This window comes from Carcharhinus amblyrhynchos, chromosome 1, assembly GCF_965287045.1.
Source record: "Carcharhinus amblyrhynchos chromosome 1, sCarAmb.v2.hapA, whole genome shotgun sequence".
Taxonomy (NCBI): Eukaryota; Metazoa; Chordata; class Chondrichthyes; order Carcharhiniformes; family Carcharhinidae; genus Carcharhinus; species Carcharhinus amblyrhynchos.
In genome coordinates, this window is record NC_137324.1 from 135,047,212 (window position 1) to 135,119,300 (window position 72,089).

At 42.8% G+C, this 72,089-nt stretch overlaps 1 protein-coding gene across 1 annotated transcript; it reads right to left on the reverse strand.

The window, feature by feature from the left end:
• Nucleotides 1–8,182: 8,182 nt before the first annotated feature.
• On the reverse strand, nt 8,183–54,340 carry ednraa (endothelin receptor type Aa). Its single transcript, XM_080193138.1, has 7 exons — nt 53,598–54,340; nt 52,724–52,836; nt 36,880–37,078; nt 25,552–25,704; nt 17,751–17,890; nt 11,974–12,082; nt 8,183–9,286 (listed from the first exon to the last, which is right to left on the reverse strand). The coding sequence occupies exons 1-7, from the start codon at nt 54,051–54,053 to the stop codon at nt 9,140–9,142; spliced, it is 1,317 nt and encodes a 438-aa protein (XP_080049264.1). The 5' UTR covers nt 54,054–54,340; the 3' UTR covers nt 8,183–9,139.
• Nucleotides 54,341–72,089: the final 17,749 nt, after the last annotated feature.

The following is a 72,089-nucleotide window of genomic DNA, read 5'->3' on the forward strand; positions in this document are numbered from 1 at the left end:
TGTAAATGAACCTTTCGTCGGCAATATTCGATCACTCATTCATTTATTCAAGAAACCTAACACCTATTTTGAGTTTCCATCAATAATGCCTAAAATATGGGCCTCATGCAATGTCCTCCTGCTGACTCTGCAGTCTTTGGCAGCATCATGTATTTGACAGGTAGATTCCAGTATTTATTAGAACTAGCCTATGGGTTTTCAGCACTTAAGTTAAAGTTTCTTCAAGCAAACAAATCAATTCATCCCAATTGATAGAATTGCCTGCATAATACAGACCCCAAAAGGCATAACTACAACATTGGCTTTCTCATGCAAGTAGAAGGTTTTGTTCCCGCCAGCCAAAGCACAAGTTTAAATTTCATTCTGAAATGTGGAATTATTTCAGGTTGTGCAATTTGACCGAAGTTCAGACATCTAAATTCCTCCAGATTTCTTCAGCAGTCCATGTGGACACAATGATGACCTGTATTTGTCAGTTGAAGGATCTCTAGTAGAGGTAGACTGATTCCATTGCGTCTCTATCTCTGAGACTAGAGCAAGCAGAAGGATGAGTGCACGATGTGGCAAGGCTGCACCTTTCAGTTCTCTGAGGCTTTCCTTGAGGTCGTAATGTATTTGAATTTCTGAAGAAAAGTCTGCTTTGCAGCAGATGGGAGGAGGAAGCCAGTCACACTGATCAAACAGACATTCCTGGAAGTCGCTGAAGAAGTGAGCAGCTGGGCTCAGTACTACAAGAGGTTCAATTCCCTCATGAGGACAGGAGAGATGAGTGGCATCCCACCTGCCTATGCCAGTCCCCATGCTGTGACTTCCCAAACATTCTCCTGCACAGTACTCTTCAGACTAACTCACCTTGCAGCTCCAAAGATGAAAAATTCTGAGGACATATACCAACTGACTCAAGAACAACTTCCTCCCTGCTGCCATCAGAGTTTTGAATGGCCCTACCTCACATGAAGTTGATCTTTCTTGGCATCCTAGCTGTGACTATAACACTACATTCTGCACTCCTTTCCTTCTCTATGAACGATATGCTTTGTCTGTATAGTGCACAAGATGAACTACTTTTCACTGTATATTAATACGTGTGCCAATAATAAATCAAATCAAATCAAATCCCTCAAGACACCTCCTCACACCCCTATCTGAGCAGCCAATGCACGTACTCTCATCTTTGTGTCATTTCACACCCATCATTCTGTCACCTTTCACAGATGTTGGTTATTCCATCATCTCCATAAAATCCATTTGCTTTCACCCCTGGCAGGAGAAAAGTGTACAGAACTTCAGAGAGAGACAGAGAAGTAGGACAGGATGGCCTCCAATAATAGCCACCCTCACTGCTGTGGAGAAGGGAGCCATGGAGATGGCCAGTTTGGGCGGGTTTACTGCAGCAGAAATCGTGTATAATCTTTCCATCTTGGGAGCTGGCATCCTTTTCCCTTGACTTGGCTGCAGGCCATTCATGCCCAATGACTTATCCCCATGTGCAGATTCCACTTCTTTACTACCTTCTAAATTGTCCTACTTGATAGTCCTACCAGAGAGAGAGCTATACCTGACCTAGTACTGGGAAATGAACCTGGTCAGGTCATCAAAGTTTCAGTGGGGGCACATGAAACAAATAGGGGCAAACAGTGACCACAATTCTGTAAACTTTCGGATAGTCATGGAAAAGGATGAGTATTGTCCTATGGGTAAGGTGTTGAACTGGGGGAAGGCTAACTACAGCCAGATTAGGCAGGGCTTGGTGGTTGTTGATTGGAAGAGGCTGTTTGAGGATAAACCCACATCTGGTATGTGGGAGTCTTTTAAGGAGCAGTCGATAGGAGTGCAAGACAGGCATGTGCCTGTAAAACGGAAGGACAGGAAAGATAGGATTTGAGAGCCGTGGATAACCAGAGAAAATGTGGGTCTAATCAAAAAGGAAAAAGAGGCATACATAAGGTCCAAGCAGCTAAAAACAGATGAAGCACTGAAGGAATACAGAGAAAGTAGAAAAGAACTCAAACAAGGAGTTAGAAGGGCAAAAAGGGTTACAAAATGTCCTTGGCAGACAGGATGAAGGAGAATCCCAAGGCATTTTATACATACGTTAGGAACAAGAGGGTTGTCAAAGAAAGAGTTGGACCTCTCAAAACAAAGGAGGGGAATTATGCTTAGAACCCAAGGAAGTAGGTGAGATCCTAAATGGATACTTTGCATCAGTATTCACAAAGGAGAGGGACACGTTGATTGGTAGTGTCTCAGAGGGATATGTAGACCCATTAGAACAAATCACAATTATAAGGGAGGAAGTGTTAGGTATTTTAGGAAGCATTAAGGTAGACAAATCCCCAGGACCAGATGGCATCTGCTCTAGGGAGTCAAGAGATGAAATTGCTGTGCCTCTAACAGAAATCTTTATTTCTTCATTGGACACAGATGATGTCCCAGAGGATTGGAGGATAGCAAATGTAGTCCCATTATCTAAGAAGGGTAGCAAGTATAACTAGGGTAATTATAGGCCAGTGAGCTTGACATCTGTGGTAGGGAAATTGTTGGAGAAGATTCTTAGAGATAGGATCTATATGCATTTAGAACAGAATAAGCTCATTAGTGATAGACAACATGGGTTTGTATGAGGGATGTCATGCCTCACAAATTGGTTGAGTTTTTTGAGGAGGTGACAAAAATGATTAACAAGGGAAGGGCTGTGGACGTAGTCTACATGGATTTTAGTAAAGCATTTGATAAGGTCCCTCATGGCAGGCTGATGCAAAAGATTAAATCACATGGGATCAAGGGTGAACTAGCTAGATGTATTCAGAATTGGCTTGGCCATAGAACAGAAAGAAGTCTCACAACACCGCTTAAAGTCCAACAGGTTTACTTGTAGCAAACGCTACAAGCTTTCGGAACAGGCTGTCCCTTTGTCAGGTGGGTGGGAGTTATGATCACAAACAGGGCACAAAGACACAAACTCAATTTACATGAATAATGATTGGAATGTGAGTCTTTACAGCTAATCAATTCTTAAAGGTACAGACAATGTGAGTGGAGAGAGCATTGAGCACAGATGAGAACTATTTCTTATGTTCTTATGTAAAACGATGTGTACTGTTTCCAGACAGGAAAGTTAGTGAGATTTTGCAAGTCCAGGCAACTTGTGGGGGTTACAGATAGTGTGAGATGAACCCAAGATCCCAGTTGAGACCGTCCTCATGTGTGCGGAACTTGGCTATCAGTCTCTCCTCAGCAACTCTGCGCTGCCGTGTGTCGTGAAGGTAGCCTTGGAGAATGCTTACCCGAAGATCAGAGGCCGAATGCCCATGACCGCTGAAATGTTCCCCAACAGGAAGAGAACAGTCTTGCCTGGTGATTGTCTTGCAGTGTTCATTCATCCGTTGTCGTAGTGTTTGCATGGTCTCCCCAATGTACCAAGCCTCGGGACATCCTTTCCTGCAGCATATCAGATTGATAACGTTGGCCGAGTTGCAAGAGTATGTACTCTGTACCTGGTGGATGGTGTTCTCACATGAGATGATGGCATCCGTGTCGATAATCTGGCACATCTTACAGAGATTGCTGTGGCAGGGTTGTGTGGTGTTATGGTCACTATTCTCCTGAAAGCTGGGTAGTTTGCTACGGACAATGGTCTGTTTGAGGTTGTGCGGTTGTTTGAAGGCAAGAAGTGGGGTGTGGGAATGGCCTTGGTGAGAAGTTTGTCTTCATCAATGACATGTTGAAGACTCTGGAGAAGATGTTGTAGCCCCAATAAACTTGTTGGACTTTGTGAGACTTCTTTCTGTTTTTACCCCAGTCCAACGCCGGCATCTCCACATCTTGGCCATAGAAGACAGAGGGTAGCAGTGGAGGGGTCTTTTTCTGATTGGAGGCCTGTGACTAGTGGTGTTCCGCAGGGCACTGTACTGGGACCTCTGCTGTTTGTGATATGTATAAATGATTTGGAGAAAGATGTGGCTGGTCTGATTAGTCAGTTTGCGGACGACACAAAGATTGCAGGAATTGCGGATAGTGATGAACATTGTCAGAGAATACAACAGAATATAGATAGGCTGGAAAATTGGGCGGAGAAATGGCATGGAATTTAATCCAAATAAATGCAAAGTGATGCATTTTGGTAGATCTAATGTAGGGGCGAGCTATACAATAAATGGCAGAACCATAAGGAGTATAGACACACAGAGGGACCTGGGTAGCAAGTCCATAGATCCTCAAAGGTGGCAACACTGGTGGAAAAGGTGGTGAAGAAGGCATTTGGCATGCTTGCCTTTATTGGACAGGGCATAGAGTATAAAAGTTGGCATATGATGTTGTAGTTATATAGAACGTTGGTTAGGCCACATTTGGAATATTGCGTCCAGTTCTGGTCACCAAACTACCAGAAGGACGTGGAGGCTTTGGAGAGAGTACAGAAAAGGTTTACCAGGATGTTACCTGGTATGGAGGGTCTTAGCTATGAGGTAAGATTAAGTAAACTAGGGTTGTTCTCCCTGAAAAGACGAAGGTTGAGGGGCAACCTAATAGAAGTTTGTAAAATTATGAAGGGCATAGATAGGGTGAACAGTTGGAAGCTTTTTCCCAGGTCAGAAATGACAAACACAGGGGGTCATAAGTTCAAGATAAGGGGGGGCAAGGTTCATGATATGCAGGGGACATATTTTACACAGGATGGTTGGGGCCTGGAATATCAAGCAAGGTGGTTGAGGTAGAAACACTAGGATCATTTAAGACTTATTTAGATAGCCACATTAACAGACTGGGAATAGAGGGATACAAACGGATGGTCTAGTTAGGAACATATGATCTTTGCAGGCTTGGAGGGCCGAAGGGTCTGTCCCTGTGCTGTATTGTTCTTTGTAAAGTATGCACAGTGCCAGTATCTGAGCTGGTGGCTGCAAATGTGAGGCCAAGTGATGGGTTTTTTTTTCATCATCAGCTACTGAATAGAGTCACAAGAGTCTGCTAATGAACTTTTAACAAAAGAATAAAACATTTATTAAAGAAAAGATCATTCATCAGAAAAGATCTTACAGATACATACAAATTTGTAGAGGTAACACAAATTACAAAATATATCATAGATGCTACTATTTGCACTAAGTATGCAGTACATATAAACTAACAGGTGAACCATGGTCAAATACTCTACGATTAAGTAACATGTGACACCCAAAGTAGTGCCAATGGAGTTCTCATCCAGCCCCACCAGATGCTTGTCAAAATATGAGCCAAAGGCTATCAAGGAAACTGTCTCCCAAGGACTTCCAGGCTTCACGTGAAGAAACTGCTTGGGATTTCTTTCCCAAACGATGCTTTCACTTGGACATCTCTAACCAGGATCGATCTCCAAGGGTTTGAACTTGCCATCCGCCATTCTCCCTTGGATCTCCATGTGCATTCAGGCTTCATGGGGCAGCACAGTGGTTAGCACTGCTCCCTTGCAGAGCCAGTAACCCTGTTTGACCCTGTCCTTGGGTGACTGTGTGGAGTTTTCATGTTCTCCTTGTGTCTGCATGGGTTTATTCTGGGTGCTTGTGTTTCCTCCCATAGCTCAAAGATATGCAGGTTAGGTGAATTAGCCATGGTAAATGCACGGAGTTATGGGAATAGGATGGAGCGGTGGGCCTGGGTAAGATACTCTTTCAGAGAATTGGTGCAGACTCAATGGACCAAATGGCCTCCTTCTGCACTGTGGGAATTCTATGGATTCTATGGCTCTAGCCTCACTATAAATACTCTCAGATATTCGGCGGTGCCAAGCAGGATACCACTGCTGTAAAAGCCTATGGTAAGGAGTCACTGACCTTCGGCTATCTCATCAGATCTTTTGGTTTCTCACAAGCCCACTTTATTCCAAGTCTGCTCCCTGCAGCTCTTTAAATTCAGAGTCTTTCACTCTGTCTTTTACTTTCAATTCCGCTGAACAGGATTTGTTTCCAATTCCTGTTTTTGTTCCTTGATTTAACTGTTATCCTGGGTCCTTCTTCTATCCCACTCCCTGGTTTTTGGGTTGTTCTTTTCTTCCTTGGGATCTAGTGAATGGTGTTTACTTCTCGGTCACCTCCAATCTCTGTGGGGCTGTCTCTGATTCCCTGTAATACCAATATAAATTGAGTAAAACTATTTCTAGTTCAGGACAGAATCTGAAAGAAGAATGGTACAAAGGTAGGATTGTGGTGAGGTAAGTGGGATTGGATAGGTGGCGGTAGTGGCAGGGAGTGTGGTGAGGGAGATGCAAGTGCAGAATGGGAGAACAAGAGGCGCATCTGCAGCTTGTAAATCTGAAAAGATTATGGGATATGGTAAAGATGGATTGTGAGAATGAGGATTGAGTTGGAAGCATCATCACTTTCAATATTTTCAGCCCCACCACAACCTCAGTCATGTTCACTCCAATAATGGCAAGCAGTGTATCTCCGCGGAGCTGAGGTATAAAGGAGAACATGAAAACTCCACACAGTCCTCTGCCAGACAGCAGCACATTTTCTTTTTGTAGCACCTACTGCAAGAGAGCAGGGCAATAAATTTGGGTGAGGTGCCTGTCATACTTAAATAGCTGGCAGTGTGTGCAAGCTATGAGAGTTTGGTATGAGGCTCACAGAAGTGCAAGTTGTTTTTATAAAATTTTTTTAGTGGGATTTGAGCATTGCTGACAAGCCAGCATACTCGTCATTGTTAATTGCCCTTGAAAAGTTGGTGGTGGGCAGCCACTAAGTGAAACTGAATGTGAGATATGAGTCATGACTGATAAAGGTTGTTGGTAGGTGAGTGAAGGGGGGAGATCGTGAATTGTTTAGTTGTAAAAATATATATTGACCATGCTATTAGATTGCTAAACTCCTGAGACATTGCAACCAGTTTGTTGGGACTGTGATTCTGGTATTGACTATGGTTGTTATCTGCTCCCAAAGCCTTCTCAATCAACTTGGAGGGCCTCTTTGGGCAGAATTTAATGTCCTCCATGTGGTGCGTTGGTGGTGGGGTTTTTAATCAAGCAGGAGGATGGGGGTGAGAGTCCTCTCATTTCCAGTCTGATTAAGTCTTTGGTAGGATGTTCCCCATGAGGGCCTCATTCTGCCACTGCTGAGATTAGCAGTGGGTGGCGGGGTGGTTCACGATGTGGGGAGCATGACAAGCTAATCTTTACTGGGATGCTCATGGGACCTGGCCTCAGTAAAGAGAGGGCCAACTCTTTCCTGCCAGCCCCCCTGCTCTTCCTCCACAATCGCCAACCTGTGAACTCCGTCCTCCATCACTCACCTGGCATCCAATTACAATCCTGGACCTCAGGTAGATTCAGCAGGCTTCTGATTGGTGACGCCTCTCAGCAGGTGGGACTTTAGTCCTTTGGGCCCTTGAGCCCTGGGATGGCCTGCTGCTGTCTGGTGAGGTGCCTTCCCTAAAAGAGGTGGTGAGGATCTCTTGCCAACTTTCCTGCTGGCTGGTGTGACTCCCATCACATGGTTTCATTGGGGTAGAGGATTTCTCTCCATCTCCTGCACCGAGACCTCCAGTCTGCAGGAAAACCTTGGAGCATGCTGACTGCCCTGTTGTGCATTTAGTCACTGCTCTTCTTGGAGTGTCTTCTCCTGTGAAAATGCATCTCCCCTTTAACAATGTCAGCCTCATACATACATGGATCTCTGATGTGGAGTTCAGACACTCAGCAATGCATTTAATACAATGCTGCATCTTACATTCAAATTAGTAGACAACACATTCAGGCCTGATGCAGCCTTCCCCCCAAATTGTCCATTGTGGGTTACATAGAAACCATTTTCTCATGAAACTGGATCCACCTTTGAAGCTTAAAGTGAAATTAAAAGAGAATGAACTGTTATTTTAATTTTACAGTGTATAATGGCTGTTCACATTTTAGAGCAATGCTTTTAGCTTATCTGAAGACAGTGGCTGAAAATCAAATGCACGTAGGTAAGTAAAGTAAATTTCTCTGTGAAGCCATTAATCACCATCAGACTACTTGTTGCTTGGCATTTAAAAATTTGTCAGGTGTGATTTATTTAACATCTGTGAAACAAATGCATGAATGAATGAATGACAGATGGTGTATAAATCATGTTGAAGCAGTTTTTATATATTTTGTTTGCCACATTGCATTAAATAACAGCAATTAAGCAAAATTACAGCAATAAAGAATCATTCTTGTTTTTATTGCATTTGGGAGAGGTAGGGGGTTCATTACAAATACAAATAAATCAGAGCTTGTCTTAGACATGCTTCATTGGTATAAACCCTGTAATTTACATAATTAAAAAACAACTTTCATGTGGAATTTATGTTCTTTTGATGACATTGCCATTGAGGCCTTTATATTTTTATGTACATCCATGGGACATTTCAAAAACTCACAATAATATGCTCACTTAAACAATATGGTATAATCACAATTGGTTATACATAAAAAGGGAAAGGATATATATCCCCCTAAAACTAATCACTTAAAGACATCTATAGTTTTTCAGAGGTGATGAGGATGGCTGTTTAATTCCCTTTACATTGGCTACAGTATTTAAACAACTCCTTACTAAAAAGTATTGACTTGCAATATCTTTTGTCAGTTAACAATTGAATTGATTTGAATCGTATCTGTCTCATTGCAGTACTTGTCACATTCATGTGAAACTATCATTGTAACCCCTGATGATAAAAAAAACACAGGTTTATATGCTGAAAAGGTATGTGAAACAAATTTTCCTTCCTGGATTCTAGCATCTAACAGCTTGGTGAAATATCACAATAGACTTATCCAGTGGTTTCAATTTACACAGCATGCCAAAGGTGAATAAAAACCTATAGTGGGTCCTAAAGACCTTTCAAGTAGATAATAAGCCATATGGATGCTCAAGCTGGTGGACACTGCCAATTATCAAATATTACCTGTTGATTCTCACAACAAATAAAAATCAACGCTGGTTCATGACTAACTGTTTACAACGGGTAATCACAGTTCTTTGGGAGCCCAAAATAAGTCAAAATCGATGAGTTCAAGTCACAATCCATCCTGTCTTCAGTTCTACCGCAGAGGGTGTTAGAGATACAGTTTAAGACATAGAGGAGCATGTGAATTCTACTCATGCTGCATTTCCCAATGCTGACTGCAACTATCTTCTTTTCAGTTCATGCTATCCTTCCGGCTGCTACGATCACCAGGGTTATTTGGTTCATGGTTTTTCCAATGCAAGCTTACATGTTTGGAGGTATCATTCATGGGCATCACGTTCATGAGAGCCTGGCTTTGGCAACAGCAGCACAAACAGGACTGAAAGACACACAAACAATTAGCATATTAGCTTTCTACTTCTCTACCAATATGTACAGCTGTGATACATGGCTGAAAGAAAGGGCACACAATGAAGCCTTGTTACTGTGTATAAGCATAAGCCGAAACATAGACATTAATTATAATTCAATGCAGAAATGTGGGTGGCAGATGAGATTGAGGCCAGGATGATATTAACTATCAGGCCTCATTTTAACATTGCATGCCTGAAGCTGGCTAGAATAATGTCAAAATCAGTGGAGGGGAGCAAGAATGGGATGTGAGTCAGATGCCATCAGGGACCATTGGGAAGTTTGGCAGGAAGTTGCAGAGCCAATGCTGGTTAGGAGAGGGAGAGTAAAATTCCTGGTGGCAAAGTTCAGAGACCTTGTGATGTTAGCGCCTCCTTCTTCCAACTAGCCCTTCTAAAATTTAATCCATTCAGAAGGCCGGGAAGGATATCCTCCCAAAGCTCTTAGAGTCCTTCCCTACATATTTTAGGTTCCCAATAAAGTCACAGGCATCAGAATCTCCCACTAACTTCATGTCCCATCCAGGAAGGAAGTTTTGCAGACTGATTTAAATGAGATCCAGATGTTAAAAATAGCTGAGGCCTCATAGCAGGAACATTGGATGTGTTTCCAATTCACTGAGCTTCCCAACTGTCAAAAATCTAACAGGAGGTAAAATCAGGACCGATGTCTTCAGTTGTCACATTGTGTTGATAGCAGAAATCAACACTTTTGACTTTTGAACAAAAGACCAAGCTAAGATTTGATGAAGGCATTTATTCCAATCGAGAAAAGGCCAACCTTTCCTGCAGTGTGAGGGTCTGAATATCCCATGTAGAGAAACTGAAAGTAATTTTCCTAATGCTATCTGCCAAATGCCAAAATCTTGTTTTCTCCCCCTCATTGGTAGGAATGCTAATGTAGATAATCAAAGACATTTTTATGTAAAATGTGTTACACTTCAATTTGTTTGGGCAAAGTATAGCTGTCAGTGGCTGTGATAGTCTATCAGTTAATTTGTAGATGAGAGAGAGGGCTATAATATTTATTTTTTAATTCAAGTTGAAGATACAAATGTAGTTCCCTGAGAATTTATTTGTGGTTGTTGGTGATACTGCTATGATATGTGATATTTTTTGGTGGCAATGATAGGGAAACTGTTGGAGAAAATTCTGAAGGGGAGAATTAATCTACACTTGGAGAGAGATGCAAAGTTTGATCAGAGATAGTCAGCGTAACTTTGTCAGATGGAGGTCATGTCTAACACATTTGATTGAATTTTTTGAGGAGGTGATTGGGTGTGTAGATGAGGGTAGTGTAGTTGATGTAGTTTATATGGATTTTAGCAAAGCCTTTGACAAGATGCCTCATGGGAGGCTGATAAAGAAGGCAATAGCGCATGAGATCCAGGATAACTTTGCAAGTTGAATCCAAAACTAGCTTAAGTGATAGAAGACAGAGGGTGGTGGTAGAAGGCTGTTTGTGTTAATGGAAGCTGGAGTTCACTGGCATACCACAGGGATCAGTGCTAGATCTCTTATTGTTCATGATAAATACAAATGACATCGATGAGAATATGGGTTGGGGGGAGGGGTGGATAATGATAGTTTCCAGATGACACAAAGTTTGACAAGGTAGTTAATAGTGAAGAAGAAGGTCTTAGTTTCCAGGTAGATATCAACAGGTTGGTCACCAGAGCAGATCAGTGACAGATGGAACTTAACCTTAAAAAATGTGAAATGATGCATTTTGGAAAGATTAACAAGTCAATGAATGATAGGACACTAGGAAACTCAGAGGAACAGAAGGATCTTGGGGTGCTTGTCCACAGATCCCTGAAGGCAGTCGGGCATGTTAAGGACATTATTCAGGACACTTGCCTTTATTTTTCGTGGCATAGATTATAAGAGCACATTGGTTATCATGGAGCTGTATAAAACTTTGGTTGGGCCTAAGCTAAAGTACTGTGTGCAGCTCTGGCTACCTCACTATAGGAAGGATGTAATAGCACTAGAGGGGGTACAGAGGAAATTCACCAGGATGTTGTCTAGGATGAGGCATTTTAACTATGAGGAGAGGCTGGTTATGCTCAGATTGTTTTCTTTAGAGTAGAGAAGGCTAAGGGGGTACTTGATTGTGGTGTATATGATTATGACGGGTATGGACAGGGTGGATAGGAAGCAGCTGCTCCCCTTAGTCGAATGGTCAATAATGAGGGCATAATTTTAAGATGAGGGGCAGAAGGTTAAGAGTGGATCTGAGGAAAAATGTTGTCAGAAGGGTGGTGGGAGTCTGGAATGCACTGCCTGTGAGGGTAATAGCATTAGGAAACCTCACAATCTTTGAAAAGTACTTCAATGAGCACTTGAAATGTCACAGTATTCAAGGGTAAATGTTAAGTGCTGGAAAATGGGATTAGTGTAGTTTTAATGTCAGTGCAGACTCAATGGGACAAAGGCCTCTTCTATACTATTCAAGTCTGACTATGACCCAATGCTCTGGCTTATATTCCCTTTGAACATGTTCAGTACAGCAAATGTACTTTGTGGAACTTGTTCTTTTATACACCATACCTAATTAATAGGTTAAATAAATGTGTGTGATCTCATGCATTTTCAATCAACAGTCTAAGAATTACATATTCTAATGACACATCTTTGTTAACAAGGTTCCTACCTGGAAGCAATTTTTAAATTTCTTGCTCACAAAGTACAGAGCGATGGGATTTATACAGGAGTTCAGAATTGCTAGATTGAGGCCAATAAAATCCAAGACTAGCACAAAGCTGAGGAAAGCAACAAACCAGTGTTAGAGTTAATATCAATACACTCTTATGTAGAAACATAGAAAATAGCAGCAAAAGCATATCATTTGACTCTTCAAAACTGCTCCACCGTTCAACATGAGTATGGATGATCCTCTATCTCAATACCATACTCTCATGCTCTCCCCACTGTTACTCCATCCTTTATTTGATTTGATTTGTTGTCACATGTATTAACATACAGTGATGAGTATTGTTTCTTGCTTGCTAAAGACAAAACATACTGTTCATAGAGAAGGAGATGAGAGACTGGGGAATGTAGTGTTACAGTCATAGCTAGGGAGTAGAGAAAGATCAACTTAATGCAAGGTAGATCCATTCAAAAGTCTGAGAGCAGCAGTAAAGAAGCTGTTCTTGAGTCGGTTGGTACGTGAACTCAGACTTCTGTATCTTTATCCTGGAGGAAGAAGGTGGAAGAGAGAATGTCTGGGGTGCATGGGGTCCTTAATTATGCTGGCTGCTTTGCTGAGGCAGCGGGAAGTGTAGACAGAGTCAATGGATGGGAGGCTGGTTTGCCGGATGGATTGAGCTACATTCATAACCTTTTGTAGTTCCTTGCGGTGTTGGGTAAAGCAGGAGCCATACCAACCTGTGATACAACCAGAAGGAATGCTTTCTATGATGTGTCAGTAAAAGTTGATGAGAGTCGCAGCTGACATGCCAAATTTCCTTAGTGTTCTGAAAAAGTAGAGGCACTGGTGGGCATTCTTGACTATAGTGTGGGCATGGGTAGACCAGGACAGGTTGTTGGTGATCTGGACATCTAAAAACTTGAAGTTCTTGACCCTTTCTATTTCATCCCCATTGATGTAGACAGGGGCTTCCTGAAGTCGATAACAATCTCCTTTGTTTTATTGACATTGAGGGAGAGAGTATTGGTGCTGCACCAGTTCACCAGATTCTCTCTCTCATTCCTGTACTCTGTCTCGTTAGTGTTAGAGATCTGACTCATAACAGTGGTGTCGTCAGCAAACTTGAAAATCAAATTGGAGGGGAATATGGCCGCACAGTCACAGGTGTATAAGGAATATAGTAGGGGGCTGAGAACACGGCCTTGTGGGATACCAATGTTGAGGATGATTGTGGAGGACATGTTGTTGCCTATCCTTACTGATTGTGGTCTGTGAGTTAGGAAATCCAGTTGCAGAGGAAGGTGCTGAGACCCACGCCACAGAGTTTGGAGATGAGTTTCGTGGGAATAAGTGTTGAAGGCTGAGCTGTAGCCAATAAATAGGAATCTGACATAGGTATCCTTGTTATCTAGGTGTTCCAGGGTTGAGTGCAGGGCCAGGGAAATGGTGTCTGCTGTGGACTTTTGCGGCAGTAGGCAAACTGTAGTGGATCCAGGTAGTCCGGGAGGCTGGAATTGATTTGTGCCATGACTAACCTTTCAAAGCACTTCATAATGATGAATGTCAGAGCCACCGCCAGGTAGTCATTAAGGCATGCTGCTTGGCTTTTCTTAGGTGCCAGGATGATGGTCGTCTTATTGAAGTAGGTAGGGACCTCAGATTGTTGTAAAGAGAGGTTGAAGATGTCTGTGAGTATTCCTGCCAGCTGATCCGTACAGGATCTGACTGCATGTCCGGGTACCCCATCCGGGACAGTTGCTTTCCGTGGGTTGCATCCTATCAAACTCCTGATGACCGTATGTTGCTGCTCAAAAGTTCACAAAATGTCAACAACAAGCGTAATAAACAGTGAGCACCAATCATTCTTACTTGCCAGTGAGAAGTAAATAAGTTACAAGAGGTTGGTTGAGGATAAGTATTGAGCCACGGCATCAGGGAGAACTGCAATTCTTCTTTGAAGTGTATTCACTAAAATGGGCAGGTGGGACCTCATTTTACATTTCTTCCAAAAGATGGCACTTCCAACATTGCAGCACTCTGTCAGTACCCTCCTAGAATGTCAACTTAGATTTTGTGCTCAAGTCTCCGGAGAGGATCTTCAAACCACTTTTTTCAGAGTTTATGATTGTGAGATACTTTTGCAACGAGTACACTTAGAAATGAAAATGCTTTGGGACATTTTGAGGACATGAAAGACAAATTTCCCATGCTGTGAATGCTACTGGGATTTTATGAACTGCTTGATTAGTACAGTACTTAGTACAAAGCATCCTAAAACAGGAGGGAAATCAGACAGATGTCATTGTCCACATTGGCATGAATGACATAGGTAGAAAGAGTAGCAAGGTCCTGCAATGGCAATTTAGGGAGTTAGTTAGAAGATTAAAAAGCAGGACCTTGAGGATAGTAATCTCAGGATTACTCCCCATGTCATACACTAGTGAGGCTAGGAACAGGGTGATAGTTCGGCTAAACACGTTGCTAAAGAGCTGGTGCAGGAAGGAGGGCTTCGGATTTGTGGATCATTGGGACGACTTCCATGGAAGGTGGGGCCTGTACAGGAAGGACTGTTTACACCTGACCTGGAGAGGCACCAGTATTCTGGCTGGGGGGTTTGCTAGTGTGGTTCAGGTGGGTTTAAACTTGGCAGAAGGGTGGAATCAGAAGAGTAGGTCAGCAAGTGTAGAGACTGGGGATGAGCATGGGACCAAGACCAGGCTAGCTACGAGGAAGAGCAGGCTGGGGAGATTGAACTTAGTGCGTCTGAAGACCTGGAGTGCATCTGCTTCAATGCAAGGAGTATATCAGGTAAGACAGATGAACTTAGAGCCTTGATTCATACGCGGAACTTGGATGTGGTTGAGACTTGGTTAAAAGAGGGACAGGACTGACAGCTAAATGTTCTGGGATATAGGTGTCTTAGGAAATACAGAGGGGAAGGCAAGAGAAGTGGGGCAGTTGCAATACTGGTTCGGGAACATATGACAGTTGTACAGGGAGAGGACACCTTGGAAGAATCATGTAATGAGACACTGGGTAGAGCTCAGAAACTGGAAGGGACAGTCACTATGATGGGGATGTACTACAGGCCACCCAACAGCTCACAGGAAGTTGAAGAACAGATATGTAAGCAGATTCTGGACAGAAGGAGAAATAATAGGGTTGTTGTGACTTTAATTTTCCTCATATTAACTGGAAATCCCTTAGGGCTAGAGGTTCGGACGGTGACAAATTTGTTAAGTGTATCCAGAAAGATTTTTTGGAACAATATGTAGATAGTCCAACGAGACAGGGGGCCATACTGGACCTGATACAAGGGAATGAGCCTGGCTAGGTCATCAAAGTTGCAGTTGGCAAACATGTGGTGAACAGTGACCACACACAATTCCATAAGTTTTCAGATACTCATGGAAGAGGACAAGTGTCGTCCTAGAGTTAAGGTGCTGAACTGGAGGGAGGCTAACTACACCCAGATTAGGCAGCATTCAGAAGCTGTTGTTTAGGAGAGGCTATTGTTTGAGCATAAATCCACATCTGGCATGTGGGAGTCTTTTAAGGAGCAGTTGGTCGGAGTGCAGGACAGGCATGTGACTGTGAAAATGAAGGACAGGAAAGGCAGGATTTGGGAGGCACGGATGACCATGGAAATTGCACATCTAGTTAAAAAGAAAAAGGATGCATGCATAAGGTCCAGGTAACTAAAAACAGATGAAACACTTGAAGACTACAGGGAAAGTAGAAAATAACTCAAATACAGAATTAGGAGGGCAAAAAGGGGTCATGAAATATCCTTGGCAGGCAGGATTAAGGAGAAATCCAAGGTATTTTGTTCATACATTAGGAACAAGATGGTAGCCAGAGAAAGTTGGTCCACTGAAGGATAAAGCAGGGAAATTATACATAGAACCAAAGGAAGTAGGTGACATCCTTAGTGAGTACTTTGCATCGGTATTTGCAAAGGAGGGATGCATTGATGGTGTCACAGAGGGGTATGTAAACCTCTAGAGCAATTCATTGTTACAAGGGAGGAAATGTTATGTGTATTAAAAGCATTAAGGTAGAAAGCCCCAGGGCCAAATGGCATCTATCCCATATTACTGAGGGAGACAAAAGGGGAAATTGCTGGGCCAGAAATCTTTGTTTCTTTGTTGGCCACAAGTGAGGTCTCAGTAGATTGGAGAATAGCCACTCTTGTCCTGTTATTTAAGAAAGGTAGTAAGGATAACTGGGTAATTATAGGGTAGTGAGTTTGATGTCAGTGATCGTGAAATTGTTGGAGAAGATTCTTAGGCATAGGATCTATACACATTTGGAACTGTATGGTCTTATTGGTGACTTTTGTACAAGGGAGGTCACGTCTCACTAATTTGATTGAGTTTTTTGAAGAGGTGACAAAAATGATTGACGAGGGAAGGGCTGTAGATGGTATCTACATGGACTTTAGTAAAGCATTTGACAAGGTCCCTCATGGCAGGTTGGTGCAAAAGGTTAAATCTCACAGGATCAAGAGTGAACTAGCTAAATGGATTCAGAACTGGCTTGGCTATAGAACACAGAGGGTAGCGGTGGAAGGGTATTTTTCTGAATGGAGGTTTGTAAATAATGATGTTCCTCAGGGATCAGTGCTGGGACCTCTGCTGTTTGTAGTATATATAAATGACTTGGAAGAAAACATAGCTGATCTGATTAGCAAGTTTGTGGATGATACTATGATTGCTGGAGTTGCAGATAGTGACGAAGATTGTCCGAGAATACACCAGGACGTGGATAGGATGGAAAATTGGGCAGAGAAATAGCAGGTGGTATTTAATCTGGCACTTAAAATGGTATTTAATCCAGACAAATGCAAAGTCATGCATTTTGGTAGGTCCAATTCAGTTTGGAGCTACAAAACAAACGGCAGAATCATCAGGAGCATAAACACACAAAGAGATCTGGGAGTACAGGTCCACAGATCCTTAAAAGTGGCAGCACAAGTGGAAAAAGTGGTGAAGAAAGCATGTGGCATGCTTGCCTTCATTGGCCGGGGCACCGAGTATAAAAGTTGGCAAATGATGTTAGTTACATAAAACATTGGTTAGGCCACATTTGGAATACTGTGTCCAATTCTGGTCGCCACTTTGTCAGAAGCAAGTGAAGGCTTTGGAGAGGGTGCAGAAAAGGTTTACCAGGATGTTGCCTGGTATGGAAGGGGAGATTGAATAAAGTGGGATTGTTCTCCTTAGAAAGACGAAGGCTGAGGGGTGATCTGACAGAAGTTTATAAAATTATGAGGGACGTAGATAAGGTGAACAATTGGAAGCTTTTTCCCAGGGCAGAAATGACAATTACAAAGGGCCATAAGTTCAAGGTAAGGGGGGAAAAGTTCAGTGGAGATATGCAGGAGAAGTTTTTTTTTTACACAGAGGGTGGCGAGGGCCTGGAATACACTGACAAGTGAGGTGGTTGAGGCAGATACATTAGCGACATTTAAGACATCTGAATAGACACATGAACAGGAAGGGAATAGAGGGATTCAGGCGGTTGGTCTAGATAGGACAACATGATTGGCTCTGGCTTGGTGGGCTGAAGGGGATGTTCCTGTACTGTACTGTTCTTTGTACTGCGGATATTAACAGCATATTTTAAATTGGTTTTTTTATACAGATTCATAATTATACATGTTAAGATAATGGGAGAAAAAATTTCATGTCAACTTGTTAATAATTCCTTTCAGCATCCCACATGGTGAATTTGACATTTATGTAAAGGGAACAGCATTTGTTCATCTCACTTACTTGAGGAATTCACATCTCTTATTGTCATCTTGTTTATACCGGTAATTGGTTTTCTTTAGAATCCTGCCAAGATGAAGAGGGAACCAGCACAGAGCAAAAATTACAACCAAAAACAAAACGGTTTTGGCCACTTCTCGGCGCTGAAAAATAAACATATGAAAACAAGCTTCAGTACAATGGGTATCAGCTATTTATACAGAGCAGCAAACAAAACAGATATTTTTCCACACAAGTGTTTGTAAACTGAAGGCTTGTGACAGGAATCCTTCGGATATATTTATCAAACAAATGGATCTAATCAAGCAACACATGGCACAAGCTGGTGAAAGGTTATGGGGCGCTGATTTTGACTTTATACTGTAGTGAAGAATGTGCAATAAAATAAAAATGGACTTATAATGGAGACTACACTGGAAATTATAAAAGCAGCCTGGGAAAGAGAATTATAGAGAGGAGCCTAATGGAGCACAGTGAGACCAGAGAGAGAGTTATAGAGAGGAACCTAGAGGAGAGAGAGAGTACAGCGAGGCCAGAGAGTTATAGAGAAGAAGCATAGAGAGAGACAGAGCGCAGAGAAATCAGAGAGAGTTATTGACAGGAACCTCAGAGAGATAACGAGCACAGCAAGACCAGAGAGTTACAGAGAGGATTTATATCGAGTTATGAGGAGTTATAAATCGGAGACTTGGAGTTTCATGAATCAGCGCACACTGACTGAATTTGAAAAAAAAATTAATCATTCTCTCACTCAAAAGCCGTAAGATGATTGTTTGGCATGTAACTACAGTTACAAAGAGTCTGTTGTGATAGTGAACAGGAAAACAGTCGACTTCAGAATGATATTAATGATTTGGTTAGGTGGGCAGAGAAGTGGCAAATGGAATTCAATCCGAAAAAATGAGGTAATGTACATGTGGAGGGCAAACAAAGTCAGGCAATACTCAATAAATGGGGAGATACTATAAGTGGTTGAACAAGGTGACAGTACAGGGAAACTGGATGGTCTAGAGAGCATATGACAGGCTTTCCTTTATTAGGTGAGGTATTGAATACAAGGCAACAATGTGATGGTGGAGACTGTATAACACGTTGGTTACTAGGGCTCATAATTTGAGGATAAGGGGGTAAAGCCTCTTAGAACTGAGGTGAGGAGAAATTTCTTCACCCAGAGGGTGGAATTCATAATCACAGAACGTAGTTGAGGCCAAAACATTGTCTGATTTCAAAAAGAAATTAGATATAGCTTTAGGGTCCAAAGGGATAAAAAGATGAGGGGGAGGAAAGGGGGATCAGGATATTGAATTCGATAATCAGCCACGATCAAAATGAATGGAAGAGCAGGTTCGAAAGGCCAAATGGCCTACTCCTGCTTCTAGTTTCTATGGTTAGGCCATAACTGGAATTTTGTGTACCACATTACAGGGAGAACATAATTGCTCTAGGGAGAAGGTGGAAGAGATTTATAAGAATTATCCCATGGCCTAAAAATTGCAGCTATGAGAAGAGATTGGAAAGGCTGTGGTTGTTTCGCTTGGAACAGAGGAGGCTAAGAGGTGTACAAAATTATGATAAGCAGTCTCACAACATCAGGTCAAAGTCCAATAGGTTTATTTGGTATCACAAGCTTTTGGAGCGTTGCTCCTTCATCAGGTGTTGAAGGTCAGAGCTCCACTCACCTGATGAAGAAGCAGTGCTCCAAAAGCTTGTGATACCAAATAAACCCGTTGGACTTTAACCAGGTGTTGTGAGACTTCTTACTGTGCCCACCCCAGTCCAATGACAGCATCTCCACAACATGGCTATAAAATTATAAGAAGTCTAGTCAGAGTAGACAGGAAAAATTTGATCCCACTAGCAGAGGGCTCACTTACCAGGGACATAGATTCAAGGTGATATGTGGAAGGATTAGAGGGAACAGGATGAAAATATTTTTCACTAAGAGGCTGGTGGGCATCTGGAATTCACTGCCTAAGTTGGTGATTGAGGCTGAAATGCTCTATTTATTTTATAAGTACCTGGATCTGCATGAAGTGATTAAACCTGCAAGGCTGCAGACCAGGTGTTGGAAAGTGGGATTAAAATGAACGGCCAGCTTTTCTGTTCTCTTTTTGGCTGATGCAGACATGACAGACTGAATGGCCTCTTTTTATTCTGTAACTTGTTTATGGTTTGATGGTAAACAATTAAGTTAATATACTGCTTTTAGGGTTGTGTGTAAATAGCTGTAATTAGATAAGCATAAATAAAACTCAACTAGCTTTGTTATAATTAATTAGGAAACACAATCAGAAGGGAAGAAAAAAGCTGGTCAGTCTACTGGTTTATTTTAAGCAGTAAGTTTTATTGCATTCCTAATGTTTAAATTAGTATGATAAGTGATTGGGAGTAAATAGAAATGTAATGGTAGTAAGGGACAGTGTAGTAACGAAGATTGAGAGTTCAGTAGGCTGTGTTGCCTGACTGGTGCTAGGGTTCAGAACATCTCAGAGCTGGAGGTGGATTTGCAGAGGGATGGGGAAGATTCATTATTGTGATTACATGACATAGATGGGACTAGGAAAGAGATTTTGTTTCAGGAGTAGAACAGCTAGGGGCTAAATTACAAAGCAAAGCCACAAACACAAACAATGTGGCACAGAGTTAAAAAGATTAGAGAGTTGAATGCATGGCTCAAAGCTTGGTACGGGTGAAATGAATTTCAATTTATAAGGCGCTAGCACAAGTACTGGGGAAAGTGGGAGCGGTACCTTTGGGATGGTCTTGAGGGCAGCACGGTGACACAGTGGTTAGCACTCCAGGGAACTGGCTTCAATTCCTGTCTTGCGTCACTGTCTGTGTGGAGTTTGCACATTCTCTCCATGTCTGCATGGATTTCCCCCAGGTGGTCTGGTTTCCTCCCACAGTCCAAAGATTTATGGGTTAGGTTGATTGGCCATGCTAAATTGTCCCTTAGTGTCTTGGGATGCATAGGTTAGAGGGATTAGTGGGATAAATACATGGGTTTATGGGGATAGGGCCTGGGTGAGATTGTTGGCAGTGCAGACTCAATGGGCTGATAGGCTTCCTTCTGCATTGTAGGGATAGTATGATTCTGTGAACTATGCTGGAACCAGTATTTTTGTGAGTCATACAACTAAAACAGGAGGGAAAGGCTTTAATATAAATAATGAGGGCAAGGGATTATGTGAAAGAAAGGAAAGCAAAGGAAGAAGATGGCAATAAAGGAAATGATAATCAGCATGTGGCGGCATGCACAAACCTAAGAGTGTGCCAATTGGTAAGGTCAGGGCTTGCAAAACAGTAGAAAGACAATAAAGGTTCAGTACCTGAATGCACATAGCATTCAAAACGAAGTAGAGGAATTTACAGCTCAACTAGAAATGAATGTGTATGATCTGTGGCTGTAAGGTGACCAAGGCTAGGTCCTGAATAGTCAAGGCTACTTTATATTTTGGAAGGACAGGAAGCTAAGAAATGCTAGTGGGGTAGCTCTATGAATGAAGGATGACCTTAGTACAAAAGTAAGAGATGACCTTCGTTCTAAAGATCAAGGTGCAGAATTACTTTAGGCAGAGGTATAGCAAACGGAAGAAGTAAATTGTGGGAACAGTTCATAGGCCTCCAAACAATAACAACGCTCTGGGATGGAGATTACAGGAAGAATTAGGGACAGACATAATCATGCATGATTTTATTCTACAATAAATTGGATGAATCAGATTGGCAAAGAAAGCCTGAAAGCTGAGTTCATACTGTTACAGGACAGTTTCTGAGAGGAGCATATTCTCGAGCCAACTACAGAGCAGGCTATTCAAACCTGGTAATATGCAATGAGACAGGATTATTTAAGGACAATTAGCAAATTAGGTAGCAGTGATCATAACATGATTTAATTTTGGATTCAGTTTTAAACTCAACTAAAGGCAATTACAAGATCAATTAGGCTTGTTACCAAGCTAAGAAACTTCGATAATATGCTTAAAACTTTGGCTTGGGAAGTCTAGGTGGCCCAGACTTGAAATGTTAGCTCTGTTCTCTCTCTACAGATGTTGTCAGACCTGCTGAGATTGTCGAGCATTTTCTCTTTTTGTTCCGGGTACTTCTTTTTGGAATTATTGATGGTGCAATTTGTTTTATACGTTATTCATTTGTTCACAAAAGTTGTCACTACATAAAACTAGAAAGGATGTGAACGGGGTGGAGAGAATTTGAATGGGAGGGGAACTAGTGTCTTAGCGGGGAGGTTAGCTGGGGTGTTTAGGAATGGTTTAAACTAATATGGAGGGGGGGTGGGGAGGTGGCTGGGAGAGAGTCGGGTGAAAGGAAAATTATCAGGGAGAAGGAGGTTCCGAGGGACACTCGTGGGTTGAACTGTATCTGTTTCAATGCTAGGAGTGTGGCAGGGAAAACGGATGAGCTTAGGGCCTTGATGTTTGTGAGGAAGTTAGATGTGGTGGCTGTAACGGAGACGTGGTTACGGGAAGGGCAGGACTGGCAGCTGAATGTTCCTGGGTACAAGTGTTATAGGTGTGACAGGAGGGTTGAAGAGAGGTGGAGGGGTGGCACTGTTAGTAAAGGAAAACATCACAGTAGTGCAGAGGGAGGACAATATGGAGGAGTTAGGGATTGAGTCGCTGTGGGTGGAGTTGAGGAATAAAAAGGGAGAGATTACGTTGCTAGGGGTGTACTATAGGCCACCCAACAGCCCGAGGTCAGTGGAGGAAGGCATTTGCAGGGCATTTTGGACAGGTGCAGGAAGAATAGAGTGGTTGTAGTGGGTGACTTTAATCTACATGGAGTGAATTGGAGGGGGCCTAGAGCTGGGGGTACGGAGGGAGAGGAATTTGTGAAATGTGTTTTGGAAGGGTCTCTAGAGCAGTATGTAACTAGCCCGACTAGGGGAGGGGCTATACTGGATTTAGTGTTGGGTAATGAGCCGGGGCAGGTGGTCGAGGTAGAGGTAGGCGAACGTGTGGCTAACAGTGACCACAAGTCCATCTACTTTAGGATGGAAATGGAAAGGGACGAGTGCCGGCTGAATGGGAGTGTGCTGAACTGGGGAAAGGCGAGCTATGGCAGGATTAGGAGGGAGCTGCAGGACACTGATTGGGAGGGACTGTTAGCTGGAAAGTCCACGGTTGGCAAGTGGGAGGCTTTTAAGGGCAAAATGAAATGGTTGCAGGGGAGGTATGTTCCGGTTAAGCGGAAGGATGGGAAAGGTAGGATTAGAGAGCCGTAGATTACAGGGGGTACTGAAGACTTGGTCAGGAAGAAGAGGGAGGCGCATGTTAGGTCGAAACGACTGGGTATGGAGAGTGCGCTGGAGGAATATAGAGAGAGTAGGAGGGAGCTAAAAAGGGGAATTAGAAGGGCGAAGAGAGGGCATGAAATGGCTTTGGCTGGTAGGATTAAGGAAAATCCAAAGGCATTTTATTCCTATATTAGGAGCAAGAGAGTAGCTAGAGGGAAAATTGGTCCTCTTAGGGACAAAAGTGGGGAGTTATGTATTGAGTCGGAGGGAATGGGGGAGCTCCTGAATGAATACTTTGCGTCGGTATTCACGAAGGAGAGGGGTTCGGAATCGTGCGGTCTCTTGGAGGGAGCTGAGGATCAGTTGCAGGAAATATCTATTACGAGGGAGGAAGTGCTCGGGCTTTTAGGTAGTGTAAGGACGGATAAAGCTCTGGGGCCTGATGGTATTTATCCCAGGCTGCTTAGCGGGGGTGAAAGATGAAATTGCTGGGCCTCTGGTGCAAATCTTTGTCTCTTCTTTGGACACAGGTGAGGTCCCAGAAGACTGGAGGGTAGCAAATGTGGTACCGCTGTTCAAAAAAGGTAGTAGGGATAACCCTGGAAATTATAGACCGGTGAGTTTGACATCGGTGGTAGGGAAATTAATGGAAAAAATACTTAGGGGTAGGATGTATGAGCATTTGGAGCGTCGTGATCTGATTAGGGATACGCAACATGGCTTTGTTAGAGGGAGGTCTTGCCTTACGAATCTTGTGGAATTCTTTGAGGAGGTGACAAAAACGGTTGACGGTGGGAGAGCCGTTGATGTCATCTATATGGATTTCAGTAAGGCGTTTGACAAAGTCCCTCATGGTAGGCTGGTAGGAAAGGTTAAGGCGCATGGGATACGAGGTCAGGTAGCTAGGTGGATTGAGAACTGGCTAGGTAATAGGAGACAGAGGGTAGTTGTGGAGGGGACCTTGTCGGGCTGGAGGCCAGTGACCAGTGGTGTGCCGCAGGGCTCAGTACTGGGACCTCTCCTCTTTGTAGTCTACATAAATGACTTGGAAGAGAGCGTAGGTGGTGTGATCAGCAAGTTTGCTGATGACACCAAGATGGCAGGGTTGGCGGGTACTGAAGTGGATTGTCAGGTGATACAACAGGATATAGATAGGTTGGTGCATTGGGCAGATAGGTGGCAGATGGAATTTAATCCTGACAAATGCGAGGTGATGCATTTTGGAAGGAATAATGCAGAGAGGAGCTATGTGATTAAAGGTAGACAGATTAGGAGTATAGAAATACAGAGGGACCTGGGAGTGCAGGTTCACAAATCCATGAAGGTTGCGACACAAGTGGAGAAGGTTGTTAGGAAGGCTTATGGAATGCTAGCCTTTATAGGCAGGGGTATAGAATATAAAAGCTGCAGTCTAATGCTTCAGTTGTATAGAACGTTGGTTAGACCGCATTTGGAGTACTGCGTCCAGTTCTGGTCACCTTACTACCGGAAGGACGTGGAGGCTCTGGAAAGGGTGCAGAGGAGGTTTACCAGGATGTTGCCTGGCATGGAGGGGCTGGGTTATGAGGAAAGGTTGGAGAAACTGGGACTATTCTCCTTGGAAAGACGGAGATTGAGGGGGGACATGATAGAGGTATATAAGATACTGAAGGGAATAGATAGAGTCAATAGTGAGAGACTGCTCCCTAGACTGGGTACAAATACGAGAGGACATGATTTAAGGGTGAGGGGGGCGAGGTATAATTTGGATGTGAGAGGAAGGTTCTTTACGCAGAGAGTTGTGGGGGTATGGAACGCGCTACCAAGTAGGGTGGCGGAGGCAGGAACGTTGGACTCGTTTAAGGTTCAGTTAGATAGACACATGAGTGAAACGAGGATGGAGGGTTATGGTAGGGGCTATTAAATAAGGTTAGAACCTCGGGAGACACCGGAAAAGCAGGCTTGTAAGATTAACGTTTTTGTCTTTTTATTCCGCAGGTGGAGGTCCACCTCGTTGTCAAACGAGGGGCATGCACACGGTGGGTCGTGCGTGGGCTGCTCTTGGAGGTTCCGGGAGTGGCCTAGTACTTCGTGTCGGTGTGTGTGCTTGATTCTGGACCGGTAGACGGGCGCCGCAACAGCTCAGTGACTAGCACTGCTAGCTGTGCAGATACATGGATTTGGGCCTGTGTGTGTGGGAGTTTGTGCATTCTCCCTGTGGTTGCGTGGGTTTCCTCCGGGCGCTCCAGTTTCCTCCCACACCCCAAAGATGTGCTCTTAGGCTGATTGGTTTTACCAAACTGACACTATTCTCCCCTGAATCTGGCTAAGTCGGGGTTCCATTCGTAGACACGCAGGGTAGAATAGGTGTAGGGTGATGCGGCGGCGTGGGCTCGTTGGGCCGAAGGGCCTGTTTCCCATGCTGGGTTGTTCTTTGTTGTTCTTTGGTATGTCTGATGAGACATATCGATTTAGTTGAATGTCTGAACATTTTGGAACTGAGAAACTGGGACATGTTTAGACTTGGGCACAGCTCGTTTCTTATATTAATTGATAATCAAAAGATTTTACCCGTTTCAAGTGCTCACTCAAGGCAATCCTCAAACTCTTATTCCTCTTATTTAACATCTCGCAGGTCATTCGAGTATAGAAGAAAGCAGTGCAGACCAGAGGCATGCAGAAATAAAACCCAAACAACCACCAATCCTTCACATCGATGTAGAACTGAAAGAAAACAAATAACATTTTGAGAGACCAAAAAAGATCAGACAGGACATTCACAGAGCATCTTTAAATATCTGCAGTGCTATTTTCTTTTAATATTGAACAATCTACTGGAAAAGATAAGGCATGTTATAGGACAACACAATGGCTGAAAAGAGTAACCAATTTTCTAATTTCCATGTAACTCCAGACCCGCAGCAATGTAGTTGACTTTTAACTGCTCTCATGGACCAGCAATAAATGCTGGCCCATCCAGTGATGCCCATATCCCAAGAATGAATAAAATGAAAATTTATAAGAGACATACTAATGTTTCATTAACATCTTTCTTCAGTCTTAAGTTATTTTCCTCCCAGTTCTGAATTTCTCACTGGTGCATATTGTCCTTAGATTGACAAGGTAGAGAAGCTTTCCCTATTGTTCTGTACCCAGCTACAATGACGGTATGTGTGAAGTCAATCACGAGTTATCCCTAAATGGTTTCGTATCTTTGTTACCTTCACTATAAACAGAAAGGAAAAAACAGTACACCGACAATTCATGGTTCACAAGCTCTAGAGGCCCCATTATTTAAAGAGAAAATGGAATTTTGACCTTCATTGCTAGAGAGATGGAGTTAAAAACAGGGAGGGTATGTTGCAACTGTCTAAGGTGCTGATGAGGCCACACCTGGAGTACTGTGTACAGTTTTGATCTCTACTTGAGAAAAGATATACTGGCACTGGAAGGGGTGCAGAGGAGATTCACTAGGTTGATTCTGGAGTTGAGAGGGTTGGCTTACAAGGAAAGACTGAGTAGACTAGGGCTATACTCATTGGAATTTAGAAGGATGAAGGGGGATTTTACAGAAACATGTACAATTACGAAGGGAATAGACAAGATAGAAGCAGGGAGGTTGTTTCCAATGGCGGTTGAAACCAGAACTAGGGGCATGACCTCAAAATAAGAGGGAGCAGATTGAGGATTAAATTGAGGAGGAGCTTCTTCACCCAAAGGGTTGGAAATCTGTGGAATTCCCTGCCCAGTGAAGCAGTTGAGGCTACCTCATTGAATGTTTTTAAGGCAAAGATAGATTTTTGAACAGTGAAGGAATTAACGGTTATGGTAAGTGGAGCTGGGTCCACAAAAAGAGCAGCCATGATCTAATTGAATGGTGAAGTAGGATCAAGGAACCTGATGGCCTACTCCTGCCCTTAGTTCTTATGTTCTTACTTCCTCTTTGTCACACAGTTGTCTGATATCCATTACTGGATGGACACAAAATCCTTCTAAGTATTGGGAAGATAAAAGCCACCATTTTTTGACCCTTCCCCTTTAAACAGTTCCCTAGCCACTGACTCCATCCCTCTTCCTGACTCAGGTTGAACCAGACAATTCTCAACCTTGGTGTTGTTATTGGGATGAGCATTCATCTAAATACCCACTCCATCACCACGGCTGTCCATTTCCACTTCTGTTAGATGGCTGACTCCACCCTGCTAAGACACTCATCTGTGCCTCTGTTACCTCTAGACATGACTATTTGAATGGTTTCCTGGTCTGCCCGTATCCTAGTGTGCACCAAGTCCTTTTCATTATCCTTGTGCTTGCTGACCTCAATGGCTTCCCAGTCTCCCAATACCACAATTTTAAAATTCTCACCTTGTTTCATATTTCCTTTTTATTCACTCTGCCTGTAAGTTCCTTGAGCTCTACAGTTTTCTGAGATCTCCGTGCTTCTCCAAACACGGGCTCTTGAGCTTCGCTGATTTTAATCACTCCACCATTGGGAACCAAGCTTTCACCTGCCTAAATTCTGGGATTCTTTCCCGAAATCCCTCTCCTCTCTATAGCTTAAGATGCTCCTTAAAATGTACCTCGTCATTCAAGCTCTTGATCTCTGTCCCAATATTCTTTTGATGTGGAGATGCCGGCGTTGGACTGGGGTAAACACAGTAAGAAGTTTCACAACACCAGGTTAAAGTCCAACAAGTTTATTTGATTGTAATCCCACAAGCTTTCGGAGATGGTGTTCCTTCGTCGGGTGTGTGGAAGGTTCCACACACCTGACTAAGGGACACCATTTCTGAAAGCTTGTGGGATTACTATGAAATAAACTGGTTGGATTCTAACCTGGTGTTGTGAGACTTCTTACTAATATTCTTTTACCAGCCTTGTTATTAAATTTTGTTTGATAAAATTACCTTGGGATGCTATATTAAATTAGAGGTGTTAAGAAAATGCAAGTTGTTGCTAATGTTGTTATTTAACAGCTTTTATAACCTTGGCCATAACAAAGCACTTTCTAGATAATGAACAATATTTAAATTGTAGTGATTGTTGTAATGGAGTTGTTTGTTACTATTAGAGCATTGGAAAAAGTAAACATTTAGGAGATGTCTGGTAATGGGAAACTACAGATCAACTCCAGCAGCCAAATAGATACTGAAGAGATTTAAAGATCAGCCATCAGATCTAATGTAAAATTAAACCTGACCGAGAGAGTTGCTCAGTGATTTGTCGACATTCATTTTTATTACTTATAATTTTTTCTATAGCACAGAGGTTCGAAGCACTGTTCTTGCATGATGTTTGTTGTGTAACTCCCTGCAGGACCAGGAAGAAATTAGGGTAAGCACAAAGATCACATGTCAAAGCAATTTATTTTTCATGACGAATGTCTTCTGGATAGATTCCATTAATAATTTTGTCGCTGTGAGGCACAAACATCATATTTCAATTTGCGAGATCAATAGAAGACAACTGGGATGATATCTTAATGTTTAACAGACTCAAGAAAAAGCACTGGTCTTTTAAACAGAGGTTTGTGGAGGGAGAGTAAACAGAATGATTATTTATTATGGACTGGATTTTATGGGGTGCCATGATTTCCAATCTGCCAGATAAAACATTGGGAAAGGGAGCCCACCCATGATCCAGATGGGACGACCCTGCAGCATTTGAATGTGGGAAGCAATGTTAATTGCTTCAAGGGAGGCCCCTGCGGCTTTATTGGGAGGAAGTCAAATCTTAGGGAGATGCTTAAGAAGGGAGTTATGCAGCAGATAGGAAGTTGTAGGCTGGTTAGCCTAATTTCAGTCATTGGCAAGATTTTAGAGTCCATTATTAAAGATGAGATCATAGAGTACTTGTGAGTGCATGGTAAAATAGGACTGAGTCAGTACGGCTTCGTCAAGGTGAGGTCATGTCTGATAAATCTGTTAGAGTTCTTTGAGGAGTTAACAAAGAAGTTAGATAAAGGAGAACCAGTGGACATGATTTTTAGATTTCCAAAAGGCCTTTGACAAGGTGCCGCATAGGAGGCTGTTAATTAAGTTAAGAGCCCATGGTTAAGGGTAAGATCCTGACATGGATAGAGGATTGGCTGGCTGGCAGAAGGCAGAGAGTGGGGATAAAAGGCTCTGCTTCAGAATGGCAGTTGGTGACTAGTGGTGTGCCTCAGGGGTCAGTGCTGGGACCACAACTTTTCACAATTTACATTAATGATTCGGAAGAAGGAACTGAAGCCACTGTTGCTAAGTTTGCTGGTGATACAAAGATATGTAAAGAGACAGGTAATATTGAGGAAGCCGGGGGGCTGCAGAAGGATTTGGACAGGCTAAGAGAGTGGCCGAAGAAGTGGCAAATGGAATACAATGTGGAAAAGAGGTTATGCACTTTGGAAGGAGGAATGGAACCATAGACTATTTCCTAAATCAGGAAATGCTTAGGAAATCAGGAGCACAAAGGGTTTTGGGAGTCCTTGTTCAAAATTCTCTTAAGGTTAATGAAAGGTTCAGTCGATAGTTAGGAAGGTAAATGCAATGTTGACATTGATGTCGAGGGGGTTAGAATACAAGAGCAGGGCTGTATAAGGCTTGGTCAGACCTCATTTGGAGTATTGTGAGCAGTTTTGGGCCTCGTATCTAAGGAAGGATGTGCTGGCCTTGATAAGGGTCCAGAAGAGGTTCACAAGAATGATCCCTACAACTAAGAGCTTGTATTAAGGAACGGTTCAGGACTCTAGGTCTAGTTTAGAAGGTTGACAGGCGATCTTATTGAAACTAACAGGGTACTGCAAGGCCTGGACAGAATGGACATGGAGAGGATGTTTCCAAACCCATTGAACTAGTTTGATAAGTTTACAAGTAATGCAGTTATCCCTGGGTTTGGTCCAGCGGAAGGCCAGGAAGGTGCTGCAGGATGTCCAACGAGTGCAGTAAGAAGTCTCACAACATCAGGTTAAACTCCAACAGGACTTTAACCTGATGTTGTGACACTTCTTACTGGGTTCACCCCAGTCCAATGCCGGCATCTCCACATCAATGAATGCAGGTCAGAAGGATGGTGGAGGGAGAGCAGCAATCCAGGTAGGTTGGGGGTGTTCTTTGCTGGGGGGGGGGGGGGGGCGGGGGGTGGTGGTGGGTGGGTGGTGAGGTCTGATCGGGGGGCGTCTGCCGGGGGGCCTGCCTCCCAGGGGGGTCCGATCGTGGCTCCTCCTCCCCCCCTCCCCCCGGCTCTCTCTGTTTTGTGTTTCATGCCCAGGCGCACTGTTTCAGTTCTTTTTTGAGCTGCGCACGCGCAGTTCAGAGCTCCAATTATTCCAGCAGCGCTAAGCCTCACCCACAGCACGGACCGGACCAGAGCCGGCAAAAAGCATATGGGCGCGCTGGAACGAGGATTCTGTGCTCGGATCCGTTTTACGTCCGGATCCAGCACTTAGCTTCCGATTGGTAAAATCTGGCCCTTTGTTTTAGATTATAGAATCTTGGATTCTAAAATTAAAATGTAATGGACTAAAAATTTATTTGTCATTTAAAAGATAATTGGAACTAGGTCATTTATTTTAAAGCTACTTAATTAGAAAACAAAAGTTCCAACCAGCTCGGAACCTGCTAATGATTTTATAGTTTAAAAAGTGAAGTTGAACTATTGCATGAATGGGAGATCAGATGCCACCTAACCCACAGGCAGAATGATCAATAACCTATTGATCTACCCAGACTTTACGTCAGAGCAGCAGAACCAAAGACGAAAGACAATAAAATCAGGTATTTTAAGTGTGACAAGATGAATCATTAAGTTAGTCGCCATTGGTCTTTTTGACAGAAAATGGGTGAACCTTTAAGATCACAAAGCATGAGATAGCCAGTTATGTAGTGACTGTGAGAAATACAATTTGACTCCTTACCATCACCCAATTATATTGGTTTGAGGTAATGACACTTGTTAAGACATTCTAGCGACATTCACAGTGAACATGTTGAAACAGTTCATTTGGAGAAGTTCGGGATAACTGACAAGGAGTCTACGCCTGGCAATGTTTGATTGGTAGCACGCCTGACCAATGTGCTGCTTGGAGAGTATCAATGTTCCAGTCTCAGGCATCTTTCGAGTTGGGACTCAGGCCTGGCTGGAATTTTACTGCCTTGTCCGTCTCAGAATTGGGGTGGGCATGACGCATAGAACGGAATTCTCTGTTGGCCTCGGGTGGGATTTTATGAGCCTTGCCTGAGCAAGCTTGTAAATTCCCACGGTGTGGAATCTTGTGGATAAGATGGGGAAATTTGGCCATTGGCTAGACAGCAAGCGTGAGCCCCACGTCACCTCTTATTGAGATGGTCAGCAGCACTCAGGCATTTGATAGGTCAGTGGCAGGCCTTCCCCAAGGAGTGTTAGTCCCATCTGTTGAGAGATGTCAGCCAATTAGACATCAACATTTTTTTTATATTCAGCAGCAGCGCTGGGGTGGTGGCTGCCAATACCACACCCAACTGGGCCAAAGTGAGGATGGATCCAGAAACAGGTGAATGATGGTGGGAAGGAGGTCACAGGGGAGGATGTTGGCTGGTTGCCAGCAAGTGAAGGAGTGGGTGGCTTTCAATGGCCCCCTTCCTGATGTGGAGATGCCGGCATTGGACAGGGGTAAACACAATAAGAAGTCTCACAACATCAGATTCAAGGTTTATTTGGTAGCACAAGCCACTAGCTTTCGAAGCAGTGCTCCTAACAGGTGAGTGGGATTTCAGTTTCAAATTTTCAGTTTGATTTCAACTGAAATCCCACTTACCTGATGAAGGGGCAGCGCTCCGAAAGCTAGTGGCTTGTGCTACCAAATAAACTTGTTGGACTTTAACCTGGTGTTGTGAGACTCTTTCCTGATGCCAGGTTCCTGGATCAGGTGCTGAATGTTTTTCCAACAAGGAACACTCAAGTGACATTATTATTTTCATATGAAAAAGTATTTTATAGAATAGATTGGAATACAACAAGATCCGCATTCTGTCCATTCTTATATCGCAGTTAAAATAACCCAGATTGTAGCTTACAGTTGGCCTTGTGGGGAGTTACAGGAAATGGACATGGTATTTACATGTGTAAGATTACAGTCACCAATGTGCACAATAAGGACTTCCCTTGTCATGGAACCAGGTGAGATAGAGCTTAATGGTGAGTATCCGTTGCCTATCATCCATTAGATTTATACTTGCTCACACACTTTCTATTCTCTTTTGCACTGGAACTTGCTATGATTAGAAAACCATTTCTACAGGAGTTAAGGGACCTATGTGAACAGGGGGGCAAGCACTGTGTGTGTCCTTATCCAATGCAAATCATGTATAGAAAGGGAAATGAGTAGGAAGAAAAATAGGATTAAGAGGAAGAAATTAATGGGACAAATTTTTCTTCAGATCTCTAATAATAGCTCAAAGCTGAGGTTATGAAAGCCACACTTCTAATGATTTATTTGTAGTGCTAGAATTGTCTAGCAGTAACTACAACATGTCACCCCATTAAAAAATAGCTTATGTTGGAATAGGCAAGCCTTTTGGCATGTTTAGTGGGTATCTATCACATATTAAAGCACTTTCACACATTTCTGTTTCAATATTCAGTCTCTTAGCAAGTCTCTTCAATTGTCTTTATTTTCAAATGGCTGTTTAATGTTAATATTTCATGATGGGGTTTGATGTGATCTTTCTGTGCCAGATATTGTTTTCTCCTTTTTTTTGGCTTTTTGAAACAATAGCAATAAAATCAGCAAAAAAGCCCACTGTAATAGAAAATATTCCTGGAGGAGCAGGCAAGTCATAAGCAGCTGGAATTTTCTCTTTTTTTGACTATGTGTTAATTCAGGCAGTAAGAAGTCTCACAACACCAGGTTAAAGTCCAACAGGTTTATTTGATAGTAAACCCACAAGCTTTCAGAACGCTGTTCCTTCAGCAGGTGAGTGGAGAGTTCTGAATTCTCCACTCACCTGAGAGTTCTGAACTCTCCACTCACCTGACGAAGTAACAGCATCCCGTGAACAGGACCAGCAAGAGTTACTCCAGTTTTGAAGCAAATCCGACACTTACAATTTTTTTGGGAGAATCCCAGCCACGGGATTGGCAAGATTGGACAATCCTGCCAGTGGCCAATGGTGAGCCACTCTGTTGCCAGTAGACATGCTCCAGAGTGGTGGGATGGATGAGGAGACTGGAAAATCCGGTCCCTTGAATGCAAAAGCGAGTTCTTATGTGAAATTGAAAGGGTCTAAAATAGAAAATTAAATCAGTGATTTTTGATATCTGTAACTCATACAGTCATAGACGTTTACAGCATGGAAACAGGCCCTTCAGCCCAATTTGTCCATGCCACCCTTTTTTTTTTAAGCCCCTAAACTAGTCCCAATTGCCCGCATTTGGCCTATATCCCTCTAAACCCATCTTACCGATGTAACTGTCTAAATGCTTTTTAAAAGACAAAATTGTACCCACCTCTACTACTACCTCTGGCAGCTTGTTCCAGACACTCAACATTCTCTATGTGAAAAAATTCCCCCTCTGGGCCCTTTTGTATCTCTTCCCTCTCACCTTAACTCTATGCCCTCTAGTTTTAGATTCCCCTACCTTTGGGAAAAGATATTGACTAGCTGATATATACCCCTCATTATTTTATAGACCTCTATAACATCACTCCTCAGTCTTCTACACTCCAGAGAAAAAAAGCATGAATCTATCCAGCCTCTCCTTATAACGCAAACCATTAAATCCTGGTAGCATCCTAGTAAATCTTTTCTGTACTCTTTCTAGTTTAATAATATCCTTTCTATTATAGAGTGATCAGAATTGTACACAGTATTCCAAGTGTGTCCTTACCAATGTCTTGTACAACTTCAACGAGATGTCCCAACTCGTGTATTCAATGTTCTGACCAATAAAACCAAGCATGCTGAATGCCTTCTTCACCACTCTGTCCACCTGTGACTCCACTTTCAAGGAGCTGTGAACCTGTACCCCTAGATCTCTTTATTCTGTAACTCTCCCCAGTGCCTTACCATTAACTGAGTAAGTCCTGCCCTGGTTCAATCTACCAAAATGCATCATTTAGCTACCTCACCCTGGATTCCATGAGATTTAACCTTATGCAAACCTACCATGTGGTACCTTGTCAAAGGTCTTGCTAAAGTCCATGTAGACAACAGCAACTGCACGGCCTTCATCTACCTTCTTGGTTACCTCTTCAAAAAATTCAATAAAATTTGTGAGACATGATTTTCCACTCACAAAGCCATGCTGACTCCCTTATCAATCTTTGTGTCTCTAAATGCTCGTAGATCCTATCTTTCAAAATACCTTCCAACAACTTACCCACCACAGATGTAAGGTTCACTGGCCTGTAGTTCCCAGGCCTTTTCCTGCAGCCTTTTTTAAACAAAGGCACAACATTTGCCACCCTCCAGTCTTCAAGCACCTCACTTATGACTATCGATGATTCAAATGTCTCTGCTATTCCTCCCTAGTCTCCTACAATGTCCAGGGATACACTTCATCAGGTCCTGGGGATTTATCTACCTTGATGCGCTTTAAGACTTCTAGCACCTCCTTCTCTGTAACATGTACACTCCTCAAAACATTGCTATTTATTTCCTCCAGATCCGTACATAAATGACTTTGTTGATCCTTAAGAGGCTCTACTCTTTTGGCTTTTATGTATTTGTAGAAGCTCTTTGGATTCTCCTTTGCCTTATCTGCCAGCTCATGTCCCCTTTTTGCCCTCCTGATTTCTCTCTTAACTCTATTTCTACACCCCCATACTCTTCAAGGGATTCACTTGATCCCAGCTGCCTACGCAGGTCATGTGCCTCTTCCTTCGTCTTGACTAGGGCCTCCGTATCCCAAGTCATCCAGGGTTCCCTACATCTACCAGCCTTTTCCTTCACTCTAAGAGGAATATATTTACCCTGAATCCTGGTTTACACACTTTTGAAAGCCTCTCACTTACCAGATGTCCCTTTGCCTTTCCACAGACTCCCCCAATTAACTTTTGAAAGTTCTTGCCTGATAAAATTCTAAATTGGGGCAAGGCCAATTTTGATGGTAACTTTTGGTCCAGACCTATCATTCTCCATAGCTATCTTAAAACTAATAGAATTATGGTCACTGGTCCCAAAGTGATTCTTCACTAATACTTCTGTCGCTTGCCCTTCCTTATTTCCCAAGAGGAGGTCAAGTTTTGCCCCCTCTCTAGTTAGGCCATCCACATACTGAATGAGAAATGCCTCCTGAATACACTCAACAAATTTCTCTCCATCCAACCCTCTAATACTATGGCTGTTCCAGTCAATGTTGGGAAAGTTAAAATCCCCTACTATTACCCCCTACTTTTCTTGGAGCTATCTGTAATCACCTTATATATTTGCTCCTCAATTTCCCACTGACTATTTGAGGGCCTATAGTACAATCCTATCAAAGTGAGTTCCCCCTTCTTATTTCTCAGTTCTACCCATATAGACTCAGTGGCCGAACCCTCAGATATACCTCCTCGCTGTACTGCTGTGATGTTTTCCCTAATCAAAAGTGCAACTCCCCCTCCTCTCCTACCTCCTGTTCTATCTTTCCTATAGCATCTGTACCCTGGAACTTTGAGCTGCCAGTCCTGTCCCTTCTTTATCCATTGTTTTAGTAATTGCTATAATATCCCAGTCCCACATATCCATCAGTGCCCTGAGTTCATCTGCTTTGTCCATCAGGGCTCTAGCATTGAAATAAATGCAGTTTAATCAGGACTTCCCTTGCTCTCTGTCTTGCTTTTGCCTGATCTGTCTGGTACTAAGATTGTTCAAGAGAGAAGATGTGCTCTCTTTAATTTCTGTGCTGCCCTCAACCTTCTCTTCTATCTCCCTATTGCTTTGGGTTCTCCTCCACCTGCCCCTCCCCCTCCCCCCCTATCCCAGACTAGTTTAAACCCTCCTCAGTGGGTTTTAGTAAATCTCCTCACCAGGATATTAGTCCCCCTCCAGTTCAGGTGTAACCTGCCCCTCTTGAACAGACATGACGTGAAGATGCCGGTGTTGGACTGGGATAAACACAGTAAGAAGTCTCACAACACCAGGTTAAAGTTCAATACTGTCAAATAAACCTGTTGGACTTCAACCTGGTGTTGTGAGACTTCCCTCTTGAACAGGTCAGCCTTTCCCCAGAAAAGATCCCAATGATCCAAAAATCCAAATCCCTGTCCCTTACACCAGCTCTCAAGCAATACGTTAATTTGTCTAATCTTCCTATTTCTATTCTCACTCACACATGGCACCGGGAAAACTCCAGAAATTACTACCTTTGAGGTCCTGCACTTTAGCCTTCTGTCTAACTCTCCATATTCACATTTCAGGTTCTCATTCCTTTTCTTACCTATGTCTTTGGTACCAACATGTACAATAACCTCTCTCCCTCCCCCATAAGAATGCCTTGCAACTGCTCAGAGATGTTCTTGATCCTGGCACTAGGGAGGCAACACACCATCCTGGAGTCTCAATTGTGGCTACAGGAATGCCTGTCTGTGCCTCTAACTAACAAATCCTCTACTACTACAGCTCGCTTGCTCTTTGCCCGATCCTGCTCCACAGCAGAATCAGCTGTGATGCCACCAGCCTGGCTGCTGCTGCTATCACCCCCTGACAGACTTTCTCCCACAACAGCATCCAAAATGGTATACCTGTTTGAAAGGGGAATAGCTACGGAGACTCCTGCACTACATGCCTGCCTCTCCTGGCGGTCACCTGTGGTGTGACAACCTCCCTGTAACCACTGTCTATCACACCCTGCCTCCTATATGCTCTGCAGTGCATCCACCTGCAACGCCAACCGAACAATGTGTTTCTTACATATTGAGATAAAGCAGATACATTTACTAATCTTCAGAATAAGCCTTACCTTATTAAATTCTGTTCTTGGAAGAAGGAGACACACACTTAAGTTCTGTTCACCATACTGTATATTTTCTATATCAAAGGCGATGGCTTCAGGAATAGCCAAGATGATAGACAGAATCCAGATACTAATGATCTCTAAGGCTGTCAGTAGAGGGACTCCGATTCCCTGAACCCGACTCCAGGAAACGACAGCCCGATACCTGTTTCAGAACAACAGAAGACTTAGTTAGATTTATTTCAGCAGAATTACTTTTTCCTTCCATGATCTATACAAAGTGTTTAAGTGGAAGATATGCAACACATACATTACGTATGCATATTATGTACATGCACACACACATGAATGTGCTACAATACATAAATGTATTCCAATTATGACCAGAAGTGAAGTTTGACTATTACATTAACAATATATGAACTTTAAATTCCATTACTTCCCAAAAATATTGTCTGGCCCTGCCTGTTAATAGTTGCATTATAGAGAACTTACAGTACAGAAACAGGTCATTTGATTCAACCAGTCTTTTTAGGCTCTTGTGCTACACAAGGGACTCCTCCTGCTCTATTTACTAAATTTAACCCTAACAGTGTATCCTTCAATTCCTTTCTCTCTTACATACTTTTCCAGCCACACTTAAATGTATTAATGCTATGGCGTAATTTTCCAACCATTCACCATCCCTCCCCCTGCCACTGCTGCAAGCGAGTATGGAGAATTTGATGCTAAGCCATCGCTGCAGCAGGATTGCAGAATTCCAGCCTATGCGTTTCAACTTTCTTATGTGATAGCACGTTCTATATTCTCACCACTACTTGAACAAAGAAATTTCTCCTGAACTCCCCCACTTGATTTATTAGAGACTGTCTTATACTCTGTCACCCTACGTGTGCCAATGGCAAATTGAGCCTCCAGGGAATTTGGGTGAATGCATCAGGATTACAGAGCAAAATTCTTCATGCATGACTTAAAGTGGTGATCAGTGTAGATTTTACAGTGTATCTGTCTGACTTGCAGTTATGTTGAATATAATCCAGACTGCAGACTTGGGTGCAACTTTCCTTCTGAAAGTGTGAGATTGCACAGATATAAATATAAAGTTTGAAGTTTATTTATTAATGTTACAAGTAGGCTTACATTAACATGGCAACGAAGTTACTACGAAACCCTCCCCCTGTCGTTGCCACACTCCGGTGCCTGTTTGGGTACACTGAGGGAGAATTTAGCAAGGCAAATGCACCTAACCAGCATGTCTTTCAGACTGTGGGAAAAAACCGGAGCACCTGGAGGAAACCCATGCAGACATGGGGAGAACGTGAAGACTCCACACAGACAGTGACCCAAGCCAGGAATAGAACCTGGGTCCCTGGCGCTGTGAGGCAGCACTGCTAACCACTGGGAGATCGGTGCATGCGCAGTGGTCAATTCAGTGTGCTGATGCCAGCTTCTTGGGTGGGAGTAGGCCCCCGCGCCACCCTTACCAGCGGACTCTGTGAAACACAGAGTACAGGTTAATTCAACTAAGTATTCCCAAAAGATGGGTGGGAATATCTCCTGTTTTCCCATCCACTGGGCACTTCATTTTTTTAATGGGAAAATTGCTCTCCTTGTATTGACCGGAAATTCTGAAACTGTTCCCTGTACACAAACATCTAGATCATTAATATTTTTCTGAAAAATCAGAGGTCCCAATATCAACCCATTGGGAACTCCACTACAAACTTTCTCCCAATCCTAAAAATATCCATTAACCACTCCTCTTTGTTTCTTGCCATTCAGCTAATTTTGTATCCATGTTGCTACTGTCCATTTTATTCCATGAACTATAAGTTTTCCAACAAGTCTATTGTGCAGCACTGTATCAAACTTCTTTTGAAATCCATGGGTGGAGTTCTCCCATACTGAGACTAGATCCTGTGGCAGGGCAGGAACATGGAGTATTTTCCGCTGTGGAGATTGGTGGGAAAACGCATAAAATTTTCCAGCCTGGACCGCATTAATTATGCAACCAAGCGTGTGTGTTGTATTTCGTGGGGAGCAAGCTTAATGATGTCTGTTGTGGGGTCTCATATTTCTAATAAGAGACAAAGTCTGATAGTAAGTTTGAATAGTTTTATTGCTTCACACAAGATGACTACATTCCAAAAGGTGAGAGACAGCACTAAAAGGTGAAGCCTTATACACATATACTTTTTGATATCAGCCCCTCTTTGTCTCCCATTAGCTCAGCAACACTGAATTGCAACCTTCTGATCGGCCACACCCAACTGTGAAATCAATGTATGTCAGCGAATTGTGTCTGCGGCTTGTGTCTGCAGTAGGTGGGCCACTGCACATTCCTGGCTTGGTTTTAAAAGTCAATGTGTCACTTGCCACATCTGCCTTCATATCTGGGTGCCATATTGAAGAGGTGCCCAATGTCACTGGTCCACTAGTAAAGAAAGAAGGTGGACTTCCTGACAATGAAGATAGACCTCCAGGAACAGTCTGGGGGGTGGAAGATGGGCCCTCCCAGAAAGAAAATGGAATGAGTAGGAACATTCTGAGGCTGGTAGATGGACCCCCTACACGACACCAAATTTGGAAGTCCCACCTGCAGATCTTTCCACCCACTCATGGCTGCCCTGAGATCCAAGATTGTAGGCAACCCAAACTTCAGACACAGCCCCTGCCCCAGGCATTGTTCAGGTGGGCTGAAATATCTGCACACCACATTTTTCTAAGCATGTTTTGCTGCCAGTGTCATGGAGAACTGGACATGGATAGAAGATTCTGGTCTAGCCTTCATTTGCACCCCATTAGCAGGATGCAAATTAGTTTCATGCCAGGCTCCAGTGAATTTTCTGACCCACCACGGTTGGCACCCAATGGAGGATTTGGCAGGGAATTCATGCCAGTGTGAAACCGATTTCTGGGCCTACCTGCATATTCTTCTCCCACACCTGCATTTGAATCCACTATAAGAAATCTCACAACATCAGGTTAAAATCCAACAGATTTCTTTGGATTTTAACCTGGTGTTGTGAGGTGTCTTGCTGGATTTATCCCAGTCCAAAGCCGGTATCTCCACATCATGACTACCTTTGAATCCACTATCCGGGATTTAGGTGAATTCCACCCTATATAGACCACATCAACAGCAATTCCCTCATTCAGCGTCTCTGTTACCTCTTCAAAATATTTTAGCATGTTAGTAAAATGAGTTTTTGCCACAAGAAAGTCATGCTACTTTTTCTTAATTAACCTGCATTTGTCCGTGTGTACATTAATTCTATATTTCATTACAGTTTCTGGAAATTTCTCCACCACCAAAGTTAAACTGACTCATCTGCTGTTGCTGGTCTTTCCTTACATCCTTTTTTGAACAACAGTGTTACATTTGCAATTCTCCAGTCCTCTGGCATCACCCTGGAGCCCTAAGGAAGGCTGAAAAGTTGTGGCTACTGCCTCTGCAATTTCCACTCTCACTTCCTCAGTATCCTTGGATGTATCTCACCTGATCTTAGTACCTTGTCCACTTTAAGTACAGATGGCCTATCCAATACATCTTATTTATCAATTTTAAACTCTTCTAGTGACTTAATTTCCTCCAGATTCATTTTCTTCCTTGGTAAAGACAGATTCAAAGTATTCATTTAATCCCACAGCCATGCCCTGTGTTTCTGTGTATAAATCCTTTTTGCTGTTCCTAATTAACCCTAATTCTCCTTTTACCACCCTTATACTATTTACATGCCTATAGAAGATTTTATGATTCCCTTTTATGTTGGCTGCCAGTTTCTTTTCATATTCCCTCTTTTTTTATTGGCTTTTTCACCTCCCTTCTTAAGTGTTTATATTCAGCTTAGTTCTCAATTGTATTTTGTATCTGACATCTGTCATAAGCATACTTTTGCTTCTTTATCTTAATTTATACATCCATTGTCTTGCAGAGAGCTCTGGATTTCTTTCCTCTGCCTTTCCCTTTTGAGGGAATATACCTTAACTGTGTTTTTAGCATCTCTTCTTTGAATGGACACCATTGTACAACTACTGTTTTTCCTAACAACCTTTGACTCCAATTTATTTGGCCCAGCTCTGCTCTTACCCCACTGAAATTAGCTTTTCCTAGTTAATTATTCTTACTCTGGATTGTTCATTGTCTTTTTCCAAAGTCATCCTAAACCTTATGAGACAATAACCACTGTCCCCTAAATTTTCTCTCATTGACCCTTAAAAAGTTCATTTAAATAATTGTCTTTCCAGAAAACCATTATTTATTTACCTTGAACGTACATACTCATGCTTGTTTGATACTTTTTTCTGCTTATTAGGAAGTGCTAACTCATTTAGAATTTCCATGAACTATTTGATGATGTAAATTGCTTCAGTATGTGCCATCAAGTTGAACATGACCCATACTTTTCTGGTTCATCTCATTAGATTAAAATATATGTTTGCCAAATGTTTTTTCATCACGATAATATTACCTAAAGTTATTTTTCTCCTTGTTCAGGGTTCTGGCCAAGCTTTACATAGCTCCCAAACCATCTGTCTGTTCTAGTAGACATGCAATGGGCTTTCTCTCATTTCAACACAGTGATTTGGAAATTCAGTTACAGTTCTTCCGATACCTCATATAACTAGTGGCAAGCTGGCAGAGTCTCAGGAAAAATGTGGATACTGTTAGTTTAACCTGTTTATGCTATTTCTCCAAAGGGTCTGTTGGCCTCCTACCATACTTACAGCTGGAGTTTGAGCGAACCAGCAAGGCTCCTTAACCACACCACTCAAATCCAGGCCCTGTCCCACCTAGAAGGACAAGGGAGGCAGACACATAGGAACATCACCAGTAAGTTCCCTTCCAAGCCACACACCATCTTTGCTGTTGCTGAATCAAAATTCTGAAACCTCCTTCCTAACAACACTAAGTGTACCTACAATATATGGTTTGCAATAGTTCAAGAAAGCTGCTCATGATCACCTTCTCAAGGTCAATTTGAACAATAAATGATGGTCCTGCCAGTGACCATGTCCATGAATAAAAAAATCTAGGGCAACTCAAGGCCCTTCCTTTATTTCAGTTATTGTCAGTAAGTTCTTCAATAGCATGTCTGAGCTTGGATTCTGGGGGATCATGGATATAAACGCATATAAGTCCATACCTCATCATTCTGTGCCACAGAGAATTACAGCATCATTATCCATGTGCCTATAGTGCAGTAAATATAATACACTCTTAACTCATTTGAATTTTTGTGCTGGAAAATGGAAAGTGAACTTCATTTCAGAAAACCCCAAGTCAGGCATATCATGGTTAGGTACAAAGGAAAGTTACTGGTCAATGATGTGCCTCAGTCTGAGCTTCAGGCAAGAGAGAGAAAAGGCAATAATTCTTTTGAATAATGCCATGAAGAGCTCACCATAGAAGGGGAAGCCATGGTAATGCCAGAAAAATGAACTAATTTATCACAATAGCACAGTAGATGTGACTTGAAACACTGTGCCCAACCATGTGGATGGGTAGGCATTTTGTTGTGAAATGTGTCCCAAAGGAGAATGGTACAAATTGGGTCCATTGTTAACTGCACATGTTCCACCTACCTGGCGACAGTTCACTGATTATGTCAATCATCCTGCTCCCTTGTATTTTCTGTAAATGAATGTTTCTGCTTTCAGGAGTGAGCAAAGTGGGTAAGACTTTCCGGTTGTGTTCACTCTCAAACTGGAAAATTCTGTCCAAAGGCGATCTTTCCTTGGTCTGCCCCTCACCCACTACAGTTCCAATGGTGGATGGAATGGGAAAATTCACCCCCTATATGTTTCTCACCCATTTATTATGGGCCCATTACAACTTCTCCACCTTCTGGTAGATATCATTTTATGCATTGTGCACAACTACTGCTATGGACAGCATGGTGGCACAGTGGTTATCATTGCTGCCTCACGGCATCAGGGACCCAGGTTCGATTCCTGGCTTGTTTCACTGTATGTGTGGAGTTTGCATGTTCTCCCCACGTGCATGGGTTTCCTCTGAAATCTATTTCTATCTAAGAATAAATTACAACACCTTATGTGGTATACACAGTATGCTTCAAGTGTTGTAATCATGGTTTTCTCCCATGATTTGAAAGACGTGCTAGTTAAGTGCATTGGCCATGCTAAAATTCTTCCTCAGATGTACCCAAACAGGTGCCGGTGTGTGTTGACTCGGGGATATTCACAGTAACTTCATTGCAATGTTAACGTAAACCTACTTGTGACACTAATAGATAAAGGTTTTCACTCATTCTTTCATTGTTCCTAAAGTAGATGTTTCACCTTTGTGACGACAGATGTGATAGTGTGGAGCAGCAGGAGAATGGTGAAGCTTCCTGGCTGAGGTACTCTTTCGTTCTGAGTGTTGTTCCCATGGCACAGCAGCCATGTTTACAGCAATGTTAACCGAGGTTCATTCACTGAGAGTTTCTCCTCCTTCAACTAACACAGCTCTCATATATTGCCACACACTATCGGCATTGTTGCTCTTTCCTGGATAGCAATCACTAATCGGCACAATTAGTACCTGTGATCAAATACCAACTGACCGTTATCTAAGGCGTCTTCCTGTCCTTGAAGACCATGGATTTGAAATTAAGACAATTCACAAACAATATTCCAAGTGATCCATTAGCAAACTTTAGAAGATAAATCCGTTGGACCCTAATGTTACAGTGCAAATCTACTTAACATCTAATTGACAAATTGATGCATCAGTCAGAAGGAAATTCTTTTTGTATAATATCATTAATGATTAGCTGTACTGTGATGGGGCAATGTAGCTGTCAATAATGCCAGTACACAATGATCAATTAATGTCATGTCAGGAGCTCCATTACCCAACATATGGCACATGTGTCTTCAATTAATGTTCGACAGCTTCTCTGCCCTCATTCCTCTCAAAGCAAGAATACGATTTGAAAGCTTCATGTGGTGCAGCTTGAATTCCCCACTTATTGAATAGGTTAAAGGTTGTTCATTGAAATCTACTTCTACCTAAGAATAAATTACAACACCCTATGTGGTATGCTTCAAGTGTTGTAGGCACATAAAGAAATACAACTGACTTCCTAACTACTGAATCGTGTGTTGCAAAGAAATGAATGAAAACGCTAATATTATGAACTGAGGCTTATGGTGGTTGAATAGAGGCAGAACACATTCTGCAGTTTCCTTGGACAATCAGAGTTTTTTGAAAGCAAGTTTAAATAAAGACTATGGGATTGAAATTTCACCCATTTATGGATGGATTTATGAGACAGGAACATTGCTGGAACTACAATTTGAGCCTAAATCCAGAGGAGCTGGATTTTCATCTTATTAATATCACAGAACATTGCAACACAGGAGAGTCTGGAGTTTATGCCCCACCCCACTAATACTGAAGCAGCAGTTTGTGGCCATGTCTAAGTGCATCCTGGATTCCCCTTGCACTGCTACCAGACACTCCCCTGATAGGCCCAGTAGAACCTATGCAAGAGTGGAGGATTAGGTGATAGAGAGTGAGTTTCCTTGGGGCTTTCCCCACACTGTGGCTGTAACTTCAGCACCATTTATGCTCTAACAGTAGATGGCACTGCCTGGACCTATTTTAGCCACAGCCCTCAACTATGGCATGGCAGAATTCAGAAAAGAAATAGGCTCATCTTTATTTTCAGGCTCATCTGGTTTCTGGCTTCCACTCTCGAAGCTCAAAGATCATGATACTCCTTCTGCATCACTCCTGTTGTGCCCCTAATGGAGCATTACCAGTCCCTATTATTTATATAATTCCACCCACGACCAAGGAGTTTGGTTATGGAACGATCAAAGCAGCAAGTGATTTTTTCCCCCCCGTACCAATTTTTTTAACATCAGCCACATCATCAATTTTCTTTTTATCTGAAACTAGAATTCAAACCAAACATGTCCAGCTAATTACTGATCATCAGTTGCTGGTTAAGTCATCAGATTTTATCAAAGCTGAGTTTTTCCAGCATTTTCTGTTTTTATTTCATCAAAGCTTGTTCTTTGCAAAGATACAGCGTTTTATCTTGTTTTGATGTGAACTGAGGTATAATAAGCCGTATTACAATTTTGTGTTTTTTGAGTCAAACCAGAGGTTTACTGTAGACAACCTCGAAAGAAAGCACACTGATGAAATTATCCATATGTTTTGTTTTGACAAGCGGTTCTCCTGAGGATTCTCAAAGGCATGAAATTTTTTTTTTGAATCTGTAACTAGTATTTTCGACAGGGCCAAGAGCTCCTTTTGTCCACTTTGAAGCACTTCCTTGTATTTTACTGAAACTGCCCTGCAGCACTTTTAAAAAGAAACTGAAGTGCTTCACTGGAAATGATCTGCAGACTCAACAGTGGAGGTTTTATTTAATACTGCCTTAAAAATCCAGTAACAAAGGTTAATATACTGCAGCTTTCTTTCTTTCTGACTTTGTCATATTAATGTTGGCTATTCAGCAAGCATTTGGTGCATACCAGTGGTTCATTATTCAGCCGAATGGTTTAAGTCTCCATTGAGTCAGCATAAGCTCATAAATCACCTAACCCGGACATACGTCCTTTTCTAATTACAGAAATTTTTGTTTTCAGATTATTTTGAACAGAAAACATTGCTAAGAATATATTTTAGATGCAGTCTTGCATAAAGTGACCAACTGGCAAACATTTCTTCCAATGAAATCCAGAAATAAATATCCCATTGACTGTAAATTGGGTTTAGCTAAGGAATGGGATAAGGTGAGGAAAATATTTATTTTTTAAAAAATCAAGTACAGAACAAGGGCATTTGCTTTGAATATGTGGGCTTCCTCTGGGTGCTCCAGATTCCTTTCACATTCTAAAGAGGTGCAGGTTAGGTTGATTGGTCATGCTAAATTGCCCCTTAGTGTCAGGGTGATTAGCAGGGTAAATATCTGGGGTTATAGGGATAGGGCTTGGCTGGGATTGTTGTCAGTGCAAGCTCGATGGGCCGAACGACCTCTTTCTGCGCTGTAGGGGAGCGTATGATTCCATGAAAACTGTTGTAGTGATATTTCAAAATCTTTTTTATTATTAAAATCACTAGCTCTAAATCTGACGCAGAGGAAGTTAAATGCACTTGGGTTTAAATAGGCAATCACTTTGTAAGAAACCTATTTTGTGCAACAGGCAGAGACTAATTTCACCCCAAAAATATTCAGGCCCTGAAATTATGGTGTGTGCGTTGCTATCAGATGCCTGCCAATAGCAACCATTGATTAACTACTGGAAATGTGTGTTTATGCTTAACTTCCTTGCAAGGCAGACACTGCAGCATTTGAGTGACATCTTCCCTCTAAGGCTTGGCTTACGAACTTAGCCTCTGTCCTCCTGTTCTGTACTACCAAGCATTGGACGGTGCTAACTCAGGGTAAGGACTAGGAATAGTCTGATGGTCTTGTTGGGGGCAAGGATTAATGCTTTACACACAGCAATACAACAACTATAACAACAAAAAAAACTTTGTTTTAAAAATGAAGCTTTTAAAATTGCAACAATGAAAGTAAAAAATAAATTAAATCATTAATGTGACCCTGTCAGGTCGAGATTTTATTTCAAATTTCTTTAAGCCTTCAAGTTTCAAAGAACTTTCTTATTTCAAAGGTAAAGTTCCTACACTTGAGTATTTAGCAGGTGTAGAATGTAGGTGAGATGCATGGAAAGGTTCAGTTACTAGCTACGTGGTGTCAGTTATCACTCAAACCTGACGCTGAGTAAAGTCATGGTGGAAAGAAACGAATAAGGACTGAAAATGGTTGAGGTTTTGAATGCGTTTGTTGTGAAGCGGGCAACATTCAAACACATATGTGTTACCTGCACATTTGCATGTTTCAACATCGAACATGCCGAGCACGGTGTTGAGTGGCTGCACAACAGAGCAGGGAGTGCAAACTCATGAGAGGTTAGCGTAAATTCAAGCATGTTTATCTAAGCAAGCCTGCACCTCAAATGGGACAAAAAACAGAAAATGCTGGAAAATGTCTGCAGATCTGACAGCATCTGTGGAGAGAGAATAGATTGCTTGAAACATTGGTTCTATTTTCTCCCCACAGATGCTGTCAAACCTGCTGAGATTTTCCAGCACTTTCTGTTTTTGTTTCATTTTCCAGCATCCACAGTAATTTGCTTTCACCCCATAAAGGGGAGATGCATTTTAGTTTGAAAAGATGCTGCCATTCAACATGGCAGCGAGAGGGCTCCAAGGTTACCCAACACAGCACTGGAAGCTGTGATGCATATCTACAGGAGATCAGGTAAACCTCCAGACAGACTCTTAAAAGTAGTAGAGCAGACAGCCATGCAAGTCAATCCTAACAGTAACCCTGAGAACCTGAATTGCAAGAAGTTCAGTGACCACACACAAGTGGTCAAGATAAGCAAAATGCATCTTCAAGTGTCATTTCCTACCAGCTGCACCCCAAATCTCACACACTGCTCAATTCAGTTTAATGATTTATCAACAGTCTCTAACAAAGATAGCTCATAGTTTCATCTCACTCTCAAACTTAGCAAGCCTCAAATCAACATGTCACAGCATGCATGCACTTCAGTAATGACAGCCATGTCACCTAAACACACTCACAAACTGACTGAGCCACTTTCCTCTCTCCTGCAGGAAAAGATTTCATACAACCAGAGGCAGCAGTACCTAACTGATGGTGGGCAACATGTCATTATCCCATTGTGGAAATGCAGCTCTGCTCGCTGGAGTGGTCATGACTGAGGCCGTGGCCGGTGGCAAGGATTAAAAATGAGAGTTTGCTCCTAACTAATCTTTCTCACAACTCATTTTCCCTCATCCCAAAATCTCTGCTGATTCCCAAGCTGCAAAAGGTGTCAGCACAGATAGTTTGCTTTCCCCCTTCCTTCACAACCCTATGTTCGTGCCTTTTCCCTTATGGATACCCATGAACTTCCACCTGGTCAGGCAGTGGTGCAGGAGCAGAAATTACAAAAGGAAGAACAGAGTGATAATGATGAAACACCATAACTTGATCACACACTCAAGAGACACCAAGTGGGAGTGGCCTGTAGCCAAGGCAGGAGTGACCTGTAGCCAATAATTCACACAGGTATCAGCTTCCTGAGGCAGTAAGCTATAGAGCCCAATTCCGATGCTATTAACATCTTGTTACTGTTCGGCAACTGCAGTGATAGTTAATTTTAACCAGTCAATTGATATATATGATAAACATTATAATCAGCATTTAAGGTTAATTCCTGAAAATAATTTTATATATTTTTAATGATGGAACTTGTTGCAAGTTTTTTTCTGGAACAGAACACTGTGGGTAGAGTTCACTGTTAAGTATATCCTGTGTACAATATAGAGCGGAATATCAAACAGAAGTGATTGCACTGATTTTCATTACACACATTTAAATTACAGGAAAATTGAGTCAGCTCCATCATGGACTTGATGGCCAGGATTTTCCCAGCCTACTGTGCTGCGCGAGACATCAGCCTTTCGCAAGATTTGCAACCGACATCTGGCTGATTATGAGTCTCCGAGGTGCTTTTTTTATGAATAAACATTTCCATATGGTTAGCAGGCCCAGAACAGTAGGCTCCAGGCCTGCTAGTACCTCCCTGTCCTCTCCTTGCTGGGAGTGGTTCTCACCAGGGGCTTTATAAGTGCTCCCCACTAATGGGGACTAGGCACCTTACCATATTGGTGGGGACAGAGGCCACTGAGACCATCCCAGGAGGAAGGCTGAAAGCATTGTGCATTGTGCAGTTGGGTAGTGCCAAGGGCACAGGGCCAGGGAAGCAGGGTATACTGGGGCAGGGCCTATTGGGGGGGGTGGTGCTGATCGATGGTGGTGGGGGAACATCTGCCTCTCTGCAAGTGGGATCAGTGGAGGGAGGGGGGTCATTGGGGCTGGTCAGGTTACGGGGGATCGGGGCTGGGCATCAGGGGGTTCAGGTCTGGTTATTGAGGGAATCTTGGCTGGCCGTCGGGTGTGGGAGGGGAAGGGGCTGGCCATTGGGGGGGGGGGTAGATCAGGACTTACCTGGGGTGCGGGATGGGCTGGGAGGAAGATGGGGGCTGGCCTGGGAATGGGGGGGGGGGGGCAGGTGCAGTGGTGGACTCAGTGCTGGCTCAGGGGATCTGGTAAGCCAGAGATCAGATGGGGAGGGGTCGGGAAGGCTGGCAACTGGGTGTTTCAGGGAAGCCAGCGATTGGGAGGGCGGTGATGTGGGAGCCACCTCCGCATACGCTGATCTCCCCACTGACAGATCGACACATGCGCAGTGACTGCTCAGCACTACACTGTCAGCCTCTCTGCCCCTACTTTATAGCATAAATCTCTCTAAGGCAGTCTATGTTGCACAGGGTGTCAGCAATTCATTCAGGTAAGTACGCTCAAAAACCAGGTGGGATATTCTCCCATTCTCACACCCATTGGGCACTTATTTTTATTTTGGGAGAATTTTTCTGCCTGATTTTCTCTCCCTCCAGGTGATGATTTATGTCCAAACAGGAAGACAAAAAATAACAAGTTTAAAATTGCAATAATCACATCATTATTGAATCTTTGAGCAATGGCATGTCAAAGAAACTGTCAACGTATGGCTATCATATTTTTGACATAATTCAGGAAGAAATACTTTCAGCCTTTTAAATAACTAACTTTAATTGCCAGTCTTAACTCTTCAGTTGTTAAACAGGTTGAATGCTGAAGTAATCAGTAAAATTATATTTCCTAAACATGATAGCAAATATCCTTGAAGGAAATGTAAAGCAAATACCAAAAAAACTCAAACAGCAGTTTGCCAGAACACACGTATCTGTTACCATAGCTAACAGCAATGTGAAGCCATATTATTGAGCTGAAAGATAGAAACACAGAAAATAGGAGACCATTCGACCCTTCGAGTCTGCTCCATCATTCATTATGATCATGGTTAATCATCCAACTCAATAGTCTAATCCCATCTTCCCCTCATATCCTTTGATCCCCTTCTCTCAAGTGCTATATCTAACTGCTTCTTGAAGACATACAATGTTTTGGCCTCAGCTACTTTCTGTGGTAGTGAATTCCTCAGGCTGATCACTCTCTGAATGAAGAAATTTCTCTTCATCTCAGTCCTACGCGGTCTACCCTGTATCCTCAGATTGCGACCCCCAAGTTCTGGATACCCCCACCATTGGGAACATCCTTCTTGCATCTACCTTGTCTAGTCCTGTTCGAATTTTGTAGATTTCTATGAGATCCCTCCTTACTCTTCATGTCAGTCCTGCCATCCCTAGAATGAATCTGGTAAACCTTCTCTGCACTCCCTTGAGAGCAAGAACATCCTTCCTCAGATAAGGAGACCAAAACTGCATGCAATATTCCAGGTGTGATCTCACCAAGGCCCTGTTTAATTGCAGCAAGACATCCCTGTTCATATATGCGAATCCTTTCACTATGAAGGCCAACACACCATTTGTCTTTTTTACTGCCTGCTGCAGCTGCACGCTTTCCTTCAGTGACAGGTGTATGAGGACACCCAGATCTCGTTGCACATTCCCCTCTCCTAATTTATGCCCAGATAGTAATCTGCCTTCCCATTTCTTCTACCAAAACGAATAACCTCAGATTTATCCAAATTATACTGCATCTGCCAATCATTTGCCCACTTACTCAATGGGCCCCATTTTACAATTTTGATTCTAAGTGCTGGGAGGACTTGAAACTGGGAATGTTTCAGATCCAGCTTTTAGACCCATTCTCAGACGGCACCACCTCCTCCCCACCCCCCCACCACCATACGCACTCTGCCTGCAAAAATATCAGTGATTCCAAATCGCACTGCACAAGGCCGTGGGCAGGGCTTAACACGCCCAAAACCCTGCAGCTCCCATCAGTGCCTCCAAGCGCGCACGCGCAGAAAGAAATGATAGAATGCTGCTCCCCTGCCACATCCCTGCTGGGAGGATAATGCCTCCCCCGGCCCCCACATACATTGCCCCACCCTCGCAACATTACTGACCCCCTTATCCCCCCACAAACCCCCTCCACCCCAGACCGATTGCGGCCCCTCCCCCCTTCACCCCCCCCCGATCTCAGGCAGGTGGCAGCAGACCCCCCTTCCCCCCACTCCCACTGATCACAGGCAGAGTGGCAGCGACCCTCCCTTCCCCCCACTCCCACTGATCACAGGCAGAGTGGCAGCGACCCTCCCTTCCCCCCACTGATCACACGCAGAGTGACAGCAGACCTCCCTCCCTTCCCCCCACTGATCACAGGCAGAGTGGCAGCGGACCTACCTTCGCCCCCCTCCGACTTCAAGCAGAGAGCCATCGGACCCACTCCCCTAGCCCCCCCCTCAAACTCCCCTCAACCTCCCCCCAACCGATCTCAAGCCAAGGGCCATTGGGTGCTTGGCACTTACCTCCTCACTAACCCTCACCGATGGAATGTCTGAATGGGACTTACATGGAGCATGTCTGTTTTGCAATGATTCTGGATAGGCGAATGCTGCGGTAAAGAGGGAAGTGCTGGTAAAGTTGGGCGTGCAGCCCATTAAGTCAATTTAAATGCATGCAAATGCACTTAAACGGCCTTCCGTGCCCATTTTGGGCGTGGTCCCGATTACAGCCATTTTCGGGCCTTGATAAAGGGGGAATCAGCGCGGAGGCGAGTGTGGATCATGCCACTTGCCTCATGCCCGATTTTATTAAGTTTTTGCGCCTGAAAACAGGTACAACGCAATGGTAAAATCAGGCCCAACGTGTCCAAATAACATTGAAGGATCTCTGCATCCTCCTTACAGCTCATCCTCCATCCAGCTTTATGTCATGTGCAACTTTGGTGATATTACATTTAGTTCTCTCATCCAAATCATTAATAGATATTCTGAATGCTGGGGGTCCAGCACTGCTCTATCCTGCACAGTCACTGCCTGCCGTTTGGAAAAAGATTCATTTATTCTTTGGAAGGCATTTTCCAGTCACCCTCACCCCAAATCTAAAAAATCCTTCCAGAAGTCAACAGACCTTTCCATGGTCTGCCCCTCACCTGCCACAATTCCAGTGGTAGGTGGAATGGGAAAATTCACATCTTTGTTTCCTGTATGCCAATCAGTTTCCTGTACATCTCAATACATTATCCCCAATCCCATGCGCTTTAATTTTAAACATTCATCTCTTATGTGGGACTTTGTTGAAAGCCTTCTGACAGTCCAAATAAACCATATCCATTTGCTCCCCTTTTCAACTCTACTAGATACATCCTTGAAGAATTCCAGTAGATTTGTCAACCATGATTTCCCTTTCATAAATTGGTGCTGACTCTGTCTGATACTGTCACTGTTTACCAAGTGTTTTGCTATAAAATCTTTGATAATGGATTCTAGAATTTTCCCCATTAGCAATGCCAGGCTTACTGGTCTATAATTCCTTGTTTTCTCTCCACCTCCCTTTTTAAGATTTATTTATATACTTAACCTTCCATTATAGAATATACAATCTGCATATATTTATAAAAATGAAAATCTATCATTGCTGAATCTGTTTTAGTAAAAGCCATATTTAATGTGATTTATGATTTTATTAATCATTGTGGAGCTCAAAACTTTGAGAGAATGGGACTTCAAATTCCCAAGTTACTTGACTCGGTTTTTTTCCAGAGATTTATTTTCTGCTCTTGATGTTGAGTGCCAGGAACATATTGTGCAATGTCAAAATAACATATTCCTGGTCGCAACATTGCCTAACATGCTAAAAAATGAATTCTTGAATAACTCCAAATTGGAGATTGTCATACGTTGCACAATAGCAGCATATTGTAAAACACCACAGAGATATAAGTGTGAGGCCTACCTGTCCACACTTAGTGCACACAGATTCAAAACCGTGATGCCCACTGACGTTTTTTGTAGGAAAGGCACCAGTTTGCAAACAACAATTCCAAAAGGCCACTGGGGAGATAGAAGCTGGAGAAGATGATTGGAAAGTGTCAATTAATAATGCCCAATAACATTGGAAAAACAATTAATAAAGGAGCAGAAGAAACTAAATTAAGACCATTTGAGACCTGTTAGAATAGTATAAAGAAAACTATTAAGTTAGAAATGAAAAATCAGTAGACAGAAGAAGCTGTAAAGGAATCATATCAAAATCAAATAAGGCTGGACAGCACAGGAAGCTGCCATGAGTATGAAGAACCAACCTGGGTTGGGAGAAATGGTGAATAAAAGTAGGAGGAAGGTGGTGTGCAAAGAATGGATTGATTAATATCAAAAAATGAGACTAAAACAATTAGGAATAAAGAGAAATCCAGAATGCCATCCGGATTATGAATCCTTTATTACTTTCTCTTAATAACTTTCTCAACATACAAAAAATAAAAATGCATCATGATACAATAGATAAAATAGTCTGAGAGTGACATAAAGAGAATCTTCTGGTTAGTTCATAGACAGAGTATATAATTATAGCCACATAAAACATGAAGAAAAGAAACAGAATATATGTTAGGAAACAAGATATGAGAGAAGGGGGAGGCATGCGGAGGATTGTAGATGCAAAAAAAATGAAGGACAAGGACTGGAGTGAAAGAGGGCAGACAAAATACAGAGAATGTAGTTTGAAGTTTGAGCAAGAACTGAGAGAATAGAAGAGGAATGAGAAGGTGCTGGATTGTACAGGGGAGTTGAAGGCGGATAACGAGGGCTACAGAGGAAAGCAGATGTACCTTATAGACATGGATAGGGATGTCAATCGTGATGTACAGCAAGTCTCCCAGGGCCAGGCTCCCGATCAACAAGTTGGGACCATTTCTCATGCACTTGTTCTTGTAGATAATCCTCAGCAAAGTCGCGTTGCCAATCACCCCGATTACGAAAATGGTACAGGAAAGCGCGGCAGTAATGTATTTGAAGGTGAGACTGTTGCTGGTCGGAAAGGAGCAGGTGAGAGAGTTGCTATCATTGCCAGTGGATGTGTTAAAATTAGCCAGCTCCTTCGTTGTATTGGGGGGGCCGGTGCGGCACCCATCGTGCATTGACCAGACTGTGGTAGGGTGCAATACATCCAGATAATGAACCTTAGTCTCATTCTCAGCTAGCAAATACCCTTCGGTGGTCATTTGTGATATTCCAAAGCCAATACATGAAGAGATCCAGCACAGAGTCACGCAAACATACCCCATTCTCAGCAAGCTCAGCGGAGACTCACAAACTGGACAAACTCACAGGAGACTTCACAAACCATCCAGATTTCACAAGTTGAATTCAGATTCGGTCTTATTCTCTACTTCACTGTATTCTCAGTCAGAAGCTGGCCGTGACAGACAGCTGGGCTGGCACTGCAAGTTGACTTTGTCCTCGCTCTCTCAGCACTCTCCCTCCTTCTCTGGGTCTTTGTGAGATTGGGAACCTCTGCCGGGTGTAGACGTAGCCGGTGTGAGCGCCCAGTCTGACTGCTGTAGCAGACACACTGCGCCTCGCAGCTTCCTCAGCTCAGGCTGGAGGCTGGTCCCGTGGAGCTCGTCACTAGTCTGAGGCTCCCAAAGACTGGCCTGGGGGCGGGGGCGCGAAACACAGAGATCCAGGCAGTAAGTCAAAAAGCCTTTCCCATCCCCAGGCTCAGTAATAATCCATTCCTAGCGGGATTGGGCAAGGGGGAAGCTGTCAGGCTGACCCCAACAACACTTTACGCTGCATTCCATCAGTCTGGGCAGTAACGACACACATGTGACATGTTTCATTTCTTTAAAAAAGTGCCTTGAACCACCGAAAACAGTTGTGGAGTATGCAAACTTTTCCAAATTTCGCTCCACAATCTGCCTCACATAGACATCACTGCACTCCTCGTTATTTTAATGTTTCGAGCACAGAATTGATTTCGGTGAGTGTTTACTCATTGCTTACTGACCCCTTGTGTTATATTAGATTTATATTAAAAACAGCTGAACACATGCCCCGAGGCGAAGCGGAAACCATGACTTTTTAAAGACTTTTTTGGTTAAGCTTTTCTCTCTTCAATAAACATTTGTTGAATCTCCAGGATTCACCATCCCACTTTCGGGAAAGCAAAATGTTTGAACTCTTTGATTGGAGTTGTTTAAGATTTTAATATGTCAAGTGGAGTTTTTCCATCTGTTTCGATAATGGTAAGACACGGGAAAGCAGTGCCAGCCGAGACCCCCCTCCCCGGGTCAGGTGCCCCACAGCGCGAGCCGCCTCGCGGGAATGTCCTCCGTGCCCTTTTCCAGCGCGCGGAGGCATTTCCTGTACGGGCTGCTGCTGCTGCACACCTTCCACTACCGCGCCCTCGCCCGTCGCCCGGACACACCTTGGCGGGCGTTGTTGCCGCCGGGCGGTGGAGGTCCCTCTACGGAGGGATCTCCCCCAGTATCCTCGGGGACCTGGGGTGGAGGGTGTTGCACGCGGAGGTGCCGTGCAACAGTAGGATTCACTGGCTCACGGGCTCCCGAGACTGCTCTTTCTGCGGCCTCGAGGAGTCCGTGGACCATGTCTACGTTTTGTGTTATAGATTGCACTCCCTTTTTGATTTTCTGAAGAACCTTTTATTGATGTTCTGTTTGCATTTCAGTCCCACGCTCCTGATCTACGGACACCCGGTGCGGAGAGGGGAGGGTCAGGATGCCGACCTCCTCGTGAACCTGCTCCTGGGCCTGGCGAAATGTGCCATCAACAGGTCCAGGCAGCGGGCGATCGACGGGGCCATCCGTCCCGACTGCCTGCCCCTCTACCGCGGCTACGTTCGCGGCCGGGTGACCCTAGAGAGGGAGCACGCGGTGTCCGCGGGAACTGTCGAGGCCTTCCGTGCCCATTGGGCACCGCAGGGGCTGAGGTGCCTTATAGACCCCGATAATCACATTTTGATTTGACGTGTCTTAAGTTTCCTTTGTATCTTTTGTTTCTGTTCGGGCCGTTCCCCCTCCTTTTGGGGAGCTGCCCCCTTTTTCTTTGTCCGAACGCAATTTAAGTTAGTTTACTTGGTTTGACCCGAAAGATCACGGGAAAGCAGTGCCAATGGACCTCACAGAATTGGGAAAGGTGAGAAGAATTGGGAAGTAAGAGAGCTGATTAAAAAACGCAATCAGGGACAGGTTTTGATGCAGAGGGGAGAAGGATGGCTGGAGGAGGCACTAGGGACCAAGTCCGAGGAGCGGCACCAGTTTGGCTCAAGACTCTGTCCCCAATGATGGGGCAAAAATGGACAAAAGGCCAGACTCAGAGAACCCAGATACATGAGCAGGGTGTATGTTAGAGGGCACTGCACGGGGGTGGGAGGGCAAATTCATGGAAGGGTTGATAAAGATTACCTGGGAACATGAGCCAATCATTTGAGGATGGGGCTCATTAAATGAACAAGGCTTGGGTTGGAGCAAGATGTGGGGCAGCTGTGCTTTGGACAAGTTGGAATTCACATCGGATGGGAGGCTAGGATATTGGACAAATAGAGCCTAGAAATCAGGAAAATATAGGTAAAGGTTTCTGCTGATTTGGGGATGCAAAATGAACAGGGTTAGTCTTCCGTTGTGGGTTTGGTCATGAATTAGCAAACACGCAAACCAGCCTCCCACCTATTGACTCTGTCTACACTTCCTGCTGCATCAGAAAAGCAGCCAGCATAATCAAGGACTGCACGCACCCTGGACATTCTCTCTTCCATCTTCTGTTGGGAAAAAGATACAAAAGTCTGAGGTCAGGTACCAACCTACTCAAGAATCATTTTTTTTTCCCTAATGCCATCAGATTTTTGAAGAGATGTACCATGTATTAAACTGATCTTTCTCTACACCCTAGCTATGACTGTAACACTATATTCTGCACCCTTTCCTTTCGATAGAGTACACATAGTGTACTCTATCGAACACTATGTTTTGTCTGCATAGCTAATAAGAAACAACACTTTTCACTGTATGCCAGTACATGTGACAATAAATAAATCTGTTTATTTTCCCTGGACTAGGACGCTAAAATTTTTGCACAGCCTGGTTCAGCTTGGCTTTGTGAGCAGGAAGGGGAATCAAATCAGTGGCAAGGAAGCAGAGTCAAAAGAAGTGCATGTGAAGGGAACTTTACTACATGCCTAGGGTAAGCATGTGGATGCAAAAGAGGAGCTTGCTAAGGATGCAGCCTGGCTAGACTTCAGCAGGTGAGTGCACAGGGTCAGTTCATTGCTAGCAGTTGTTACGACCATGTACAGGGTCCATTTCTATCCAACTTCCTCAGTTGGTCAGAACAAAGATTTTTTTAAAATTTATTTTCCCCGTGGTTGTCTTTTCCAAATCCCAAATGTATTTTTTTACTTTCAATGCAATGAGGAACCAATCAAATGAGTGTTTCTTGAGTCGAAGAAATAACAAGTTTATTAACTACTAAACTTGAGGGAGAAAATAATAACAGGTGCAACATTACGCACACACAGATATCAGAAGGAAGAAACACTAGAGTCCAAATAAAAGTTAAAAAGTCCTTGAGGTGTAGATTGTTGAATGTTGTGGCCAATTTAAATTAGCTGATTCCTTTAAAATCCCGATTGTTGAATTGAAGCCCATGTAACTACAGAAGGAGACCATTCAGTTGATTGAGCCTGCACCAACAATCCCAGCCACGCCCATTTCCTGTAATACCATGTATTTACCCTGCAAATTCCCTCACACTCGGAGGCAATTTTGCATGGCCAATCAACCTAACTCACACAGTTTTGGACTGTGGGAGGAAACTGGAGTACCCAGAGGAAGCTCACGCAGACACGGAAAGAATGGGCAAACTCCACACAGACAGTGACCTGAGGCTGGAATTGAACCTGGGTCCGTGGTGCTGGGAGGCAGTAGTGCTAACCACTGTGCCACCTTTGGAGCCATTTCTTTTTTCCAAAGTCAGGAATCTGTCTTCTAGAAATCGATTTGTTTCTCCTGAAGTTCTTTCCTATGGGCATTCCCTATCTCTTATGCTGGATTTTAGACTGAGAGATAGGGTTTTACTTGAGAGAGAGAGAGAGAGAGAGAGCAGGAGAGAAATTTCCTTATTATACCATTTGCAACTTCTCCAGACTCCTCTGCTTCAAGTCATGCATTAGGTGTATATTCCAAAAGAATTTGATTATCATGTCTGCTGTTGTCATTTTAACGAGTAATCACATTTTGGAACATATAGCACATGTAAAGACAGGTGGTGCATTTTTTTACATCCTCCCCAGGGAATTTGGATGCCTGTTAACTGTATACCCCATTGGCTAGCAGTTTCCCATTATCTTAATACGATTACCGTTGATTCCAGCTCTTAGCATTTTAGTGTTGAGTTTCAATGTCTTTTGATTACCCAAAATGCTCTTTGGACTCATTTGGGTGTGTGTATGTGTTGGGAGAGGGGGATGAGGGATTTTGTTTGCTCCACTCAACTTCATCTTGGAAGGTGGTCTCGCATTTTAAAGCAGCTTGTTCTGTCTTATTTGAAATTCTAGAATTTCAGTTCAAGATATTTTTAAACACAAACAATAAAGCTTTAACTTCATGACATAATGCACTGGCCATGTTTCTACAGAGAAGTGGTAGTTTATTGCAAGGGCAATGTCAGGGAGCTAGACGATGGTGAAGACACAATTAGAGAAAGTTAATGTCAATTAAATTCAAAAATAGTGAAGCAATGGAAATAGACAAGGAGGAGGGGGGAGAATGATTGCACTTTTGAAACGAGGAGGGATGGTGACTAACAAAAGGAGCTTTAATTGTAACAGCAAAATATGGTCCAGGAAGGGGTGAGCACTTGTCGGAAGTTGAGTGCGAATGGGGGATTTGAGGGAACAATAGATGTGTCTCATGGAAATTGAGATTGAATGGATGGTTGGATGAACAAGGGGAACTACAGAATGACAGAAGATTAAATATGGTGGTCTGGGGATTGTGATCAGGTGAAAGGTGGGTAAGTAATGACAGAGATTGCCGTATAGATGGTCTCAATGCTAGAGTTGAAATCTTCACTTTTTCTATTGGAGGTGATGCTTAAGTGGGGAAAGGAAAAACATTTGAGGAGGGACTTTAAAATGGGGAAGAAAAATTGGATTATCACAGCTGAGAGATAATTGTGGATTGGTGGGAGGATTTGGTTAAGAATCATATTATTGAGTTGTGCTTACTATGGCTGAGCAGCTCCAGACTTAGTAACTTATGGATGTGCTCAGGGTTGCAGCTTTCAGAATTAAGGGAGTGAAGATGGGGTATGTGCTGGAGGAACAAGCTTAGATAAGGCAAACAGTTTGATGTAAACCTGAAGAGAGAGCAGATGGACACAGTAACAGTGCAGAAGTATCATGAGTAAGGAAAGAATGTTGGAAGTCTAAGTGTAAAGGAACTGGAAGAGAGTTTTCTTCTGAGCAAATAGTGAGACTAATAGGTTAGGGGGAAGTTAGGCAAATGTGAATGGTAAAAGAAGAGGAGAAAGTGATCTGAGTTTCAATATCATACACATTACTTAATGGCAGTTTATGTGAATAATTGTTTATACATTGCAGGTAAATAGTTACAGCCAGATACATGTTCAATTCATCATTAAATGTGTAAAACTGACAATGCAAATCAGGGGGCTATTATAGGAACCACAACATTTTTATTTCTGTCAATTTTGGTGAAATTATAATTGAACAGTTTTTTTATATTGTGAATGGACAATCCACAATGTCAGTTTTACAATTGGGTGGCAAGTTGAAAATCTACCCTGTGGAATTTATGTCCAGAATTAATTAATCTCCCTCTTTCTCAGACACAGGTAATCAAGACTAAATATAGTCTTCTGTGAAATATGGTAGATGATGATGCTAATGTTGGACCAGTGCTTACAGATATAATTCAGTCCCTATTTTGAAGTCATATATACTGTCTCTATTTTAATGTAGAATGGATTTTATAATTTTTAGGGTTAAATACCAACATGGGGAAATGGAGTTGTTTTGAAGTATTGAAGTACATGCTGAGGAACTGGGAAATCAGAGAAACTACAATGTCCCTATTAGTGGGAGGATGTGATAACAGTTTAGGTAGACGGTTTCCATCATTGGAATATATGGTGTAAAAAGGTGATACATAAGTGTCACAAAAATGTTACAGTACGAAATTATTTTTGAGAGGAAATGCATGCAGAAATAACTTTTGATTTTATAGCTATGTATCAAACATCTTGGCTGTGTACACATGGGCCTTGATTATTAAATTCCCCATTTCCGGCCACCCCGACTGGCTGGAGAGAATCCACCTGACTTTCAGTCATTGATTTCAATAGCTTGAAAGTTGTGTGGGTTCTACCACCGTTGGATGATCTGCTCTGCCAGATAACCACCCTGGTATAGTGAAGGTGAAAATTAGCCCCTGAGTTCTCAGATTCAAAAAGATTTCATCAATTTGAGATTCAATCTGTCATGATGTCTGCATATATCTGAAAACTGCATTTTAGATTTTCTGTCAAATCTGTCACCAGGGAGACTATAAGAACCAATATATGGACATTCTGTTCTGTTATGATAAACCAGATACACGTTTCTGCTTACATGATTGTTAAATTTTCTGAATGTACTGATTACATTTTAAAGAAGCAACCACAAAATTAAAATTGAGATGGAAATGCACATTCTTGTCACGGAGGACTTTTGAAAGTGTATGTGGTACTGGATCAGAAATAATTTGTACTTCCCTAGTATTGGAATAAGCAATCCATAAGGTAAACTCTTGACAAACAATGTCATTTGGGAATTATAAGTTATTTCTTATTCTTTCTTAAAAAAATTCAGACAGAGGGCAGGCTGGCTGCTGATGGGATCTTCCAGTCTCCCCAATGTCTATAGCATTTTGCATGGCTCACCTATCCCATTGTCAGGGAGCTGGCCAAGGTGGTTGCCTTCAACTGGTACGGAAGATCCTGCCGGCGGGAAGGGCTGGAAAATCCTGCCCCAAGGCTATGGAAACTGGGAGCAGGGTAACAAAGTATTTGTTGCATCAAAAATCTTTTGTGATGAAAAATCTTTTGTTCATTATTATCAGGATTGCACTATCAAGCCCTGTGTGTAGGAAGCAATGATCTCCTGAAATTCAAAACAACATGTTCCCTCCTTTGTTCAATAAGAAAGGTCTGTGGTTAAACTCAGAGACCAATATTAAAAGAACAACCTATCTACATATTCAATGGCTTCCTGATATTCCAATTTGACATTACAGGATAAACATACGTACAATCTGGCCTCTTGCTAGTATAGTTGATATTAAATGGATTGGTGCTTTCTAGTAAATTTAATGACATGTTACATTTAAAACTTGCAAAACATGAGATGCAACACACCATTACTTTATTTTGCCATTTGACTCCCTAAATCCACAATGGGTCTCTGGAAATATAAATGACTGAATGAATCCCCTTTCTCAGAGAACTAGCTTTGCCAGTGCTTGGGAATAATGGGTTTGTCCCCATCTCATGCATGAGCTCATAGTTCAGTTGGAGTACCTAGCGATTCTCACACACCAGTCAAATCTCTTGCTCAGTCTACTCATCACAAACTCTACACTGCTTCCTGAAGCACAATTGTTATTTATATATTTGGCAACTTGTAATATATCCAGATAATCTCCCAAACTCTACAGACTTGATTAAACTGTTCCAGCAGGTCCAACACAGTGGGTGTGGCTTTCCCAAACCATGCTGTTTACCAGAGGATGAACAATGTTACCATAGAGCCAGGCAATGTATCAAGAAAAATGCAATGGAAATATTTTTCCCTCACTTATATCTGTCTTAAATTCTCCTGCCCTGATGTTTAGCCAGTAAGTACCAGAAAAATATTCATTTTGCTGTAGGCCTAACCCCTCCCCCATCAGCCGACTGTGCATGAGCATTTTCCAACAGGAATCAGTGCTTTTACTTCATGAGCAGGAATATTTTCCCTTCCTGACCCAGTAAGAATAATTGCAGAACCTCTACTGCTTTTCCAAATGTGGTCTTCAGATTTTTGTGGCTTCATTAAGCATCAGGCAATGCCGTCATTACCTAATGAGCCACTGGAAGCTAACTTTAAAAATGTAAACAAATACACAAGCTTGTATTTCCCTCAAGAAATTCTTACAATTTTTAAAATCACAAATTGCACTCTGCATAAACATGTTTTTTTTTCCCTGTGAAGAGATCATCCCTCTCCAATCACCAGTGAAAATGTTGACAAATCGTAACTCTCCAGCTCCCAATTTCATAGGATCCCACAGGATCATCTGTGGGTTTTATAGAAACAGTGAATTGACAAAGCAATGCGTTTCTCGCAAAAATGCCAAATATATCAAAGCATCGACTGACCAACAGGGAAGGACAGACAGCAACTTACACTGAGAAATGAGACTTCACAAAATATTCAAATGAAAGCAATTAAAATGCTCTCAGGATTCAGGATATTCAGATTCTGGTCCCTTACCATCGGACTGTTGTGGTTCCAATATCTTGTGCAATAATTTGTTGTATCAGAAAAACATCTGACCACACACCACACAGAAGTCACACAAAGCGTCATTTGAATAAAATGCTTCAGTGCTGGTGCCCTTATATTGTATTGCTGTAGACTATTCAAGAGTGTGGATATATTCAATGGCTTATTATTTTTCGATACTGCAGCAAATTAACAATTAGCACTTCATGGCCACTCTAAGAAATGTAATAGAAATAAGAAATTAGTTAAATGCATGTAACTTAAACCATGGCTTTAGAGATAAAATTTTGTTTTAATCGTATTCAAGGCTTATGAATTTGATCCTCCTCCCAAATATAAATTCACAAATAGGAAGCAGGAAGCATAAAAACAACGTAAGCAAATGTTACACCACTGTTCTAAATGGTGTATAAGTTGGTTTCACTTCCTTGAAGGGAAAGCTTTTGGAAAGGATAATCTTGGACAAAATTAACAGTCAGCTTGGATATGTGTGGATTAATTAAAGAAAGCTTGTTAAGAGCTAATTGTGTTTCAATAATTTGATTGAGTTTTTGATGATACATTAGAGAACATAGATGAGGGTAATGCAGTTGATGTGGTGTAAATGGACTTCCAAAAGGCATTTGATAAAGTGCCACAATAATGTCAGCGAGGTTGAATTGCATTGGATAAAAGGGATACAAAGGATGGGTACAAAATTGACTGAATAGAGTATTGTCAAATGCTTTTTTCCTGGAAGGTATTTTGTGAGATTCCAAAAGCTCAATACTAGAATAACTGCTTTTCTTGATGTAGAGTTATCAGATTAAACAAATCTTGGAAGTATTATGAGCTATGAGAAGGATGATGGTAGTCTTGAAGCGGACTTAGGCTGGTGAAATAAGTGGACATGTGGTAGATGAAAATTAATGCAAAGAAGCGTAAAGTTATACATTTTGGTAGGGAGAACAAGGAAAGGAAATATAAAAGATTTCTAAAGGGGGTGCAGGAAGAGGGACCTTGGGGTATATGTGCACAAGTTATTAAAAATGGCAAGGTGGATTGAGAAAGCAGTTAATAAGGCAGTAAGAATTGTGGGCTTTATTAAAAATAAATTCTTGGGATGTGGGTGTTGCTGGCTAGGCCAGCATTTGTTGCCTATCCCTAATTGCCCTCGAGAAGATGGTAGTGAGCTGCCTCCTAGAACCACTGCAGTCCATATAGTGTTGATACATCCACACTGCTGTTAGGGAGGGAGATCCAGGATTTCGATCCAGCAACAATGAAGGAACAGAGATATATTTGCAAGTCAGGATGCTGGGTGACTAGGAGTGAAACTTACAGATGCTGGGGTTTTCATGTGTCTGCTGCCCTTGTCCTTCTGGATGTAGTAATCATGGGTTTGGAAGGTGTTGTGGAACCTTCGTGAGTTCCTATAAATAGAGAGCCTGGGGAAACTCAATCTACACATCTCTGTGCTTTCCGATTGCATACCCATCCCAGGTGTGACTTTACCTGGAATTTCTGTCTTTTCAGTGCATTTTGTGAGCCACAATGGAGTTTGTGAAGAGTGTGGGTGCAGAGATGGATTGGTTAGAAGGCCCACTTTGGTTCTGCAACACAGCAACCACACTCCCAATGCAATTTAAAGGCCTCTTAAATCTTCCTGCTCATCCCCCACCTATCCAATGTCACCCCATGACCCCTCAGATTGTCCATGCCAACTCCATGCCACCTCCCCCCCCCCCCCCCCCCACCCCCCCCCCCACCCCCCCCCAACCACTCCCATGCAGTGTCTGAGGGGTTGGTGGTTCTCCCCTGGACTGTCAGGGTCCAGAATGCCAGGGCCACTCTGGCGATTGCCAGCACCAAAGCATGCCTGGTGCATTTCCTGCAGGAAAGGTGGGGGCCGGTGAATGGGTCATCAAAAGTTTTGCATAATTATTGGATTACTGCCCACTATGCATGGGAACCCGATCGGAGCCGCTGGGTCAGACTGGGAGTTTCGTGACGGCGGGCGCCAAACCCGTTTTTTGCTCGATTCCCTGGGCCATCGTGATTCTCACTGAGGGCTGGTGAGCCTGGAGAATCTCCCCCACGTTGTCAATACCCAATATAAATTCTGAACCTCCACTGTATTCAGAACTGATCAAGCCACAAAATCTATTTATTTTTCTAAGTTGTTAGACCTTTTGCAACTTGTTACCCAGCAGCCGATAAAACATTTTGCAATTAAATATGTACTACTTCTACCTGTAACAAAATATCAAAATTGATTGAATCTCCAGTGGTTCTTTTTAATATCTTGTGTATTTTGCCTGATTTAAAGGAGATCCACTAGGCCATAGTAAGACAGAACTAATTCATGTTTGTCACATGAGGGGAGATCTCATTGAGACGTATAAGATGATGAATGGGATGGATAGGATAGAGGTGGAGAGACTCTTCCCGCTCAGAAAGGATAGTAGGACTAGGGGGCATAGCCTCAAGATAAAGGGGGGTAGGTTTAGAACAGAGTTGAGGAGGAACTTCATCACTCAAAGGGTGATGAATCTCTGGAATTCTCTGCCCGTTGAAGTGGTGGAGGCTGCCTCGCTAAATATTTTTAAGACGCGGGTTGATGGGTTTTTGATGAGAGAGGGGATTAAGGGTTATGGGGAGAGGGCGGGAATGTGGAACTGAGCCACGACAGATCAGCCATGATCTTATTGAATGGCGGGGCAGGCTCGAAGGGCTAGTTGGCCTACTCCTGCTCCTATTTCTTATGTTCTTATGTTCTTATGTTCTTACATGTTGAAAGGCAGAATTATTGCTGGTCATCTGGGTTTGATTCATGTCAATATGCTGCAGTTGAATGAGTTCAATGACTCTCTCAGCCACGACTTCCTGTATTTTACGTATGGTGCAGCTGAGTTTTGCTGAGTAGATACAGCAAAGTTCTGTCTGTGCATGAAAAGAGATAAGACAGGGATAAGACCCATGGAAAATATCTCCACACACTTTTATACAGATAGCAGTGTCAGGCAATTAAAGCATTGTCACATATTTTAAATACTCAATGACATTCTTACAAGTTGTGGAATATAACCGTATTAGCTGACCTTCACTTAATGATAATGGACACAAAGCTAAGCTGAAAGTATATCTTATCTGTGGCTTGTATAGTGACTCTTCACAGACTGGGTGCTGCAGTGGACTGAGGAAAAATTCTGAATAATCAGTGTCTGCAAATCTTTACTCTCAGTTTTAGAAAGAGCACAAGATCTTTCTATGTGATGCATCTTACACTAAGAATAATCTCTGTAATTCCTTATTTGTAGCTTTATTAAAGACTGGGAAGGGCATCACAGCATTAAATATTTCCATATCAATCGTACTTGCTGTCACATAAGAATTTTTACTATTAAACCTATTGAACTCTTGCTTTTCCTGCCCTGTCACATTATATTTTCCACAACCTTCAGAAGGCAATGATGGTGAAGATTTGTGGCAATGGCACAATCACAAGAACAACAATGGCCTGAGTGCTGTATACCTAAAATAAGCAAATACCTAGGCTGGGATTTTCCTGCCCTGTCATTGCTGAGCTGCTGTGGAGGATTGGATGGTTCAGCCAGAGGGCCATTGACCCTCAGTGGGACTGGTCACTCCCGGTAATGGGCACAGCCAGAAAGTCCTGCTCTTAGGAGATAGCAAATGTTTGCAAACCTATTGAGTTTTGCTATCTTAAGATAACAAGTAATTTGAGCCCTTGACTTTCTCCGTGTATCTTCCTATAAACCCACATCCCCCTTGGATAATGTGAAGATGAGCTGGTGGTGTTGAACCCACACTATTGAGGGAACTTCTTAAATTCCCTGGAAGTGAATTGGGTTCCATCTCTTGCTGGGTGAACAGAACTCCTGTTGCTGAGATGAATATTGGAGCTCTCAAATTTTTTATCTTGAAGGTAAAATGACATTTTGAGTAGTCTGCAACTATGAGAAACCATTTCTGATTGTGTGTGAATAAATTAACGTATGCAGTATGCCATGGTCTGGGTGGTACTTCAGTATCAGCTCCTCTTTCTGCTGTGCATTTCTCTATGACACGGCCCATTCTATTGATGGGGTGGACGGATCTCCCACTCAAGCAAAAAGTCAGTTAACATCTCGCTGACCATTAACCTGGCTGCCCCACAATAATTTGTTTGGGTGTGGGGGTCTGCAAATTGGGTCAGGGTGAGTGGGAATGATCTTCGTGGGGGTGGGGGGGTGGATTCTGATGGGCACAAGGGACCCCCTAACAGAGTCACCCCGCTTGCTGCCCAACAGCAGCCCACACAGTGAAAAATGCCAGGCTGCTTGCCTCACCCAGCAGAACAAAAAATTACAGTAGGGATGCATTTCCATGTGGTATTCATATATCTTCTGGAGGAGTTCTTTCTGTGTTGTTTTGTGTATGATGATCCTGGGTTTGACTGGCAGAACACCATCTTCTAATGAGATAGCATCTCTGATGGACCAGACTGAAGTCTTGCTGGCTGTGTTTGTTGTTGCTTATCAGACCATGCATGGATCATTTAGAGAGATTGGCCAAAAGTCTACCACCTTGCCTGTCCCGGAAACAGGGCAGGTGAGGTTCCCAGAAGGGAAATCCCTGTTGGCTTTGGGTGGGATTTTACGATCTCGCCTGAGTGAGGCTGTAAGATCCCACCCATCATCTCTCACACTTCAGATGTGTGATCTTATCGCTGTTCGCGCCACAGTCCCTTTACAGGGAAATTGGAGAATTTGGCAACTAGCCAAATATTCGTTAACTGCAGCGGGATGAGAAAATTCACTGGTGTAAATGGTGATAAGATACAGGCTGCCTTCGTTTCTGCTCTCGGTTCTAATTTGACTCATTTTGGTGATGTTGGGACAAATTTTACTGTTCCGCCGATCACAGGAGTTGGAGCAGGCATGGGCCAGACCATGAAAAGGTCTGTTGACCTCAAGTGAGATTTTCCAGTTTTGGGGCTAGTGAGGCTGGAAAATCCTGCCTATTATGTTTCATCATTAGTCGATGAATCTTTCTGCCCAGAACTTTTATTTAATATTTTTCATGAGGTGACAACTGAGATTGAGCATCTGATTGAGCACCACTTCTCTTGTATTTCAGAGTGTATTCGTGACTCTGAAGCCTCAAGTAACCTTGCAGTCTATCTGGTGCTCTATACAGATTCATCTTGTAGATCTACTGGAGAGTGATCATCGGTGGCTGATGAACTTTCTCCTATAGTAATGGAATTTCTTACACCCATACACAACTGCCCAAAGTTCTCTTCCTGTGTTGGCATAATCTCAGCTGAGGCTAAAGCTGTGGATGGGAATACTATTAGCTTTCCATCTTGTACCAGGGCTGCTCCCAGTCCTTTTGTAAAAGCATCTACTTGCAGAGTGACACGCTTCTGTATGTTGTAGTAAGATAGATTTGTCCCCTTGCGTACTACTACTTTGAGTTTGTTAAAACTCCTCACTCTGGCCCCTGGTACTCAACATTTCTCTCAACAGTTCTCATAGATTAGCGTGAGATCAGAAAGATCAAGATGAAGAAACTTCTCAACTCTTCCTCGTCTTTTGGAGTTTCCATTTCAGAAATAGCTGTGACCTTTTTAGGACTCGGTGTGATTCCTCCACTGGATGTGTACACCAAAGAACTGGGATTGTCACCTTCACAATGCACAATTCGTAACCGCTCAACTCCAGAATAGCAGGACCACCTGTTTCAGTGACACAGAACACAGTTAATATCCATCCTTTGAGTGTCCCTCTGATTTGGGTTGTTTCTGGCTGTCAAATCAGTCAGTCCCCCTCTATGTTGTTAGCACGATGTTGCTCAGTTTCCCTTCACCTTCCCTTTCTTTCAAGTTTTCAGGAAAGTTTTTCTGGTATTGTCTGAATGGGATGATGTTACTTTGTGTTCTGGTATCAAACTTCAGCTTTGGGTTTGTGGCTGTGGGCTTGTTTCTCACCTACTTATTGATCTGAATTGTGTGAATTTCTTTTCCCTGTCAGCTGTCGCATCCAAACATTTCATACAATTGCATGATTCCTATGTCTATTGTATCCTTAAAGTCATTGTTATCTTCAGGTATGGTTGTCTTGGTTTCCTTTCCTTCTCATTTGCCCCTTTGTTTTGTCTCTGATAACTTGTTTACTCTTTCCTTGTTCTGCATTTTTTTTGCAGTGATTGGGCCTTTCACAAACTCTAGAATTCGATCCATATGCAAATATTTTCTTCTGTCTCTGAACTCATGTGGTCATTCACAGCTCTTCAACATCTTTATCTCTGTCTAATATGCATCCTTTTGATGCTGTGACATTGCATTAACTTTGCTACCTTTCTCTTGATGTTACTGAAGTCTAGCCATTTGAATAGCCAGCATCTTCATCTGCCTGCTCGTTTCATGTGCTCTGGCAGCATCTACAGCCTGTAAGATCATGAGCATGTCCTTTCCAATCAAACCTTTTCATATTTCAGATTGTGAAAACCCAAAATGAGCTAATTTATCAGTACTTGCAACATTTTCTGGCTGTATTTTTCAGTCTAGCTAAGAAATTATCAACAAGCTCATCTGGTTCCTGCCTCTAGCTTTTTGTAATTGATATTGGTAGATCCGATGATTTGACTTTGGCTGGAAATGTGCTGAACATTTCAGAAGTTTGGTCTGGGTTTTACTGCTTTTCTCACTCACCGTCCAGCTAGTAAACTAACCCTTTCTCTCTTGCCCACATAAGGATGTAGGGAAAGGTTTCTTTCCTCTTTGCTAGGGCCTTTTAGAAAGCTACTAAATGTCAGCCTGCATTTTTGTTTAAACTTCTCAAAGGCTTTTGCAGCATCATCAGTCTCCCTACTCAATATGGACTGTAGCTGTGCATTAATTGCTGTGGTGGTGTTCATTCCATTTCCACATGCTTCACTCGGTTTTACTCTCCAGTAATAATTCGAGTTGACTTTTCGCAATCTAATTCAACATTAAATCTATTTAAAACATTTGGGTCTTACTCACAGAGACCCTCTGCCACTAAGTTAGGTATTCCATTTCCCAGAAATTTGCAATAATCACACTTTTAAGGACTCGAGATGCTGGAACTTCATTGAGTGTAGTTCTTACTGTGCTCTTGGTGGACTGATACATTATTGTTTGGCACCTGACCACAGCACAGAGTAAATGTGAGACCTCAGATGTACATTCTCACAACAATTAGTTCCAACTCTTTATGGTAAATAAAACAGGGCCATTGTTTAATTTTATGGGCTTCGGGGATAACTTTTTCTCATTTTAAAAATAAAAATATGTAATCATGCAAATTTATCAAAATCTTGTATAAATTATAGAGAAAAGGAGATATTCTAATTTAAATTTAGAAATGATGGCTGTGCTAAATGAAGTAACGAAAAAGTTTTTTCAGAGTATATGCTAATAATGCTCCAGATGTAGCAGCTGTTTAAAGGTCTCCATTCCAACGGTATTTATAGTATAGAACTGAATGCTTCAGTTTGAATTTTAATCGTACCCCAAGGTTATGTAAACAATCTTCTCTCTGAGGATTTTGAACAAAATTAAAAACATAACCAGACAATGTTCTAATGATTTATTTGAGTAGTGCTTTGACTCTGTCACTCAGTACATTTTTGTAACAATTGTATGTCCTTGTAAATTTATAAAACACTAATTGATTTCCCCTTGTTTACACTCAGGAGGGCTGATTTGAAGCTTAGAGACCCAGTGGATGTTTGGAGTGAGAAGGAAGAAAGAACTTAGCTGTTTGTCTTTTTAGCTGAATTTTACAATCCCCCTAGGGACAGGTTGGCAGGACATATGGTGCCTGTAAAATGGGGCACCATGTCATGGGTACTGTCCTTGGGTGGGGGAGTGGGCGACATGGGGGCAGTAGGGAAGATGCTGATCTGCTGATGGGCCATTGGAGGTACTAAATTGACAAATTAATGGTCACTTTAAAGCCACTTGATGCCTCAGATGCGATTATATCGGGGGGCAGGGAGCCCAGTGCCATGTGTTCAGCCTGGCAGTACTCAGTGAGCTAGTTGCAGCCATTAAAATGGGGCAATGCCACCTTTACAGGTCCCCTTGCCCAGAGGGACTGCCTTCCAATAATGTCCCTCCACCCCTGCATTTCCCCTTTCCCGGTCCTTTCCACCCTTTGCCAGAGTCTGCCAACCTGACACTTGCCATAGAATCCCAGCTACAAGGCTGTACACCACCCTCCTCATAACTTGCAGTTCTTTTGGCATAACCTGTAGTGGCTTTGCTGGGATCAGAGAGTTGGCAGATATTTGACTGGCCAACAGCTGTGGGAAGTGAAACTTCCTGATGGGGCAGAAGGCCTGCCCGAAGAACCTTACATTTCGATAGCCATTAACTGGCTCAGGGTGATCTCACCAAGTGGGGGCAAGCTTGCCCCTGACATTTAGGCTGGGGTTATACAGATCTGCGACCGCCCCCCAGGAGAGTCTACCCCTTTGTATTTTCTTTCTCTCTTTCTCCTTTTCTGTCTCTCTCTTTCTCAGAGAATTGTATATAGAATATAAAATTTAAGGTAGCTGCAGACTGGGAGCAGGGAAAGGTTGGGAGGTTTGATTGTCGTCGGGTCATTTATAACACGGAATGAATCCATTTGACCCATTAAGTCTATGCAGGCTCCCTACAAAGCAATCCGGTCACTCCCACTCAATCCCTACAGCCCGGCACGTTTATTTCAAGTGCCCATTGAATTTCCTTTTGAAATCATTGAGTGTTTCCACTTCCTTCATCGTAAGCAGCAAATTCCAGGACATTAACACTCACTGCATAAAAAATGTTCTTCTTCACTTTCCTCCTGCATCTCTCATTTGAGGTCCTCTGCTGGCTTCATACAGAGATCCTTGGAATGGGGTAATGATTCAACTGAACTCCCCTGTTTACCGTTAATTTGTAATCACTCAGACCTTCACAGCACGGTCAGGTTTCAGGACAGGGACAATGGGTGTGGCCCATTCAGAAAACTGCGCAGTTTTGACAATGTCCAGGTCTTCCAATCTCTTCTGTTCTACCTCTGTTTTCTGGTGTAATAGAATCATAGAAATCCTACAGTGCAGAAAGAGGCCATCTGGCCCATCGAGTCTGCACTGACCACAATCCCACCCAGCCCATATCCCTACACACTTACCCACTAATCCCTCTAACCTACGCATCTCAGGACACTAAGGGACAATTTTAGCATGGTCAATCAACCTGACCTACACGCCTTTGGACTTATGGCATTGGACAAGCTTAGAAAAACCTAGGTGTAGCCTCAAGGTAAATTTTAGCTTTAACCCCTTTTATCTGACCCAGTTCTCTCTGGAACATCTGATATTTACATAGAAATTGTTTGAATCCCCTATCCTGGACAATCTTACCAAAACAAATTCCAAGTGTTGAATGAGCGAGAAAACAGGAGAATTTCAGACTCGTTTTTTTTGGAGAGTTGAAAAATACAATCTTATGACACTTAGTCAAAAAAAAGGTGCCGGGATGCAATTCTCACCAGTTGAGGCTGGGGTAGAGCCTATCCTGACCAGTGAAGCCAGTTGCTGAGCACTAAGCGTGCCATTGCACAGGTGCCCCAATCCCCCAGTGTATTGTGTACACACGGTATTCACATTGTATGGGGGGATCTCCTGTCACTCTGTCCCATCCACCCCCCCCCCCCCCCAAACATTGGGACCCACTGCCAATGACTTCCTTTGCTGGACTCCCCTATCCCACCCC

Excerpts from the sequence above, each read along its gene's own strand:
- ednraa (XM_080193138.1), bottom strand. The coding sequence starts at position 54,053 with ATGGGGTATGTTTGCGTGACTCTGTGCTGGATCTCTTCATGTATTGGC. Across the intron at positions 52,837-53,597 it reads TCCCTATCCATGTCTATAAG|CTTCTATCTCCCCAGTGGCC; the intron begins GTACATCTGCTT and ends CATCTTCTCCAG. Across the intron at positions 37,079-52,723 it reads TGTGCACTAAGTGTGGACAG|GTATCGGGCTGTCGTTTCCT; the intron begins GTAGGCCTCACA and ends GTTCTGAAACAG.